We start from the raw sequence: 53,076 nt of genomic DNA on the forward strand, positions 1-53,076 counted from the left end.
GTCCTCTAAAATGCAGGACCAATCATATCAGCGGAATCAATTATTTATTTCCGCGGAGAAAATACTTAATTCCGTGGAGAAAAGTATTTATTTCCGTGGAGAAAAGTATTTATTTCCGTGGAGATAAATGTTATTTCCGTGGAGAAAAGTATTTATTTCCGTGGAGAAAAGTATTTATTTCCGTGGAGATAAATGTTATTTCCGTGGAGAAAAGTATTTATTTCCGTGGAGAAAAGTATTTATTTCCGTGGAGATAAATGTTATTTCCGCGGAGAAAATACTTAATTCCGTGGAGAAAAGTATTTATTTCCGTGGAGAAAAGTATTTATTTCCGTGGAGATAAATGTTATTTCCGTGGAGATAAATGTTATTTCCGTGGAGAAAAGTATTTATTTCCGTGGAGAAAAGTATTTATTTCCGTGGAGATAAATGTTATTTCCGTGGAGATAAATGTTATTTCCGTGGAGAAAAGTATTTATTTCCGTGGAGAAAATACTTAATTCCGTGGAGAAAATACTTAATTCCGTGGAGAAAATTCGAGAAAAAAAAATCGTATTTGAATCTAAAAAAAAACATGATGTCCCTAATGGGCCACCGTAGTATACGATGTATTTCCCCGATATTCGTGTATATCTTCAATTCGAAATTGTCTGTGTTTCCTCTTTCGAAGAATTCCCCATCCTCGTCCCTAAGGTTGTAACTGATGAAGCCGTATTCTCCCTCTGCCGTGATGTAGACGGTAGAATCTGTCCCGGCTTTAAGGTCATCACCTGTTTCGACCGTTACTGTGAATTCTGAAATGTTGTCACAAAAAAAGTTGCTGAAGAGTTTAGTGACCGGTAGCCATTTTGGTTCAAATTTTGCTGAGTCATATGGGGAATATGGCCAATCATTTCGCTCTCTCGCATTGTTTTTGAACTTCAATACCCGGATGCTCTCAAGCAAAGGGCAAAGGAGGTATGCGTACACATGTTTGGGTAAAATTATACTTTTGAAGCATGCTACAGGGTGTCCTTAATACAGAGGTTTTACTGTACATCTATTCTCCGTTACAATGTGATGGCCTAACAAACTTCTCTGCCAACGCTTATGATGTTTCGCTACATTCACCAAAGTCATTTTGTACATTTTTATAACAACTTTTCTCAATTTCTGATACATACCACTGTCGTATAAAATGGAGGACTTTTCTGGTGGCTTCCTCTTCTTCATTTTGATTCCTAACATATCGGCGTATTCGTCCCCATAATAGACAAGTAACTCTTCACCTGAAAAAGTTTAATGGTTGAAATTTTGGCTTTCTGGAGTCCAGCCAGTACACTCTGCTTCATGAAGGTCCCGCCTAGTGTATCGATTCAACAGCAAGGCCTATGTCATAAATCAATGTCCCACAAGGTTATATCGCTTGAATAACAAGCCTTATGTAATACATTAGGCCTTACCACCAGGGTAACATTGTTTAAAGGGACAATTTGAGCGTGGGATGTGTACATGCTCATGGGATAGTACATCCACTCGCCACCATGCGCCGCCACCAGTCGTTGTCTGGTAATAGAAGCTAGGTCTATCTTGCGTTACATTGCCTCGTAATGCATTAGGCCTCATCACCAGGGTAACATTGTTTAAAGGGACAATTTGAGCGTGGGATGTACATGCTCAGAGGATAGTACCCCCACTCGCCACCATGCGCCGCCACCTGTCGTTGTCCGGTAATAGAAGCTAGGTCTATCTTACGTTACATCGCCATCGCTCGCAGTTGTTCTACTGTCGTTAACAGCGTTAACAGGGGAAAGCTTTAATGGTATAAGGGCAAAGTTTGATAACATCGATCCCACGAAACCGCATCCATGGGGGTCGATATAAATACACGTAATGACATGCACAGTAACGAATTAGGTCTCACCAGGATAAATGGCTTTGACAGTTCTGTAGTACAACTCCCCTTCCAGTTGGTAACCCTGTAAATTCCTCTCCTCTTGATTCCTGGGACAATTGACGTACCGCAGCCAATTCGACCGGGCAGGATCTTGGGCGTTTACGTAGTGGTACGTCCCATTATCATTATCAATCTAATGGAAACAATAGAGAGGTTTAGAAATGAATATTTGAAAGAATCCGAAATTGTTGTTGTCACGCTAAGATGAACGTTGACCGGGTACGCAACCACTTGGATTTTGCAGAATTTTTAGCACTGACTTTAGTGTGTGACAATAGGTTTTTCGTTCTTAGGGAAATAATATGGAGTGTTAGAAACAATAGAGAGGTTTCGAGACTGTCAACGGCTGGGGCAAATTAACGTAATGAAGTCGACGTGATGTAAGAAATGTACCTACGCCCCAGGCATATGCAAGATGGCCCTGCGTACTGTCGCCCCTTGGCCAGGCTGTCTCGCCCACATACGGGCCGAACCAGAGCCCGTCGGAGATGAAGATTTTTGCGATCACTCCAAGCCCCGCGCCGGGGATGGCCGACTTCTCGATTAGCAGTCCAGCGGGTAATGTCAGCTTCGCGTGGTTTTTGGTGCCGATGTCATTTGGTGGGACCTGAAAATGTAATAGATTGGTTCCTGATCCGCTCAACTGGTGGCTGGACGAAATGACGTCACTATTTCCCGCCATTATGCATCCATTGTATCACAGCTGCGGTCCTTGAAGGGTTCATGCGTGTCGATGAGGTTTTCCGAGTTCTTAGACACTAGGACTTGTACAGTGGACATGGAATCCGATAGAATAACAACATTGTCACACTTAGCTTTGGACTCGGACAGATGTTGGGCTGCTGTTAGGATAGCAGAAACCTCTGCCTTGAAGTTAGTGCAGAGCTTGCGGGCCTAAAAGTCTTGGAATGATAAAATGACCGAGTCACCGCCATTTGAAAGCAATGGCGGCCAATTCAATCAGAGTCAGAACGACGTCATCGATAGTTCGAGTCCCGATTACGCGCGGGGAGGATGGACAGTATGAAGCACTTACCTCTCTGTCTTCAACTATGAGAAGGACATCGTCGTACTCTTCATCGGGGCTTGAAGTGGTCATGGGCCGCCCGTGGCTGGTGAAAGGCTCCCCCGATGAGGAGACTGCCGCCGTGACCGAGCCTCTCGTAGGGGAGTGGTTACGAGTGTGCTCATTTCGACAATCTTCACAGACTGAAACAGACAAATGTTAAAAGTTGCACAGTGATTTTTCAAGCAGGCTCTTCTTATGACGCGCTTGTACACAAGTGAAGATGCTGTACATTCGGCCACGTGTAGGGACAGCTGACATTTTCCGTGAAACAACCCATCCAGCTACGCCGTGGTATTTCCATGACATTGTCGAATCGGGAAGTTTTGGGAAAATTGCCGGCGGAATTGGAGCGCGGACTCGCAGCATTGGCGACGGCTCGCCGCATTGGCGACAACACGCCGTTCGACGAGTGACATCAACGTATCAACTCTTATCCTACCTTCTAATTGGCTGTGCGAGGCCTGGCTGACCTGCCCAGTAACCCCTAAAAGTAGCGATACTACTATCGTTTGCACGAACATTGTGCGGCATTTCTCAACAAAATTACAAATGTATGTTAGCCGCGGAAGTAGAACTTTAAAAAATAACGGCGTTCATTTTTAATCCTGAGAGTGAGAATAGGCCCTTTTAGAAGTCCGGTGAAGCATTAAACACAAACACGCGCATACGCTAAAAAAGCACATGGGGTCTTAGCTTAGACAAGGTTTCAGGCAATCGTCATGCTGTAAAAAGTAGGCCTGTAGGCGATTAGTGACCGGTTATGTTCTTGTATTTGGCTTTGCAAACTAGCACTAAAACTGACTGCGCGCTCTCTGCTAAAAACATGTTTGAACAGTTATGGATTTCTTGACGTTTTCTGAGCAGTGTTCACTGTGCACAGACGTACTGAGTGCTATGCATGCCGGGAGAACGATCCATTGGTCATATATTCTTTGCTATGCAGGGTATTTCAGTCCCATTTGGACAGGTTTTTGTTTCGGCTATAGGCCCCTACTTGGACTTGAATCTCTCACGACGCATGACGCGGTCAATGGAGAGGATAGACACCCAGGCCGTAAAGCTTCCTCCCTTTGTGACTGAACGAATGGGACACCCTCTGGTCGAGACCGGCCTGGCGTTAAGTAGTAAATACGAAACCGAACCAGGCCCTCCGTCTGTGCAGTAGGCTAATTTGCGTACAGCTGGAATTCCTAGCATTTTCGAGGTCGCATATGGGCTCGATGTACAGCGTACCGGTGTGGCGGGGATAGTAGTCCTAGGGCTGATAGTCCGTGTAACAATAGCCCGCATTGCTAAATGTTTTGGTTAGGGTTAGCGGTACAATAGATCATGCTGCTTAATGGTCAAATACAATGCTACCGGACTATGACTCCAGGGGGACTATATCCGCTGTCACACCGGATCGGAGAATATTTCAATGGGTTATAAAGGCTACGACAGCATCCTCCCTTGTGGTTGGACGAATGCGATACGTTCGACTAATCCGCCGAGGCTGACACTTACGTCAGCTCGCGCCATCGAAACACGTCAATTCGGTCTACTGCGCAGACGGAAACCCCGCCTCCGTAATGTATTAACTGTGTAACGCACGTGCGTGGAGCTGCTTTTAAGGAAAGATGTTTGGAGGATGGCCTGGCTATCACAGCGCTATTTTTAGGAATGACCAGACATTATTCGGTGCATGTCTTATTTTATCATCGAATCGGCCAATCACTGTGCGTCTGGTGATTTGTGATGTCAGGCGTCGCGTTGAAATCATTGATGTGGTAAAGTTGTTTACTTACGGCCTGGCGAATGAAGCGCCACCATTCGAGGCCTTTTCCCGTCCCACCTGTTGTGGGATGGGCCTGGCCTGTCTTGTCGTGGGATGGGCCTTGGCCTGGCTTGTCGCTAACGCCAGCGTTAGCGACAAAATTTGTTTGGAATGACCGAACCCATAAGTTTATAAAAATGCTCACTCGGAACGTCATGCAACGCACTTTAGTATGATGTACTGTGACGTCACAACATGGAAGCTTTACTGGCAGAGAGAATATGCTTAAACACTATGTCTGCTCTGGAGAATGTTGGGAAATCCGGAGATTCAAAAGGGACACCGTTATATATAGTAAAGTCTGGCCAAAAGCACTACGATGGTTTACTGGCGGGACTCCAGCTGTCCGGGTGTAACGTTCCGTTGAAAGCGCTGTTCTTTCGGGCGATTTACACTCCGAACAGATGTTCTCGAATGAATTTCCAACGGCAGTTTATATTACTTACCGTAAACCTAAAAAAATGTCGCTGGTTGAATTTCGCAATTCACGAAAATTTCCCGGAAAATGGCCAGTGCCAGCGAGTTTGACCTCTGTAATCAAGACACCTCTCAATAAAGGACAGCATTTGTCATTCCCAAGAATGGCAAATTCGTTTACAAATTCAATTGTTTTTACGAGCGGCGTAGGCCTTTAAACTACATATAACCAATAGACAATAAACAGATGTACTTGATGTACAAACTGCACGGCATGTTTTTAGTTGGTTGGCCACAGTTGTTACGTACTAGACTGTTCTTAACAGACATGTCACGCCGGAGAGAATAGAGCGGAAAATCATCAGAAGTTGTAGTTAAACTTTGTTCACTGTCGTTTCGAATACACGAGTTAGAATGGTAATTCGCTGGAGCTATATTTGCTCTCTTCTCCTGATTGGCGCAACCGAACGGCTTCATCATGCTACGGATTTTCAAGAAGGTATAGTATCTTATGATATTAATGATTTTGATCGGACACATTCTCGCCTACTGATATTTCGGAGCCAATGTTGACCTAGTTGCTCAGATTTTCGGCTAGCAGTCAGGAGGTCTGTGGTTCGAACGCCACGGTTGCTATGCATAAGAATGTAGTACAACACGTTGTATTTTGTGGTGGAACTACATCTACCTTGATTATCGAGCTTATAATGTAAACAACCTTGACTATTTCTGCTCGTGCCTGCATTCCACTTATTTGACCTTGCCGGTGTAACAGTAACAAATGCCCCCCCTGGAAAAAGTGACCGGCCCTTTTGTATTCTGCAATATGGTTCTATAGAGACCCTGACCGTCAATAGCTCAGAGATTGAAGCGCATAATAGAATCCTTTGTTTCCCGGGCATTCTATCCTAGGATATTTAAAACTTCTAATAATAATATTTTGAAGGATTTAAAAAATGACCCTGAAGCCTCTATGGATATTCCAGCTGGCAGAGGGAAAATTACAAGTAATTTCAAATTGATTGAATCTCAACAAAATTTTGTGTAAAACTTCCTCACAGTAACACAAATATATCCTGAAAATTTCAGCTCAAAATCCCAAGTTGTTCATGATATTTTGATGTTTTTTCAAACCTGAAGACCCTGAAGCCACTATGGATATTCCAGCTGGCAGAGGGAAAATTACAAGTAATTTCAAAATGATTGAATCTCAACATAATTATGTTTGCAACTTCCTGACAATAACACGAATATATCCTGCAAATTTCAGCTCAGAGTTTTAAGTTGTTCATAACATTTTGAAGTGTTTAAAAAAAGGCCCAGAAGCCACTAAGGATATTCCAGCTGGCAGAGGGAAAATTACAAGCAAACATTTGAGATGCCATAAATAAAAGTTGTGTTCCTATTTGGCTGAAACTTACAGGATACATTCGTTTTGATGTCAGATACCCGCATAGCAAATTTGGTAGTGATCCGATTATTTTGCCTTTCAGGTGATACTAGTATTTGGGCGACGCCCCTTTTTTGTTTAAAATTGGCATAATTTTTCTTCTAATGAAAAATTTCAATTTTTTCCTCCAGATCCTCATAAGGTACATTAATAAGCAGCCCAGGGCTTTTTGCACTTTTTCGCCGACTTTCTCGGAATGGCCTCAAATTTGGTTTGTGAATGCATATTAGTGTACCGTATCAGGATCCGGGAAAAAAATTTGAATTCGATGATCAAAACAAAATCTATAGACATTTTTCTCTGAAGTGGGCGTCGCCCGAAATCACCCCTAAAGTCAAAATGATCGGATCAGTACCAAATTTGCTATGCGAGTATCTGATGTCAATAAAAATGTATCCTGTAAAATTTAGTCAAATAGGAACACGGCTTTTGGATTTATGGCATCACAGAAGTTTACTTGTAATTTTCCCTCTGCCAGCTGGAATATCCATAGTGGCTTCAGTGTCTCTTTCAGGGTCTTGTTTGGAAATCAGTCAAAATATCATGAATGTCTCGAAATTCTGAGCTGAAATTTTCAGGATATATTTGTGTTACTGTCAGGAAGCATGTTAACCAAATTTTGTTGAGATTGAATCAATTTGAAATTACTTGTAATTTTCCCTCTGCCAGCTGGAATATCCATAGTGGCTTCAGGGTCTTCAGGTTTGGAAATACATCATAATATCATGAACGACTTGGAATTTTGGGCTGAAATCTGCAGGATATATTTGCATTACTGTCAGGAAGTGGTACACAAAATTTTGTTGAGATTCAATCAATTTGAAATTACTTGTAATTTTCCCTCTGCCAGCTGGAATATCCATAGAGGCTTCAGGGTCATTTTTTAAACCCCCGGACCACGAAAGCTGTTTGTTGGCTTCGATGCTAGCAATATTTGCCCTGAAAACCCTTTGATGAGACGGGAGAACATGAGAATTTAAGTCGAGGTGCGAGTGCCTTTTGTTCAAAGCAATAGACAGTGTATTGGACGAGGCCTGAATTCATTCAACTGCGGGGTAAAGGGCCAAAAAAACGCTATGGTAAAAGAAAGAAATTCGCGAATCTGTTTATGATTGAGTGGGTTTCATGTTTATTTGATCTCAACACTTTCTTGGCGCGCCCCGCTACGACCTGCAATTTATTATCGCATGCAGCAAAAATTGCTCGTTTGCTCCGGGCATAAGATCGCCTCGCGACAGTAATCCATGATCGCACCGACCTGCGACGAACATTAACCCCGTCGTTATCCGTTCACCCGCATATAGGAGAGCTATTTTGTCGCACGTAACCGCGATGGCAATCGCGATAAATATTGCTCGTTTGGGCAGCGAATACGGAATTCGGTATTTTCTGTTTCAGTATGTGAACTTGGTGAAGATGACGGTCGGATGAAATATTGCGAGATGTCCCCTATGGTACAGGCATTAACTGAGGACTCCTCTACCGAGGACTCCTCGACTGAGGACGACCCCATGCGAGTGATAGTCGAAGACAAAAAGGTGTGTGCGTAATAGGAGGCCTTTTCGACCTTTCTACTCACTTTCGGATGTAACTGGTTACGCTTTAATGAAATTAGCCTCATGATAGTCGAAGACAGAAAGGAACTGAGCGTAACTTTGAACTCACTGTTTCGAGACGCCTGTCACTGACGCCTCAAGGAGGATAGGCCACTGATAGGGTCGTCCCCATCTCCGGGTTTTTTATTCCCTATGCGCATATCTCCACATAAGCGCGACACGCTGCGTACATGTAGCTAAGCATGGTTCTTTCTTTCTTGCCGCTCTAGGTACCACCCGACAAAATCGCGACCAAACACCATGCGAAGTTGACCGCTCCGGAGGGAATCCTCATACGAAAGTCCACAATACCAGGCGCCGGACTGGGAACATTCACCACAAAGTTTATCCCCGATGGCGTAACTTTCGGCCCCTATGGGGGCGAAGTGACATGGGACAGGGGCGACACCCCTATTGGAGATCGCGCATACCTGTATGCCTGGGAGGTTGGTAAATTTTGATTTTAAAACCTTTATCTCTCTTCGACCTAGAGACCAATTCGTACCCCTTAGTGAGAAGTGTTAGTGTTAGGTTCGACTCTTATGCGAGGTAAGGCGAACTCGGATCTCGGCGTGCAATAACATGGCGGGAAAGGTTTTTCGCGGCAGGACTTGCGCGTACTGAAAATAACGAATAACGCGTTTTTCTACGTCTAAGAGCTGAAACAAAATTGGAAAAGCATCAAGCACGTTCAGAAAAATAGTTTACTGGTGAACCTGAGTGAGAACAAACATGATGAATTTAAAAGCCGCCTCTTCCTTTAATTAAAGGGTAACTCGTGTCAAATTTCACCATATAATGTTTTAGCTGTTTTTGACAAATGACTACGTCACTTTCTCATAAATCGGTAAGGTTTTCGAATCGAAATGCACATTTTCTAGAAATTGATGGTTTAATCTCGCCCGGACGGCTACGCCGACGCCGTTTTCGTTGATGACGTCACAACAAGAACATTTTCGCGGTTGCTTAGGTTTACATTCAGCGATTTTATAATAAATCTAATCAAAAATGGAAAATTTGAGCTTTGCATTTGTGATCAATAATTAAAAACGGACGTATTTCCTCAAAGTTGTAAATCACATCATAGTATCACTTTAAGGCATTTTCTTCTTTCTTTCACATCTAGATCGAAAACGCCAACGGAACCGCACATTACGTGAACGCGGTAAATCCTGCAAATTCGAATTGGCTGCGGTACGTCAATTGCGCCAGAATTGAAGAGGAACAAAATATGAAGGCATATCAAGAACGATCTCAGATCTATTACGAAACGATCAAAGCTATTTACCCAGGTACCTGAGTTCATGATAAATTCGAAATTTACAATTGAATTTGAAATTGAAATTTTCCAATAATCCGTAAACACGTACTAGATATAAATATCCGCATAGACAGATACTAATGCTATAAATATATATATATATTTGTGCATAACTATACCCTGGTAAGTTAGCCCTAAAAGGGTACGCCGCACTTTATCATACACATGTATATTAACTATTGGTCCAACTATATCTAGTTTCTATTTCTAACGCCAGACGTCGCCAATAGTCAGTCACAATGCAAGCCGCTTGAGCGTCGCGGATCGAACCCGTAATGGGCTACATGCGGGCATTCTCGCGCGTTATTTGTATGCAAGCGGTGCGTGTATCAATTGTCGCGATCGTTGCATGTTTTTTCTTTTCTGTTTTGTGCAATTTTTTATTTTTTTGTCCAATTTTTTGTTGTTGCTGTTGTTGTAAGTATACCTAGTTATGTGTTCTTCCTACAAGGAGGAAATAAACAAATATATATATACGCAAAGGTTAAGATTCACAATCCCCAATCGGAATTATGTTTCTTTTTTTAATCTGATTTATTTTCTAATGGTGCAATTTTCAAGACTTTAAGATTTTCTTTTTACGCACGGCTTTGGCGTTTACGATTTTTTTCCATTTAGGAGAAGAGCTTCTTGTCTATTATGGGGATGCTTACGCTAAAACGTTAGGCTTCAAGATAGAACAGAGGGAGCCACCAGAAAAGTCTCTGATCTCATTCGATAATGGTATGTACAATACGGAGTTGTCGCAAGTCCCCCCGAAACGCCAAGGCGAACGCCTATCCCATTGTTCGACCTCCCGATTACAATGTCGAACAATGGCATAGGCGTTCGCCTTGGCGTTTCGGGGGATTTGCGAAAGTTGTCGCAAGTCCCCCGAAACGCCAAGGCGAACGCCTATCCCATTGTTCGACCTCCCGATTACAATGTCGAACAATGGCTTAGGCGTTCGCGTGCGTTTCGGGGGATTTGCGAAAGTTGTCGCAAGTCCCCCGAAACGCCAATGCGAACGCCTATCCCATTGTTCGACCTCCCGATTACAATGTCGAACAATGGCTTAGGCGTTCGCGTGCGTTTCGGGGGATTTGCGAAAGTTGTCGCAAGTCCCCCGAAACGCCAAGGTGAACGCCTATCCCATTGTTCGACCTCCCGATTATAATGTCGAACAATGGCTTAGGCGTTCGCGTGCGTTTCGGGGGATTTGCGAAAGTTGTCGTAAGTCCCCCGAAACGCCAAGGCGAACGCCTATCCGATTGTCCGACCTCCCGATTACAATGTCGAACAATGGCATAGGCGTTCGCGTGCGTTTCGGGAGATTTGCGAAAGTTCCCTATTGTAGTTGTTCTGAATTTTCGCAACCATTACTTTTTGCGCTATTTTCACATATTATAATAGTTTCAGTTCGGTTCAAGATGTTCAGAAATCTTGAAAATCGTTCTCATTTTCACAATTGCTCTCAGATTTTCATCAAACCTACCTCAAATTGATCGTTAGTCTTTATGAATTCTTGTGCAAGTATCAATTCGTGTCTTGTACCCCTCCCCCCCCCCCCTCCTCAAGGGTACGACACCTTATCACCCTATAACGACATCTTAAGGCTCAAGCATCACCCTTTTTTCACCAATGCTACTTTTTCTTTCGTCAAGACATCACCATCAACAATATATCAGTTATCACCATCATATAAAGTAACCGGACTAATTTTACTGGGTCAGGCTGTATGTTCGACAAGACATCGACACATTAGCATCCTTATTCTTTCCAGCTTCGCCAAATTTTCACTAAAGGAAAAATAAATACTACTCAAGCATCGGCAAAGATTATTGGTGATAGCTTTACTACCCTTGAGGAGGGGGTACAAGAAACGAATTGATACTTGCATTGATAATACGACTGATCCTTTAACCGGGCACATTTGCATCTTCAGTATACGAGGTATCGGTAGAAACTGGTGACCAATCAGACGCTGGGACTAACGCCACAGTCTACGTCACGGCTGAGGGAGAACACGACATGGTCAGCTACGCTCTTAGGGACGAGGATGGGAAACAATTTGAGAGAGGTGAAACGGATACCTTCGAAGTCACAATTTTTAAGAATGTTGGTGGACTACGGCGTATAAGGTGGGTTATGCTGTATAGCATAAAGTTATAAAGGGTAAAGGTTTCACGACTTGTGTGTGCAAGAACTGGTACCGCGCGTTTGGTTCAATTGCTTGCCACCAGATGGCTCTTCAACCTAATTAGCGCTGGGAGGTACTGACACCTTCGTAGTCACAATTGATACGAATGCTGGTGCAATATGTCATAAGGTGAGTGTGTAGCATAAAGTTATAAAAGTAAAGGGTTCACGACTTGTGTGTGTTAGAACTAGTAGGCCTACTGGCTGGGGCGTTTGGTTCAATTGTTTACCACCAGATGGCTCTTCAACCTAAATGGTACCTCTCGAGAGGGGAAAAACTAACACCTTCGACATGTTCGAAGTCACGATATACACGAAAGCATGTAATAGGTCGTATAAAGTGGGTGAATATCTAGCATAAAGCTAGAATAGGAAGGTAAATCACATGTTTATGATATGTCCTAGTAGCGAAAGTTTGGTTCCTATTTTGTCCGCTGGTGTCGCTTTGAAAGGTAAAACTGGCACTCGGCTTTTGTAGTTACGAAAGATGTTGCAGTAAGTTTTATAAGCATAGATGAATATACGTAGATGATTATAAGCATAAATGTGTATACGCAGATGATTATAAGCATAAATGAATATAAGTAGATGATTATAAGCATAAATGAATATAAGAAGATGATTATAAGCATAGATGAATATGCGTAGATGATTATAAGCATAAATGAATATACGTAGATGATTATAAGCATAGATGAACATACGTAGATGATTATAAGCATAAATGAGTATACGTAGATGATTATAAGCATAAATGAATATACGTAGATGATTATAAGCATAAATGAATATACGTAGATGATTATAAGCATAAATGAATATACGTAGATGATTACATGGAAAGTTATACTATATCCTTTCACATTCACATGTTCAAGCTTGGAAACAGTAACAGGCTATTGTGGTATTTTCTACACTTTTTCCTCAGGGTCGGCCATGACAACACTGGTGCCGATGGAGGTTGGTTTCTCGTAAAGGTATGTCACGGACAGACATCTATACATTCCGCCCTCGTAGAGGTTCTGATAGCCCAAGACGACACCATGCGGACTGACAGCACACTAAATTTGTTTGCCCGAGTTCTTGCATGATTTTATGAGTGATACGTTCGCGAATGAAATGTTCCGCGAAAACCGTGAAACACCTTTCTATACTGTGGAAATAAGGCTTCGCAAAGCAAAGATCAGTTTGGGTAATTACGAGTTTGGCGAGTTACCAATGCCGCCATCTTGAGTGCAAAATCTTTATAACATTTAAAGTTCTTTTTGCAGCTTACCATGACAGGAAGCATCACCGGACGAGAGTTTATATTCAACTGTAACTGTTGGCTTGATCCGAGTAATGGAACCGCGTGGTACCAGTATATTGATGCAGAGGAGATGTCCTGATCACCATATTTCCGACGTCGTTGTGCGTATCCATCCTAAACCGCCGATACCCCATGATCGGTCGTCAGAACGGCTGTGTCACTCTCAGGAGCAGCGAAAAAGGCATAGGCCTACTGTATGAAACGAATACTCAAAACTTGTTTTTTCTGATTACGTAATAAAGTCGTTCAAACTCTTAACTTTTAAATAGTATTCGAGTTCGTTCAATTTCTCTATCTAATCATGACCGATCATGGGCACTACATGTATTTTCAAAAAGGTGTTCGATTTTCATAGTTTTCTAAGTTTCTTAAATTCCCACTATACGGCGCCCCAATCGATTTGTCGGATGAAAGCATTTGAGGCAAATTGGATGTGATATACATCACGGCATATCGTTCTAGACGGGCAGGTTGATGAGATAATCCATCGAGTCAGGTCGCCAGATCAGAACAGAGTTCCCATTGCGAGCCATCGGATGCATATTTGGAGCGGGTAGGGACTAAAAAGGATCCACCAGAACAGGTGGAATCGGTAGATTTGAGCAAAGTGACTGGAGATACGGATCGAAGATTGGATATTTCCGGCTGAGTCTAGGATACTATATTTTCAGCTCCGTTTGAGCGCGCATTAGGTGTAAAGGTGTCTTCTGCGCGGGCGACGTTTCGGCAATGGTGGACGAGACTTCATCACCTGAGCACTCTCAAGCATACATAGGCAAGAGGAGCAGCACCAGGGATAGATGATCAACAGGTGTGAACGTTAAGAAGCGAGATTCAGCGCCAACGTCATTCAGGCGCTAAACAGGATACAAACGGCGCGAAGTCAGAACATCCGGAACAGTTTCGGCGCAAAAAGGATATTTTAGGGACGGTTTTGGCGCAAAAGGGATATACTTTATCGACAGATTAGGCGCTTAAGGGAATACTTAAGGGACAGTTGCCCTATAAAGGATACTTCAGACTGGTGACCTTTGCAACAGTTTCGGCGTCAAAAAGGGTCACTTTTTGCACTAAAGGGATATTTTAAAAACAGTTTCGTCGCTGAAGGGAATACTTTAGATATTGTTTCGGCGCTAAAAAGGTCAATTACGGCGCAAAAAGGGGATACTAAGGAACACTTAGGAACATTTTTCGACATAAAGGGATACTTGAGGAGGATCTGAGCCCTCTATCTAAATTATCAAAGTCAATTAATTTCAAAGCATGGCGACGAACGGGTCAGACCTTTCGCCGAATGGTGAAATCGCGGAGTCCTACATTCGAAGGGGCTCGCTGAAAGATATGCTTATGGTTCCACGGGACGCCTCCAGACCGAAGTCCCCCGGGGTGGCGAAGATGAGCACATTTCAAAAAAAGAAGATCGACTACATGTTCGACACGTTATATGGTAAGTAATGAATTCTTTCACGCTGATAGACTTAAAGGGAAACTTGGGCATGAGATATGCTGGTTTTTTCATCCAAAAATGGCTTCCAGCAGTTCTTTGGTGAGCCAGGCTTGCCAAATAGTCATTTTTCTATTTATCCCGATGGCCTACTGGTTAAATGCTTACGCCGAGAGTTCACTTCGGTGGTTGTTTCCAGAGGCAAAAACGACCCACGCCACTGCCGTGCGCCCCGCACCAGAGAAAATTTGCTGTTTTGGCAGGTTTTCGATGACTGAAACAATACACCTACCATGTAGTATTCCCATATGGCGAGCTGAGAACACACATGCCGGTACGCTATATAAAGATGCAACAATCGGAAAATTGATACACGCACAAGTTGCATACAGACATGATAGATAACGCACAAGCATACACCCCCCCCCCCCCCTCCCTATTATAACACAAAGTACAGTTTGGGTTAAATGTGCGATTTTTAAAAAATAAAAACCATTTATTACACTTATTTGATTAGGGAGGCGAAATATAGCTGTGAACGAAGTTCTTTTTTAGAACATGACTTCCCGGCCCCTTGATATTTCGTTTAGAACAAATACGAAGGCTGTAACGATGATATATTCGACAATATGAGAACGGTGGTGTGATATATGACGGCAACCTATGGCCATTAGTCAGTACGTGTCGGCAATGTATGTATTCATGAGGCAATAAAGTGTCTCCGGCAAGATCTCGTAAAGGTACTCAGCTGACCTCTTGTCACGAAACTGTAGCCTGGTGCCTGTGTGTTCATTGACAAGAGGTCAGCTAGGTACCTAGCTGACCTCTTGTCACGAAACTGTAGCCTGGTGCCTGTGTGCTTATTGACAAGAGGTCAGCTAGGTACTTGGCTGACCTCTTGTCACGAAACTGTAGCCTGGTGCCTGTGTGCTTATTGACAAGAGGTCAGCTAGGTACTTAGCTGACCTCTTGTCACGAAACTGTAGCCTGGTGCCTGTGTGCTTATTGACAAGAGGTCAGCTAGGTACTCAGCTGACCTCTTGTCACGAAACTGTAGCCTGGTGCCTGTGTGCTTATTGACAAGAGGTCAGCTAGGTACTTAGCTGACCTCTTGTCACGAAACTGTAGCCCGGTGCCTGTGTGCTTATTGACAAGAGGTCAGCTAGGTACTTAGCTGACCTCTTGTCACGAAACTGTAGCCTGGTGCCTGTGTGCTTATTGACAAGAGGTCAGCCAGGTACTTAGCTGACCTCTTGTCACGAAACTGTAGCCTGGTGCCTGTGTGCTTATTGACAAGAGGTCAGCTAGGTACTTGGCTGACCTCTTGTCACGAAACTGTAGCCTGGTGGCTGTGTGCTTATTGACAAGAGGTCAGCTAGGTACTTGGCTGACCTCTTGTCACGAAACTGTAGCCTGGTGGCTGTGTGCTTATTGACAAGAGGTCAGCTAGGTACTTAGCTGACCTCTTGGCACGAAACTGTAGCCTGGTGCCTGTGTGCTTATTGACAAGAGGTCAGCTAGGTACTTAGCTGACCTCTTGGCACGAAACTGTAGCCTGGTGCCTGTGTGCTTATTGACAAGAGGTCAGCTAGGTACTTGGCTGACCTCTTGTCACGAAACTGTAGCCTGGTGCCTGTGTGCTTATTGACAAGAGGTCAGCTAGGTACTCAGCTGACCTCTTGTCACGAAACTGTAGCCTGGTGCCTGTGTGCTTATTGACAAGAGGTCAGCTAGGTACTTAGCTGACCTCTTGTCACGAAACTGTAGCCTGGTGCCTGTGTGCTTATTGACAAGAGGTCAGCTAGGTACTTAGCTGACCTCTTGTCACGAAACTGTAGCCTGGTGCCTGTGTGCTTATTGACAAGAGGTCAGCCAGGTACTTAGCTGACCTCTTGTCACGAAACTGTAGCCTGGTGCCTGTGTGCTTATTGACAAGAGGTCAGCTAGGTACTTGGCTGACCTCTTGTCACGAAACTGTAGCCTGGTGGCTGTGTGCTTATTGACAAGAGGTCAGCTAGGTACTTGGCTGACCTCTTGTCACGAAACTGTAGCCTGGCGGCTGTGTGCTTATTGACAAGAGGTCAGCTAGGTACTTAGCTGACCTCTTGGCACGAAACTGTAGCCTGGTGCCTGTGTGCTTATTGACAAGAGGTCAGCTAGGTACTTAGCTGACCTCTTGGCACGAAACTGTAGCCTGGTGCCTGTGTGCTTATTGACAAGAGGTCAGCTAGGTACTTGGCTGACCTCTTGTCACGAAACTGTAGCCTGGTGCCTGTGTGCTTATTGACAAGAGGTCAGCTAGGTACTTAGCTGACCTCTTGGCACGAAACTGTAGCCTGGTGCCTGTGTGCTTATTGACAAGAGGTCAGCTAGGTACTTGGCTGACCTCTTGTCACGAAACTGTAGCCTGGTGGCTGTGTGCTTATTGACAAGAGGTCAGCTAGGTACTTGGCTGACCTCTTGGCACGAAACTGTAGCCTGGTGCCTGTGTGCTTATTGACAAGAGGTCAGCTAGGTACTTGGCTGACCTCTTGGCACGAAACTGTAGCCTGGTGCCTGTGTGCTTATTGACAAGAGGTCAGCTAGGTACTTGGCTGACCTCTTGGCACGAAACTGTAGCCTGGTGCCTGTGTGCTTATTGACAAGAGGTCAGCTAGGTACTTAGCTGACCTCTTGGCACGAAACTGTAGCCTGGTGCCTGTGTGCTTATTGACAAGAGGTCAGCTAGGTACTTAGCTGACCTCTTGTCACGAAACTGTAGCCTGGTGCCTGTGTGCTTATTGACAAGAGGTCAGCCAGGTACTTGGCTGACCTCTTGTCACGAAACTGTAGCCTGGTGCCTGTGTGCTTATTGACAAGAGGTCAGCTAGGTACTTAGCTGACCTCTTGTCACGAAACTGTAGCCTAGTGGCTGTGTGCTTATTGACAAGAGGTCAGCTAGGTACTTAGCTGACCTCTTGTCACGAAACTGTAGCCTGGTGCCTGTGTGCTTATTGACAAGAGGTCAGCTAGGTACTTGGCTGACCTCTTGTCACGAAACTGTAGCCTAGTGGCTGTGTGTTCATTGACAAGAGGTCAGCTAGGTACTTGGCTGACCTCTTGGCAGGAAGCTGTAGCCTGGTGCCTGTGTGCTTATTGACAAGAGGTCAGCTAGGTACTTGGCTGACCTCTTGTCACGAAACTGTAGCCTGGTGGCTGTGTGCTTATTGACAAGAGGTCAGCTAGGTACTTAGCTGACCTCTTGTCACGAAACTGTAGCCTGGTGGCTGTGTGTTCATTGACAAGAGGTCAGCTAGGTACTTGGCTGACCTCTTGTCACGAAACTGTAGCCTGGTGTCTGTGTGCTTATTGACAAGAGGTCAGCTAGGTACTTAGCTGACCTCTTCGCACGAAACTGTAGCCCGGTGCCTGTGTGCTTATTGACAAGAGGTCAGCTAGGTACTTAGCTGACCTCTTCGCACGAAACTGTAGCCCGGTGCCTGTGTGCTTATTGACAAGAGGTCAGCTAGGTACTTAGCTGACCTCTTGTCACGAAACTGTAGCCTGGTGCCTGTGTGCTTATTGACAAGAGGTCAGCTAGGTACTTAGCTGACCTCTTCGCACGAAACTGTAGCCCGGTGCCTGTGTGCTTATTGACAAGAGGTCAGCTAGGTACTCAGCTGACCTCTTGTCACGAAACTGTAGCCTGGTGCCTGTGTGCTTATTGACAAGAGGTCAGCTAGGTACTTAGCTGACCTCTTCGCACGAAACTGTAGCCCGGTGCCTGTGTGCTTATTGACAAGAGGTCAGCTAGGTACCTAGCTGACCTCTTGTCACGAAACTGTAGCCTAGTGGCTGTGTGTTCATTGACAAGAGGTCAGCTAGGTACTTGGCTGACCTCTTGGCAGGAAGCTGTAGCCTAGTGGCTGTGTGTTCATTGACAAGAGGTCAGCTAGGTACTTGGCTGACCTCTTGGCACGAAACTGTAGCCTGGTGCCTGTGTGCTTATTGACAAGAGGTCAGCTAGGTACTTAGCTGACCTCTTGTCACGAAACTGTAGCCTGGTGCCTGTGTGCTTATTGACAAGAGGTCAGCCAGGTACTTGGCTGACCTCTTGTCACGAAACTGTAGCCTGGTGCCTGTGTGCTTATTGACAAGAGGTCAGCTAGGTACTTAGCTGACCTCTTGTCACGAAACTGTAGCCTAGTGGCTGTGTGCTTATTGACAAGAGGTCAGCTAGGTACTTAGCTGACCTCTTGTCACGAAACTGTAGCCTGGTGCCTGTGTGCTTATTGACAAGAGGTCAGCTAGGTACTTGGCTGACCTCTTGTCACGAAACTGTAGCCTAGTGGCTGTGTGTTCATTGACAAGAGGTCAGCTAGGTACTTGGCTGACCTCTTGGCAGGAAGCTGTAGCCTGGTGCCTGTGTGCTTATTGACAAGAGGTCAGCTAGGTACTTGGCTGACCTCTTGTCACGAAACTGTAGCCTGGTGGCTGTGTGCTTATTGACAAGAGGTCAGCTAGGTACTTAGCTGACCTCTTGTCACGAAACTGTAGCCTGGTGGCTGTGTGTTCATTGACAAGAGGTCAGCTAGGTACTTGGCTGACCTCTTGTCACGAAACTGTAGCCTGGTGTCTGTGTGCTTATTGACAAGAGGTCAGCTAGGTACTTAGCTGACCTCTTCGCACGAAACTGTAGCCCGGTGCCTGTGTGCTTATTGACAAGAGGTCAGCTAGGTACTTAGCTGACCTCTTCGCACGAAACTGTAGCCCGGTGCCTGTGTGCTTATTGACAAGAGGTCAGCTAGGTACTTAGCTGACCTCTTGTCACGAAACTGTAGCCTGGTGCCTGTGTGCTTATTGACAAGAGGTCAGCTAGGTACTTAGCTGACCTCTTCGCACGAAACTGTAGCCCGGTGCCTGTGTGCTTATTGACAAGAGGTCAGCTAGGTACTCAGCTGACCTCTTGTCACGAAACTGTAGCCTGGTGCCTGTGTGCTTATTGACAAGAGGTCAGCTAGGTACTTAGCTGACCTCTTCGCACGAAACTGTAGCCCGGTGCCTGTGTGCTTATTGACAAGAGGTCAGCTAGGTACCTAGCTGACCTCTTGTCACGAAACTGTAGCCTAGTGGCTGTGTGTTCATTGACAAGAGGTCAGCTAGGTACTTGGCTGACCTCTTGGCAGGAAGCTGTAGCCTAGTGGCTGTGTGTTCATTGACAAGAGGTCAGCTAGGTACCTAGCTGACCTCTTGTCACGAAACTGTAGCCTGGTGGCTGTGTGCTTATTGACAAGAGGTCAGCTAGGTACTTGGCTGACCTCTTGTCACGAAACTGTTGCCTGGTGCCTGTGTGCTTATTGACAAGAGGTCAGCTAGGTACTTGGCTGACCTCTTGTCACGAAACTGTAGCCCGGTGCCTGTGTGCTTATTGACAAGAGGTCAGCTAGGTACTTGGCTGACCTCTTGTCACGAAACTGTAGCCCGGTGCCTGTGTGCTTATTGACAAGAGGTCAGCTAGGTACTTAGCTGACCTCTTGTCACGAAACTGTAGCCTGGTGCCTGTGTGCTTATTGACAAGAGGTCAGCTAGGTACTTGGCTGACCTCTTGTCACGAAACTGTAGCCCGGTGCCTGTGTGCTTATTGACAAGAGGTCAGCTAGGTACTTAGCTGACCTCTTGTCACGAAACTGTAGCCTAGTGGCTGTGTGTTCATTGACAAGAGGTCAGCTAGGTACTTGGCTGACCTCTTGGCAGGAAGCTGTAGCCTAGTGGCTGTGTGTTCATTGACAAGAGGTCAGCTAGGTACCTAGCTGACCTCTTGTCACGAAACTGTAGCCTGGTGGCTGTGTGCTTATTGACAAGAGGTCAGCTAGGTACTTAGCTGACCTCTTGTCACGAAACTGTAGCCTGGTGCCTGTGAGCTTATTGACAAGAGGTCAGCTAGGTACTTGGCTGACCTCTTGGCACGAAACTGTAGCCTGGTGCCTGTGTGCTTATTGACAAGAGGTCAGCCAGGTACCTTTGGCCAGATTTATCTAAATAACACTTCGATTCAAAAGTAAAGTTTAAAACTCATCGTCTTCTGTGGTTGTGTGATCACAGTGTGATCACAGTATGATCACAGTGTGATTACAGTGTGATCACATGATCACAGTGTGTTCACAGTGTTACACAGCTCTGGGTAGTCGGTGTCATAGTTGACCGGCTTTTAGATTGAGATAGCCGTGACCCGTCATAGCAAAACCAGGCGCATGTCGCACAGAAGATGAACCTAAATCGATGACACCAGGAGATAATGCACGAAAATTTCACAAGAGTCCATCTCAACCTGTCACACTCAGAGCGACGTGCGTCTGGTTTTGCTGTGACGGGTCACAGTTGACATCGCGAGTGAGTAGTTCTCTTCAGAATTGGTTGGGCAACCATAAGAATAATCTAGCGTTGTGCAACACTTGTAAATGCGAACTAGTCAGACACCTACGTGGACAAATACAGATCTCTTAAAACACATCTTAAACGGCCCATCGCCTCCGCTGAATTCGATATTTGTGTACCTCATTGAACTGGCACAAAAGCCTTGGTCGAGGGCCATTTAGAATCTGATGAGACGATTGACAGTTAAAAGGGAACATCATTCGTGCTAGGCCATGTAGAAAGTAGAAATACAGATGATCAATGCTCAAGTGCAGTTATCATCCATGCAAATCTGCTGAAACTTGGTATGTATAGTAAGTTGTATACCTGTCTATACAACGGCAATGTTGAAATTTATATGCAGTACGTATGAAGCAATTTAAAATTTTCTAATTTAACTACAACTTTCAAATTTTTAACGAAACGCATGGGCCTTTAAATGTCAATAGGTTAGCTTGCTAACACAAACCTAAAACTATAGGCAGGAGCAGAGCGGCTAATTTGGCCATCTTCAGGTGACTAATATACAAAGTAAGGGCCCTGGGTCATGTCAGATTCAGCGCTAAACATATCCCCCGTACAAGCGTGAATCATTTCGACGTACTGTGAGACGTGAGAGACCCCTATTGGCGACTACGTGTAACTTCATCTTGCCTGCCCAGCCGCTGACTATATTGTCCCTTTAAAGCACTTTAATTATAACAACATGAACGCACACATCGCTAACACTACACTTAAGAATAACCATTGATAATGCCATCATATACATGCATTACACTACAGAAAGCTTCAGTGTGTGTACCCGTCAAATCATCTACCACATTATTATTGCCCTAATTCTTTTCATGATATATTTTTCATTGAATGATAGAATTTGATCAGATTCGTGAGTCATGAATATCGTCTGCTACTGAATTGGGTCAGAAGTCTTTGTTGCCGTTTTTGCGGGCATTAACCCTTTCCGAAGCAAATATCGATACATGAATTGAATCAGCGCCACAGAGGCACAAATCGGGAAAAAAATTCTCGATTTTACATCTGGTTACGCATGCGTACTGATAGCTTACCATGGTAACCAAGACGTAACCAAGGTATACTTAATACGTGCGCATGCGTAAACGGATGCAAAATCTGGAAATATAATTCAAATTCCTGCCGTCTGCGGTGCTGGTTCAACGACCTCAAAAAATCACTCTGAGAAGAAAAGGTTTAGAGCTGGTTTTTCGGCGAACACAAATCACAGGGTGCATAGTTTTTTTAATACGATGGTATCAAGATTTGAGATGAAAAACGCTACGGGTTGGGGTGAATATTTGTTTCTAAGAGATGACCCTCTTGTGTGGTGACACTGAAATCTAGGGACAACTACAGTTGTTACACCGGGACACATAGATACACTTAACATGTACAGTACACGTATATAGTATACGTTTTTGTATACGCCATATATGGTACATGTCTCGCTATAAATACAATACTGTAGCGTGATGTTGGCCAATTTTAATCGCGATCTGAATGCGATTTGAATACTCTCACCCGCCTATCCAGGTCAGTCGGTTGTCAATATTTTGTAAAACCTCTCGTACAATACAATGCACTACTCGACATTCAACTGAACAAGTCAGTACATGCGGTAGTGTCTAGGTTTTTTCCCCAAACATGTTGAATCTACAAGACCTCTAGGACTTAAAGGACAATTTGGGCGTAAGGTATGCTGGTTTATCATACAAGAATGGCTTCCAGCGGGACCGCGACTTCTCTAAACATCATAATTAAAAGATCATTCAACTGCAATAAACAATGCACTAGGACGGGGTGTAACCTTAGGCCTACCTGAAATTCACAAGCCATGTCCAAAACTGCCTCGCAACACTCGTGAAAATTGGTATTAGAAATCATCATAGTTCAAGTGGCGGCGCATGGTGGCTAGCACTGTAATTTCCTCCTGGCCAGGTAAATCCTACGCCCAGGTTGTCCCTTTAGAAGGATAATACTTTCTCAGACGGACAAACAGTCGTCTTTTTACAGTCTTCTTCAATCTTTCTTCTTCATCTTCTTCTTCTTCTTCTTCATCTTCATCTCAGACTTTCTTCGTCTTGCCGTGTCTGCGTTGCCGCACTTGTTGTATTCTACTACTACGGTTGGGTGCCAATTGTAGTCTTCTTTGGGGAGCGGATCTATCGGAGGAATCCTGTGCGCCACTCGTGTTTTCATTTTGGATGTTGTAAAATTTGCATGCCATATCCACTCTGGAGTATCAAAATTCTAAACAGATCAGCATAATTATGAAGAACTAAAAACACTACTGAAGGGAAAAGTCCATACCCAGTGGGGAGCACAAAATGGTGGCTACAACTACGGTCTGGACACTGCCCCCTTAAAAAGCATCTAAAAAACCGGGCCTGTGTGAATCTGCCACCTGTGAATGTGGTTGGCACTGTATTGTACGCGATTGTCACCGATCCAAAGGTTGACCGCGCTCAACGATGCTTAACTTCCACTCTGGGGCCAACGCGCCAACCACTGAGCCATAAAGGAATTCCCTCATGGCCGGCGTGTTAAGCCGTGCCATATACCTGGGGGTACTATACAGGCACTCTGAACAGACCCCGAAAAAATCCTGGAAGAATGACTCTGGTTAACAAAAGAGAGGAGGCCTGGCCGGAGTTCACATCCCTCCAAGAAAAGCTATTGGGAACGGAAGCAGATTTGCGTCTGAATACTGTATCACGTTCTTGTAGACCAATTATGTTAACGATTGGCCATCTGAAGGCAGAGATGAAAAGTCAATATGCGATTGGGAGCATCTTGCGTTAAACATGTTGACGAATCCCTAGTCCCAAAAATCCTCTTTTGCTTGGGCGTTGGGAATACAATGACCGAAGTTTCGCATTTTACCTCTGGTAGGCTTAATTAAGTAAAATCAATTTTTGAATATTGCTTTTTATACGATTCTCGCGCTTGCGTTTGCTATCTTAGCATGGCTATGGTGCTTAAACGATGTCCACATCAAGCCGAAGTTTGGTGAATTCATGGCTCATATCACAAGTGTTTATATTCAAATTCCGAAGTATAGAGTTTCTGTTGTGTCACTGAGTACATACACACCCAACATTATAAGTCATTTTTATGAAAAACGTAGACTTTTCATGTTGGTATTGCTTGATTTATGCGGCGGTCTGTCAAGGGAATGAAGAACAAGCCACTGAATTAGGTCACGCGTCTTTGGTAGGAGATGGGGGGTACGCCGTCCGTAATGTACAGGTATTACAGGAAAGATGTACACGGCCACCGCCACCGCCACAGACAACAGCGTTAGTTTCTGCGGCTTCAACATAATTTTTACATGTTGCTCCCAAAATTGATATCAAAAGTCGAATCAGAGACACCTCTAGAATCCCGTGCCTCGAGCTCTGTATCTCTTGCAATAATATTCATACGTATCGATCATACAGCTTGAAGAGGGTGAACCGAAATTCCAACAACCAGCTGGGAATCTTGAGGGTGTTTTTCTACCAGTGTATTCCATTTGGCGCGGTGTTGTTTGTGCACACGCGAATGTACCTGTGTCGTGTACGGTAACCGCCATGATGGATTGACGCACGCGAATGTTCCTCTGACGTGTGCGGTCGCCGCCATGATGGATCGACGAATGTTCCTCGGATGTGTACGGTCGCCACCATGATGGCCGGATCAACGCACGCGAATATGACTCTGACGTGTACGGTAGCCGCAATGATGGATCCACAAGCGCGTGCTACTGTATATTAGACGTGCAACTGTATATTAGACGTCAACTTGACGGTATTTGCTGAGACAACCATACCTTTAGTTCTAATGTGTAATTCACAAAAGACACGGTAGAGAGGGTAATGGAGTGCGGCGGTGCAGTGTAATTATGCATTCAGTAAGAAGTGCCAGGTGTAGACTGGAACGCGAAATGATAGGGGACGCATATACCCCCTTGACAAGCTTGAGGGGCGGCTCTGATACATTCTCCACACAGCCGTGATACCCGAGTATATTCTCTCTGGCATCATCGGCGTCCATTTTGTCACACCATTGCACATTGTACGTGTAATGGAACCGAGTGTTGGCCACACTCATAGTGTCGTATCACTTGGGCGGAGAATTCTTTTAAGCACAGAACTTTTAATTAAAAGGCTCTAAAAGGGTACGTCGATTGGGATAAACAATGATCAGCCCCAAGCCCTGAGGATGTGGCATGCTTATTCGATTCACTAACATGTACAGTGGAGACATTTCAAATAACACCAAATAATAATGATCAGCATATTTTATCGTGCTAATCAAATACAGTTTCATCACTTGAAAGCCATTTGTATTGTCTCCCAATTGGCCTGTACATTGGTGATTAAAGCTCCACTCTCTGGAAGCATTTCGTGTGCAAACGGCAGCAACTCTGGACCAACATTCACCATTTCGCCATCTGCTAGCGACCCGTCTCCCCCTGGTTGGAAAGATGCGAACTGCATTTCAATTTATATTTATACGAATGCGTACGCCTTTGAAAGAGAAGTTTCTCAAACATATACATCGAGTGCTCCAATTTAGGTCAACATCAAAATAAGTGAGATGAAATAATTCAATTGGAAAAATTCCGTTGTGAATTTTAGAAGTTGGCTTTTGAAAGACGATGAATAGCGGTTAACTGGTGAGGTATGCAGGGCGGAAACCGGCAGGTTCTAAAGCGGATATGATCATGATCATATGATTATGACAAGAAGCACTATGTGTCATTCTCCTTGCGCAAAACCGGAACTCGATTTCTCGATGGCGATGTCCCCCCTCCACCCAGAAGTCACCAGAATATGTGTGTTTGACCATGATTTTTGCTGAATAATTTCAAGAAAGCGTCATTTTGCCCTCCCCGACCCAAAGACCAAAAGTGCTATTAACGTCCCTTATGCAGCATTATCAAGCCGATCAAATGAAACAGTGATTATATGTACATATATATTTATTTATTAAAGTGTCACGATTACGTACAATAATGCCAGCCTATGAAGGCTTACGAGACACTATAACATCATCAAACTCTTTTAAATCATGGCTGCTGCCTCTTCATTGACAACCATCCCGGCCCCACCGACTTATTCCCAACTTGACTCTCCCAAGCCCAAACACCGCTGACCCACCCAAGAACCGACCCCGAGCCCCCACCTCAGAATCGCCCCCCCCCCCCCCCGAGTAAAAAGAAGAAAGCGCGCGACAAGGGCAGCAGTGGCAGAGTCCGAGAGAAGCAAGCCGAGTTGACTGCGTCTGTCCGGTAGAGCCTGGATTACAAGCGTACCAGTATCCGCTTTCTTTTTACCTAATATCATGATTGGTTCATTAACGGGGTCCAATTAGTCTAATGGGACACAACAACCCATTGTCTGCTTCTCAGCTGACCCGCTGACTATTTGCGCATACCAGGTAGTTAAAGGGAAACTACGCCGTTCGAAATTACTGGTGGTCCAAGAAAATAGAAATGCAGTTATACACAATACCGTAGTGCAGTTGTTATGCATGCAAATTTGCTGAAACTTGGTTAGTGAAGTACTTTTCTATCTATATACACAACGGCAATGCTGACATTTATATCTGATACGTGTTACCCTATTGAAAACTTTCAAATTCAACAACAAATTTCGAATTTTTATCAAGCGGCGATTGCCTTTAACCTCGCAACGGCTAGAGGAGAAAGTTTCTATGCATGCAGCAGATCAACGGCCTTGACCGTTTGATGGCATGGTCACGTGACTTATGATACCAAAGTCATGATTACGTTTAGTCAATACTCCACTCGCAAAGTACGAATCGATTCTTGACGCTGACGGGTCATTATACATTCCCGAGTAAGGCCGAAGCTGAGCTCTCGGGAATGTTCGTGATGTGCATTTGGGGTTCTACTGAATATACCCATAGGCCATTACCCCAAGTGCACGAATCGAAAGCGAGGCATTATCTGCATGCAGACACCGTAGGGCGAACTTCGAGTGAGAGCGTCCACTAAGATCAGTATAAGGTATTCGGACGAAAATGTCGGAACACGATTCTTACACTGGCCTCCGCACTGTTTCGATTAGGCTTTCATCTAAAATATGGTAATGGAAAGAAAAGTTGACCAAACTTCATGAATCTCTGAAACTAATCAACGCCAATATATCACTCTACGGTTTATCATCAATTTGGTCTCGAAATACCTTCTGACATATTTGGTTTGTAAATTTTGATCCTGTAACTTATTCTTTCAAATTTGATATTTCAATATCGATCTCACGCTAGTCCTCGAACTGGTGAACATATCGCGACTGCCTTCGGCGTGGTAGTCATGTTCCTTCATATTCCGTTCATTCCTTTCGTTTCGTCAATTCGAAGAAGCCACGAACTTGTCCATGTAAGGCGGATACTTCACAATCGTCCAACACAAAAGGCGGATTTCTAAAGCAAAGGTTCATGCCCTTGCATTGAAAAATACTTTGAAAACGTATCAGACAAGTTTGTTCAGAAGTAAACATTTGTACAGATGTTTATCAACTGTTGTATCTATTTTCGGACAGCTCTGTTTCGCTTTGATGGATGTTGAAAGACTTGAAATTGATCAAAATGGTATTATTCAAAACTCGTATATTCTGCATGGATAGTCAATCCCCGAGGCATGGTTCAAGAGTTTACGGCCGTATATCAACTCTAAAGAGAGACGCCAGTACTAAGCCATGTTGACCCTCAAATTTTGGAAGCCACTTCATCATGAAAATATAGCGCTGGGATAGTCTGGCCATATTCGAAACTGCTATCCTGAAAAAGCAACTCCACGCATGGGCATTTGATAGTAAATACGCCAGAACCGGGGCCCCCGTCTGCGCAGGAGCTGCGCAGTAGGTTAAACTGCGTACGGCTGGAATTCCTAGCCGTTTTCGCGGCCGCACATAGGAGCGGATCGGGGCCTATTTGAATAGGTGAGGTACGCTCAGTCCTCGGTCAGGTTATTTTTGGAGTTTCCGTCTGGTGGGGATGACGTCAGCTCTGGCAACTTGTTCGAGTCTCGGGTTGTTCTCGGCCCGGTCTCCTTTCCAAACGAGCTGCGCTGTCCATGAAACATTACAGTGTTTCCGCCGGCGCGCTATCAGCAATGAGTAAACGAAAATCGATACATAAACCGAGGTGGTCATGGTGTAATCCTCAGTCAGCATCACAACGAATCGATGATTTATACGCATGGTATCGCCATGACGACAACAGGACTCTTTGGCGCAAATACATCAAAGGGAAAGCTAAAAGACCGTGTGTGGGGCATTAAATTGTGCCTTGGTGCGATCACTCGGTTCCCAGGGGCAGGCGGGTTGGGTCTGCAAAGTCAGTTAACCATCCGCCGGGATTGTAGTCCGAGAATCAATGTCTAAGTTCGCTGTCCCTTTAAGGAAAAAGTGATCATTGTCCAAAGCGTGATTGGTATGGGTCGTGGTGAAGCCATGAACATTGTCCAAATTGCCTCCAATTCGCAAACAGCGCTAAACTACCATTTCCTAGTCAATTAGATCCTAAATATCAGGCAACACTCGACACTAACGACCAAGCTTATGTAACGTGTGCAATGGGAGGAGCATACGAATGACTCTGATATTCGCGTACGAGAGGTCTTTATTAGATGCATACAGATCAGCCAAACACCCAAATATGAAATTATTCTCAAATACTATAGCCAGGCGCATGCTCCTCCCCTCGTTGGCGTTTGGAACGAGTGTCGTTCGAAGTTCAGGTACCATGGAATATATGCATATCCTGTATTATGACCTATTAGCGTGACGTCAGTTCCTGTGATAAATGGCTGTTGGGCATTTTTATCAGATTGTTTATATCATAGCGGATGTAATGACAGTCACGCGTACAGATGAATTATGCCTTATTTGCTCCATTAAAGGAACCACTTGGCCATAAGATTTACCTGGCCAGGAAGATAATACCCTTTCTTACCACCATGCGCCGCCACTTGTTACATTACTAGCGCTAAAGACTGATAAAGATCGTCATGAGTGTTGCGAGGCAGTTTTGGACATGGCTTGTAAATTTCAGGTAGGCCTATGGTTAGGCCCTTTTCAAGTGCATTGTTTATTGGAGTTCAATGATTTTTCATGTATACTTGGAGAAGTCACGGTCCTATTGGAAGCTGTTTTTTAAGAAAACCCGCCACGTCGCATACCCAATTGTCCCTTTAAGATACTAATCGCCTTCGAGTTCGTTCAAGCCGGTCACGTACGGTATTTATTTACATCGGAAATGTTTTTGAAAGGTTTATTTTTGTCGCGTTGGGTACATCGAAATGACGGAATTGGAACGGAATGAACGGAAATGAAGGATATGATAAAATTATGCCTAAAACAGTCGAAACCAGTTCAAGGGAAGACTGGCGGGAGATTAGGATACGGGTTTTGTGGACAGGGAGCCAGAGATATACATCCGTTGAAACAAAGTATTGGTACATGGGGTGTACAGTACAAAGCAAAATGCATCATTTTCGACCTCACTGACCCCAAACACTGAAGATCGTTTCGAGTGTCGAACTCACGACCTCCCGATTATGACCCAGGTGTAACGTTTTTGAGTGTCACCATTCCTGAGTGTTATCCCTCATTGTTTGGGAACACTGAGCGATAGATTTACACGTTTTTCCGTGTTTCCCTCAACTGAAAATTCATGATCTCTAGCTGTCTATTGTACGGAAACACTGAAATGTGGGGAATACCAAAGTTGTTACACCGATGCTCTCAGTCTAACCACGTTGTTATGGATCTCTCCTAAAACGTACACCAATACATGTTCATACTCTGATTGATATCAAACAAAATCGGTTTATCGAACGCCGCAGGGTCTGAAAAAATGTCAATGCATGTTATTTATACACTGTAATCGACGATATTCTAATGATCAATCCCTGGGCCTAACGCACAAACATTCGATTCTAACACGTGAAAAACTATTGTCTTTTGAGCATTGCAATGTCGCAATCTGCGGGCGAGGTTCATTGTCGAGGTTGGTTGGTTGGTCAACCATCTTGACGACCAAGGTTTTGCATTTTATTTAGATATATTTTTCATTTAACATGTTTAAAGGGAGTGTAAGACCATGATGTTTAAAATGTTGGCCCACGGGACTGCGATATTTTTACCCAAGCAACTCCTGTACACCTGCCCGTAATTATGAGATTTATCACGATAGGCGCAGCGATATAGGAATTCGACACTATCCTCAAGTAGAATCATGTAAAACTTCCTATCAGGTGACAGGTTTTGACCAATCAAAACCCACGTATGTGATCATGGCCGTGCTGTCTGTGCCGAACAAGCATGATAGCTCTCTTCCGATTGGTCAATACCTGTCAGGAGGTCCCAAATTGCTGCATGACATGCTCGAGGAAAGGGGCGAATGGCTATTTCGATAGAAATTATCGATTCTTAACAATACCAAATATTCGCGAGTTTTATGCATTCAGATGTCTCGAAATGTCCATTTTGATTATTCGCAGTTTATACCTCTGCCACAGCGAGTAGAGCTTGTGCGAAGTTGACCAGAGTTCAAACCCACGCAGACCAGTGTTCTGATTTGAGCGCCGCCTGTCGAGGAAATGAGAACCCCCACATAAAATGCGGACACTGTGTGCTCCAACGCCGTATGCAACGCGTATGAATACGCTGTACTGTGTCATGCAAATTTATTCACTGCGGGACACTTCAGTTACCAGATGGGCTGGGACGAGTGTTGTGAAATGTTAAGTTTCTTAAAGGGGAATGAAGGCACACGTCTGTTAAGTTAACCCTTCCCTGGCCGATCTCTGTCTTTATACACGTATCTCATAGATTCTGAGTGGGTTGCATAAATAACCTGTAATTTGCAGGTTTGAAGAGTTAATGCCAATTTCCTTTATTTGATTAATTCAATTCAAAACAGGTCGACTCTGACAGTCAATTAAGATAAACACCAACTGATTAGATATATCCAATTAGAAAAAGTGGGGCCCTGTCCTGACCCCAATTGGTCAAAGGGCTCCAATGAAGAAAACAAATTAATTGCTTTGCAAATCTCTATTAATGTTGAAATTGTGTTGGGTCCGTAACTAAGATTGAAAAAATTATTGAAGACATTAGTCCAGTAGTTTTTAAACAGAAACGTAGCCGACGAGTTTCCTCCAGAAAGGCCATTTAAGAGGGTGGCCCACCCTACCTTGGCAGCTTACCACCCTACCTTGGAAGAGCCAGCCTACCTTGGTCTAGAACTTTGTAGAGGGTTCCTATAGGGCCACCAGACCTCAAATTGTTGGCCACCCTACCTTGGAAGAGCCATCCTACCTTGCTCTAGACTTTGTAGAGGGTTCCTATAGGGCCACCCTACCTCAAATTTCTGGCCACCCTACCTTGTGTTGCACACTGGTAAAACGTCATGCAAATCAAGGGTATCACCCTTACCACTCTACCTAGGAAGCAGCCACCCTACCTTGCTCTAGACTTTTTAAAGGGTTCCTATAGGGCCAACGTACCTTCAGTAGCTGGACATCTACCTTGTGTTGCGCACTGGCAAAACTTCTTGAACATCAAGTTTACCTCCCTACCCTGATAAAAGCCAGTTGAGAACCAAGAGTAGTTTCAAAGCAGCTGCCAAAAACAGCAGACATTTATTTATGAAGTCAACTAGAGACTTAAAGAGGGACTAACTAGGCCTATATGCAAGAGTAGCGGGGTTAAAGTGACAATCTTCGGGTGACTGCACAGTATAGCACCAGTTCAGGCTTGATTTGGCACTAAATATATTCCTCGTACAAGTGTGAATAGTTTTGAATATTGTGGGATTGGAGAGACCTCTTTCGGCAACTTTGTGTAAGTTTGACTTGCCTACCTACATGTAACTGCTGCCTAAAGTGTCCCTTTAAAGAATAAAGTAAGCTATACATCCAAATTGTTGGCCTTTGCTTGAACTATAGTTCCTCGGGCATCATTATACACCACGAAAACGAGTCGAAAACCTGATAATTCATGTCAGAACATAACAACAAATTTCGCTTGATTTAGATCTGATAACAGTGAGTTGGTATTCAGCATGGAAGTAACGCGAGGCCTTTTGAAAGCTACTCAAAAACACTGTGAAGACCTCGAAGAAAAGAAACAGGCCAACGATATCCAGGGGTGAGAGAAGGCTTTCATGCAAATCCATTCACCAATCTCCCCCTGACAAAGATATAGACCTGCGCATGCTAATTCTATCTCTGTCAAAAGCTGCAGCCATCTTGCATGTTTTGGTTGAAGATTGAGCCATTTTCCGAAAGATACCGAGTGAAACCGAGAGACTTCCGAATGCAGATTGGCTGAGAACGATCACGTGACTGACCTAGTTCTAAAATTAGGTTCGGTATATAGCTGAGCGGAACGTTGTAGGCGTATGGAAATGAAAGATTTATAACTCATCTTTTAGTACATTATATTATACGTATTTGCGTAATTAGAAATTTTCAAATTTAGTACATGTAACAAATTTCAAGTTTCTAACGAACGGCGTACATGTAGGCCTTTATGATACACCTGAAAATGAAGCTCTCGATATCGGAATTCTTGTTAAATTTTTTTGGATTGCCATAGAAACAAACTCGTTTTGTTCGCTTTCAGGATACATACGAGAAGGAAGGAGTGAGTAAGTCGCCATTGCTGCATGAGCCAACGTTTCAGTTGTTCGGCATGCTTCGGGCAACTTCGATACTTTCCGGAAATGTTTTCAGTGCGATCTGATTTGAAGGGAGTTCAACGCGTTTTTTTTAAATTTCCCTTTTGCACCCTCTTGTCTGCTTTTATCGTTGTAGTTGTCGTTGTCGTCGTTGTCGTCGTCGTTGCATGTAGTGGTTATTATTCGTGCCCGAATGCACTGGCACACTCCCCTGTACTTATCGCCAGCATCAATGTAACCAAAACATGTGCCTGGGGAGTGTAATGCACCTGGTGTTCTAATTTCTACTAGACATTGTGAACTTCTGATTTTCGAGCATGCTCTCCGGAACACCCTGTGTACACAGTTACTCTTCTGCGCATTTATTGTGTTTATTTGCGTGCTTACCTGGAGAGGAAATGACGACACAAATACCTTTACTCACCGTGTAAGTGACATCTAAACACATAAGGAGATATTTTTGCGTAGACGAAATGTCTTATTGCCGGGGGAGTATTCAGACGTCTACACTGTCACTGCGATGAAGTACAGCTGAACCTCTCTATTACGGACACCCTCAGGACTGACGAGTGCTGTCCTTAATAGAGGAGTCGTGACAAGAGAGATCAAATTGAATGGAAACGACCAATTTTAGACTTAAACTAGTGTCCTATAGAGGGTGTCCTTATTAGAGAGGTATCCCTAAGTTCCTCTAAATATGTAGGAGAGCTCAGCATAGACGATATTAAACGAATTCCGATGTAATTCAGCTGTTCTGTTCTATTTCTTCCCATTCTACACGGGACATTCATCCATTGCACCATCCTCACCAAGTTATTCAAATGAGAGTTTCCCAATGGTAACCATGGCAACGCATCGTAAACCTACGTTACGAGAGTTATGGTGGAATGATGTGACCATATTCCTTTTTATAGACGGCCTGGCTTGCATAATTAGTGTTCCCCGTATTGCAGTGTTTCCAGACAGTAGACAGGTAGAGGGACCATGATTTGTCAGTCGGAGCACAACTGAGAAGAACGTGCTTCTTACATTGTACAGCATAGCAAGTTGAGACGGAGGAGCAAACTCCAAGCTTCGCCATTGTTGTTATTGGTAACTGTTGCTATTGGTAACTGTTGCTAAGTGATGACGAGACCAGGTTACAAACATACCTTGGTTTCTTCCGGTTACCGGGGCAAATGGAGCAAGTTCTTTCATTGGAGAAAAGGAGCAATTTCTCTCTTTGGGAGATCGAGGGAGCAGTTATTACAAAACGTATACTGCATGAACATGATTTACTAATCCGCCTCGCTTCGTTTTTACTTGTAGGCCCAACAGACGGCGACACCGTATCACGTGAAGATTTTTGGAAACTGCTGAAGACAGCCTCAACCATCCGCGACTGGACGCCCATGAACCCGGGCTTCCGGGAGTTCCAGCTGAGAATAGCCAGCATCTGGGCGGGGCTCATCAAGGGCACATTAGTATACAAGGCGGAAGGGAATCTACTAGTCATGGAGGTACGTTTTATTACTTCTTCTTCATCTCCTCCTCCTCCTCCTAGTCATGGAGGCACGTTAGGTAAGTTAGATAACTTCTTCTTCTTCTCCTAGTCACGGAGGCACGTTAGGTAAGTTAGATAACTTCTTCTTCTTCTCCTAGTCATGGAGGCACGTCAGGTAAGTTAGATAACTTCTTCTTCTTCTCCTAGTCATGGAGGCACGTCAGGTAAGTTAGATAACTTCTTCTTCTTCTCCTAGTCATGGAGGCACGTTAGGTAAGTTAGATAACTTCTTCTTCTTCTCATAGTCACGGAGGTACGTTAGATAAGCTCTTTTCCTTCGTCTACTTCTTCCGTTACGTTTTAATAGCCATTGTCGGTTCAGGCCTAACGACCCCCAAGAAAGTTGTTCCGTGTGGGCAGATGTTTCAGAGGCAGCAGAGTCGAGAACCAAAGCCTCGGAGACGATCGCAGGGAGACGTTCCAAGGACGGCAGAGTCGACAACCAATGCCTCGGAGACGATCGCAGGGAGACGTTCCAAGGACGGCAGAGTCGAGAACCAAAGCCTCGGAGACGATCGCAGGCAGATGTTCTAAGGACGGCAGAGTCGACAACCAAAGCCTCGGAGACGATCGCAGGCAGATGTTCTAAGAACGGCAGAGTCGACAACCAAAGCCTCGGAGACGATCGCAGGCAGATGTTCTAAGAACGGCAGAGTCGACAACCAAAGCCTCGGAGACGATCGAAGGCAGATGTTCTAAGGACGACAGAGTCGACAACCAATGCCTCGGAGACGATCGAAGGCAGACGTTCTAAGGACGGCAGAGTCGACTACCAAAGCCTCGGAGACGATCGCAGGCAGATGTTCTAAGAACGGCAGAGTCGACAACCAAAGCCTCGGAGACGATCGAAGGCAGATGTTCTAAGGACGACAGAGTCGACAACCAATGCCTCGGAGACGATCGAAGGCAGACGTTCTAAGGACGGCAGAGTCGACAACCAAAGCCTCGGAGACGATCGCAGGCAGATGTTCTAAGGACGGCAGAGTCGACAACCAATGCCTAAAAGACTTTACATATTCCATGTTCAATTTTTTCATCCCTTTTTTTAGATCAAGCGTGAAGAATGGAACCACTATTGGGGCGATTTCGCAGAAGCAGCGCACCTTGCCGGACAAACCTGGCCCGAGTGTTCCAAAGACGGCAGAGTTGACTACCAGTGTCTGAAAGACTTCACAGACTTCATGTTCAACATGATGGACGTAAATGGCAAGTAAAGTTTCGCAAAGTTACGTTTACCCATAACGTTCACATTTTCGAAGCCCGTTGTCGAGCTGACAGTGAGGGCCTATTACCATTTCCCCGCAGAACTAAAAAGATTATTGTTTGGAAGTTTAAAAACGTATGCTTGGTATATGCATGAACACTGTTCCATTCGAACAATAGAGTGTCCCTTTAAATGACAATACTGTCAGTGATCATTTAACTGAAACTACGCCCTTGGAGTGGGTATACAGTTCAAGGATCACTACAATTATTGTCACTTCCTGATCTTGATGGAAAAACTGGAAATTTTCGCATTTGATTGGTTTAGACAATCGCGGAAAAAAATCGCGTGGCCATATCACGTCAACAGCAAAGCCTCACACTGTGGCAGTGGTTAAACATCTCAACTCCTTGACATCTTTTCGCCGCTGCATAGGAGTGTGGTGTGTTTGGCGCGGAATATAGAGTATAGTCAATTAGGCCTGATTATATTTAATTTTGCTCTCGATACATTTTCAGGCGATGGCAGCCTAGACAAGAAAGAATACATAAAATGTTTAGCAGCGTTTGGCATTCCCGAAAACGACAGTGAAGACTGCTACGAAAGAATCCTGTTGATCTTAAACCGAGACAAAACGGATCCGGTAGGTGGCCACTGCGGGTTCTATATCGCAGCCAAGATGGCTATCATTGTTTACAAAATGACGTCAATCTGACGTCACGCCAAACTTACAATATGGCAGCTGCCATACTCCCTTTGATTCAGCACCGGGGTCGGCTGAAGTCAGAATTCAGTCTACCAGATTCGGCATCCGGTTGGGCATGCGTATGACTAAGTGCTAGTATTCCTTGGTAACGGCTTTGTTACATTGGTTACTTGTCAATGCGCATGCGTAACCGGATGTAACCTAAATAAACTAAACTAAATTCCCCATATTTTTTCTTCAGAGCCAGTGCCAGCTAGACGAACCGACGTTTGACAAATTATGGTTCGAATTCCTAACGAGTAATGACGAAAGGGAGGCTGGTAACTATCTCCTGGGGCCGAGTCCTGTCTATTCTTAGGGACGAGATCGATTGACTGTTTGCCAATTGAACATGTTGGACTGTCTGTGATGACGTCATATATTTATCTGGCGAAAGAGCATCCTTGAATCGCAAACTTGGTGAATGCCACATTCAGCTGACCTATACCGGTGTGCAAGGGATTCTGGACCCCAGGCGGAAAAATTCAGTGATCATATTGCCAGCCTGCAAAGGCATTTTGTTGTCAAACAACTTCGAATGACTTATTCTCATTGGGGACTTAATTCCCTTTCGCACCGATTTTGTGGTTGTAAAGGCTGTACTGGTAGAGCGTTTTTCAGATAGATCTGGCCAAAGGTACTTGGCCGATCACTTGTCACTAAACTGTAATAGAGTGATCAAAAATTGTAATGTTCCACTGCTCTGGGCACGCGGTGTCATAGTTGACCAGATTTAGTTGACACCGTGAGAGAGTATCGGTACCTTTGGCCAGAACGATATGAAATTTTTTTTTAACCCGTCTGCTTTTTCCATTTTGAACACTTCCAGCCAAACCGTGGTCAGGTGGGAGTCGCAAAATGCGCCATAATGGAGTTCTTCGTACGTTTACGAAGACATCCTGTCCAGAACTGCTGAATCTCACTAATGATACTGTTAAGAGTTAACTTAAAGGGGCAACTTGGGCATGGGATTTACATGGCCAGGAGGATAATATTCCTGCTCGACACCATGCGGCGCCACTGGTAGTATCATACCGAACGACCGACCCATTTGACGCCATCAATTATTGCAGTGATGGTTCTTCAGTGATCCTGCGTGGAGAAGTTCCGGTCATGCTGGAAGTCTTTTTGTATGAAAAAACAACATCTCTCATGCCCAAGTTGTCTCTATAACTGTACATGTACAAATTCTGCCTTACGTGTAAATGATATTTTCACTAATTATTATTTTATATTGCGGTACAAGTTTATATGATGAGGGAAAGCGGTTGGAAAGTTCCGAGACCATTTCCGAAATAATGTCGAAATCCCTAGTTTTCGAGACTGTGTAAGGCACTCGAGGCTGTGGCTACAAAGAAAGCCCACATACTGTGATGACGTGTTTAAGCCGGTTTAGAGGCGAATACACAATCAGCCTATGATTTAACCACTGATACGCCACTATGTCTAGAAGCGTAATGACATTATAGCGAGGTTTTGCAAGCTTACGTTTACATTCCCAAACAATGAGAGGGAAAAAAGAAATTGAAATACTCAACAACAATAGGCGAGCTTAAACACGTCGACAGTGAAGCTAAAACGCTTGTACAGAATGTAATATTAATCATTTTCCCTTCAAAGAAATGGTCGAGGAATTTCAACATCTTCTTTCACATTGTAAATATTAGAGTTATAAAAGGGCTTTTTATTATATTCTATTAATATTATATGCAATGTTCCACCACCAGCGTGTACCTCTTTGCAAGTGCTGCCACTTAGGCTGGGTTTTTGTCCATCGTAATAGAGTCACGTGCGCCAGCATAGACCTCCTTACCTTTCCTGAGAATCACACACAATCCCAGACATTCTATGATAAAGAATTCTGCGTTTTGAAATTTAAGCCACTTGGCCTGTGTAAAGCAAGAGCTTAAAGACATTGGAGTAGGCCTATATTAGTTAACAGACTCTTGATAATTTCTTATCTTTTACTGTCCTTGGTTCAGGACGCACCTCAACAGCGGTGTAACATTTGTGATTGTCCGCAGTATTCCAGTGTCAAAATGCTTGTTCCATATATTAACACAAAATATTCATTTGTTTTTGAATTGAAGAACAGTATTTTCTCCCAGGTAGAAAATTGAAGGGAAATAAAGAATTCTCAATACTCTTGATACCTTTAGTAGCCCCAGCCAGCAGGATAGTGAGAGCCATCTGGTGTTCAGATTGGTGATCTCTCAGATGACATCTCGGCTATTCTCGTTCTCCCTGCGCCGATCTCGAGACCTTCTACTTCTGATCTTTTGTATGTACCCACGCGTCGCGACATGCCTCTGTGTAAACAACGGTGACACCTGGTGGCTATATGGAACATTATCTTTGGTGACGATGAAACTTTATGGGAATTAATTTTAATAAAGAAGTATGAAATCAAAATACACCACTTTGTGTTTTTTTTTGGTACCTCACCCTTTCCTGTAAAAACCGGGCTGAAAGAAAGGGTGCCTCAGGTGTATGGCACCTTTTGGAGCGCCTAAGGTGCAGCCTTGGCACCCTTTTCGGTGTTGGGGTGCTAAAGAACAAGATCGAGTTACCACGGATACAATGAAATTTCAAATAGCATTCCGCGATGATGAGGTCACTGCAGCTGCTGCCCTCTATTTCCCCATCGCTGAATTACAGGCAATGTCGGACAAACATGCGGTTTCGTAATGGATTCAGGCTTTCTAACTAGGGCAGTTAGATTCAATCTGGCACATGTCCGAGTGTTAGAAATACAACATAATTGTTCTGAATATTTCTCTCTCTGACTCTATGGTATCATTCATGCTAAAAACAAAGATAATTGACTTTGAAATAAGCTCAAATGCGTAGAAATAAGTGTCGATGTCCGACTGTCACGTGACTAAAACGTCATCAATATCTTATGCAAATGACCTTGTGAGCTATAAATAGTAACTGCGCGGAATGCTATTGGGGATATTGCTACACTAAGTCCCCATTGTCTGGCCATGAACTCAGCACGGGATGAAAGACTAGGTGACGGACATACTTTGTAAATATGTACAATGTACCTTGTACCCAGGTCTTACAGGCTTTTCAGTCCTATACATTCATGCTCATGGATGTTCATATGGGCCCTGGATCCAAGGCCCCATTTTGAGTTTGATGGCAGAATTTTGCAAAAATTTACCAAATGTTTGAAAAACCATGAAGCGGTTGGAATTTTGAGCTGATTTTTGCATGCAGCATCTGTACGACATCAACAACTACATTGGCAGTGTTTTATTGGTTCTGACATGTCTAGATATCAATTATAAAAATATATCATTTTGTGTCATTTTTTGATGGATTTGCAGGGCAATCAGAAAATAATTTAGGGGGACTATGGTAAGGACTGGGGGGGGGGGGGGGCATCAAGCCCATATTGCCTAGCACAAAGAAAACACGGATAATAAAAAATCGTATTTACACTTTATTTACACCGAGCTATTTGATTTAAATGTACAAAATTATTAATTTCACAATTTTACGTCAGCAAGCCGGGAATTCGCAGACATCAGTTTCAATGTTACCATATTCGCAGTGCTTCTTTTGACCTTGGCAACTGCGTGTCCTTGACCTTAACCCTGAGCCGCAGGTAACACTGCAGGACTGCCAATCTGTCCACTCTGAATAATCTGAAAGAAAATGTAGATATTATCAAAAATATATATAATATATGCAAGCCTTATATATTTTTGATATTATGCAGATTTCGCAACCTCTATACACGAACAAAGAACTATCAACTTCAAAGGAGTATCGTGTCATTAAATCACATCGTCAAATTGCAAATTTACCATTGTAGGGATAAGATGGTATCATGCCGACCTGAGATTGGTTCCGCATCGTCTCACAAGAGCACGTGTTTGTGCAATGACCGTCACGTGACCATAACAAACTCTCCAGGCCAATCAGCAATTGCTTGGATGACATCTTGTGAGACGATTGGGTACTAATCTATCATTTTTTATATTAGAGGGCGATTTTTGAAAAATATCTCAAATCGATCTCAAAGAAAATACTTTCTGGCGCCAATGACGTCACCAATGGCAGCTTAGTCGATTCTCTTCAAGAAATGATTCGAATTAATGCCAATCTTACCGGAATCTGGTTGACTCTCCTCTTTGACTTGAATACCGTCCTTCTTCCTAGGACTCCAGTCATCTTCAATGTCATCCTCGTCCATATCATTTTCAGCTGCATACTTGTCAACCTCGTCTTCAACAACGACATTACCCTTAAACATTTGTCCGCCAATTACAGAACTCGACAATAATTTCCGACGGTTCGCCTGGTCAGGCGAGATGACGTCATCATCCACGTGTCTTTTTTTCCTGCGTTTCTTCTTTTTGTCTATCCCATCGTCCTCAACTGCCTGGAGGTTTTCCTTTTTCTCCTCCGTATTTTGTTCAATCATGACTTTAATATCATCTCCTAGTTCCTTCACGGCTTCGTTTGTTGCTTTCGTTTCGTTTTCAATCATTTCTAAAACAGTTTCGTTCAACTTCGGCAGAAAACTCCAAAGTTCGACCGTATGAATAGACATCGTCTGCGTACCGTTTTGAAAACACGTGACGTCATTTGGGTTGCATAAAAACTGTGCCTTCTTGAAAACATCGATCGGGTCGCCGACGTCAAATTCTATCCCATCAGAACCTAAAGAACAAAACCTCATTATAAACAAAATAAACAAAAAGGTTCACGGCTGGCCGAAAGTTACATGTAGAACTTCTTTTTTTTGGTAATATATATTTTTGGAAGTGACTATTTGGCAAGCCCGGCTTACCAAACAGCGACTTTTTCTTGTCCTGAATGGAGAGCCGAACTCATTAATATTAAAGTAAAGTCTCCAGCTCGCCAAACAGGGTAGATTTTTTACCTGTTTGGCAAGCCCGGCTGGCCGAACAGGGTGGCTTTTTAGTGCTGTTTGGCAAGCGGCTCTCCAAACAGGACAAAAAAGATGCCTGTTCGGCGAGCGGCTTGCCAAATAGACCCGGCCTATATTTTTACATGTATATAGAACTTAGATGTCAGATTAGTGGTGTTCAGATTCAAATACAACATAGAGGCCAACTTGCAATGGCATTTGCAATGGGATCCGTAAACTATTGGGAATATTTCGCCTTGGCAGAAAAAGATAAGATGAAGAGTTAATATATTTTATACTCTATAACTGGCGACGGCACGGGCAATATTGAGTAAATTTGTGAGAATATTCCGCTCTTTTTCAAGACTTTTGCGCCCTAAAATCACCTACCGTACTCTTTCAATTTTTCATGTGTTTCAACAAAGGGTATGAGTGGTGGTGTAGGTGAGACGGTTTCATTCGATTTTTTCTTCTCGCTGCCGGCTTCATAATCGAAATCGTCTGCAAAGGATAAAAAATAATACGGCAAAGCGTTTCATTTTCGCGTCTCCTTATATTTGGAAACTCGACAAGTTTATGAACGTGAACCCCTCTTAACTGGTTTCCTTAAACTTAGCGACCGTGTTATTTACGACGCAAAGGATACCACGCATCACTCACAAACTACGAATTCCGCCTTCTCATAGTATTCGAACAGATAACATGCAAACGAATACAAATAATTCGTCTGTCGTAATTCGTACTTCGTCAGTGATGCGGAACCTCACTTCACTTAAGTCAACCTACCTGGCGTTTCGGGATCTTCATCATCGTCATCAGTTGGCGTTTTCGTCTTCGTATTCGTAGATCGAGGTCGCCGGCTGTTATGATCCTTCGATCCGTCGCGCCGCAAGCGCTGCCCCGTTTTAGAAGCACCCTCTTCTGTAAAGACCGCATTCACACTGTTCTCAGCTGACGGAACTTGGGACGAATCATCGGCTGCTTCGACAAGGTTGTTGTCTGAAGATCCGAAAAATGAGGCAAAAAACTCAAAAACGTTTGAAAGAATCTCCAAGAAACATTGGCCCCAAGTGTCCGTGTTTTGCACTAACCCTTCCGACGAAACTTCTGTCGTCATTGGTGTATTCGTTTTGACGTCACTTCCTGTTTTAATGAAGACATTTCCCTGTGTTTTGCCCTTATTGCTTCCGTCGTCGAATTTCCATGCGTCGTCTAAATTTGAAATGATTACATTTGTGCGTACTACGTCATCGATAAGTGCGACAGTATTGGGCTTTTCCTCATCGGTTGGTTTGACTCGGTTGCTATTGCGATCGTATGGATTTTTATGTAACTGCGACCAGGTTTTGACAGAAAATCTTCTTCGGCGCTCAGTGTCAGTCTTTCTGAGAATTGCATCATCAACATGCTGCTGTGGATTCCGGCCAATGTTGGCTTCAGCAAGATTTTTCGCCTGCCTGTCCTTGTCATCGTCCTCAGATGCCGCAAGGAGGCGCCTGTTGCCTGGTTTCTTTGCTACATAACTCCCAGCATGCTCTTCTGGCACCTTTTCCTCCAGAGTGTCAGTCCGTATTTCGTTCCGGCGCAATAGCTGCCCTGTTTTAGATTCTCCCTTGTCCAAAATCGCTGCATTCAAGTTATCTTCACTTTCCTCTGAAAGATGGACAGGGTGCTTGTCTTCTATTTTGTCAGTGATTGTTTCCTCCGAACCAAAAAATGATACGAAGACATCTAAAATATCGCCGAGAATCGGCAATTTCCGGAAATATTCAAACCACGTGTCATCGGATGACGTATCCTTCGAAACCTCCGTTGTGGTCGGCGCATGCGTCATGATATAATCTCCATATTTATCCATATTCGATGACATCCTATAAGCCTTTGGACTCCCCACCAGTTTGATGGCAGGTTTCGAAGCATCAAGATATGCTTGTGTGTGAGCAGCCAGTTTGTCCTGTTCAAAAGGTTTAACTCGGTTCTTCTCGCGATCGTCAGACTCATCATGCAGCTGGCCAGGAGACTTTGCCTTTGTTGAATACCACTGAGGACCTTTACCATCAACTGGCGCGGGCTTTCTCAAGTCAGAATCGTCAACATACTGCTCCGACTTCATATCGGCCTCATGCCTAGTCTGATTTTCCACCTGTGCCTTTCCAGTTCCGTTCCCCCGAGAAGCAACTCGCCGGCGCCTTCGAGAGCGGATGCCATAGCCAACAGCCACTCCCTTGGTTTCCTTCCCGAGCTGCACCTTCACGCTAGTCTTCGGCCCTCCCGACTGCGCGCTCAGAAGTGTCGATGCCTGATGATAGGCGTTCTGACATTGAAGTTTTAGGTCTTCTTCTCTGCGTAGAAACATCGCCTTCTCCTTTTCTTTCCACTCCCGAATCTTTATCACTAAAACTCCAACTTTCTGCTTGAGGTCATAATATCTACCATTCCACATGCGGTTTTTGCGTTCCCTATCAAAAACGTCAGTTTCCCGTTGCTTAAACATATTAGTCAACTCGTCCAAGCGATGTGCGCAGTTTTTATCGTCTATATCTTTTTTTGTCTGCGCCTCTTTGCAAGATACTCCAAGAAGGTGCCTGCCCACTTGTTTCTTCTCCACACGACTTCCACCATTTTCGGCGGTCTTTTCATCAAAACCGTTCGCATGCATTTCGTTCCGGCGCAAGCGATGCCCCGTTTTAGGATCACCCATCTCCACTACCACGCCGTTCAAATTCTTCTCTTCATCCTGCGAAGGATGATCGGGATAAATGTCCTCCATTTTGTCCTCCGAACCGAAAAACGAAACAAAGAATTCGAGAATATCGCCGAGAACCGGCAATTTCCGGAAATATTGAAACCAACTGTCATCAGATGACCTATCCATCGGAGGTTCCGTTGTGGTATGCGCATGCGTCGTGATATCATTTCCAGATTCAGACAAGTACCCTCCATAACTTTTGTCCAATTTCTCAGACTTGGCCTTTATTGGTTTCAAGTTGGAAGACTCGGGGTTGTGGGGCTGTTGTGTGTCGCTTCTACCAGCATCTTGAATGAGTTCGACTCCGTGTGTTGGCTCAGTTGGTTTGCTCTTGTCTTTAGATTTGATTACGTTGTTTTCGCGCTCGTAAGAATTCTGATGCATTTGGTTCGTTGTCTTCACTACGTATCCGTCTTGACTCTTACCGATGTACGACAATGGCTTTTCAAAAGAAGAAGAATCAATATGCTGTTTTGAAATCTGGTTTTTCTCATGTTGGTCTGCCTTTTGAGCCCCCTGCTCATCAGAATGAGCTCGTCGGCGCCTTCGGCCTCGTACCTCATCTCCCTCACCGCCGTTGCCGAGTTGCGTCTTCAGATCCGGTCGAAGCAGAGTCCCCGCTGATTGAGATTGGATAAGACGCTTGCTCCGCGAGCGAAACCTCGTAGCTTTTTTGTAGGCCTTCTTACATCGTGCTTTTTCGGTTTTTTCTCTACGTTGCATTCTTCTCATGTTGTTGGTCTTCCACGTCCGAGCTCTGCCTACTAACATGTTTGCATGCTGCTTTAACTGTGCGTATCTTCTGCTCCAACGTACAGTTTTTCGCCACCTCTTGTTCACGTCTGTTTGCCATCGCCGGAACCTGCTGGTCATCGCGTTTAGGAGAGCTACGCATTCTGATATGTGCTGGCGCCCTTTTGCTAGTGCAGGGTCGCTTTGTATCGGAAAGTTTCTTGCAGAACTTGTTATTTCACTATTGGCATCGTTAGTCTGGCCTGTCTTTTTAACAACAACAACAACGTCAGCTGCAGGTCCGCCACTTTTGATCACTGGATCCGCGCTATATCCCAATTTTACTGGTTGGATCTCCCCAGGAAGAGAAAGCAATCGTCTTCTCGTCAGATTACCAACAACATGCTCTGTAGCAATCGGGGGATTTGCCGGCACCGGTTGTTTTACCATATTCCCCTTGCTCTTATCGCCCGATCCCGATTCCTGTGACTTTAGTGTGTTTATTCTCTTCCCCAAAACGTTCTTACGATGATGGAATTTCGTCCGTAAACGACTTTTGTAAGCCAACCACTTCCGATAAGCATTCTTTCTCGCCAGGTTGTACCTTTCTTGTATTCTTTTTAATCCTTCCCTTCTCCGCTGATGCGTTCGATCCATCATTTGTTTTAAAATGACATTACCAGTATCTACCGTGTCTGGTAATGCGGTCCCGACTTTCGAGGGGGTGAGGTCGGTTGACAACAGGCGTCTTCTGGTTGGGATATCAGCAACATCAATAGGCACTTGGCCTTCAAATCCAGTTGAACCTTTGGCCAACTCCCTTGCTTTTTGCAATTTCACGTATCGTTCCATCAATTTGTCATATTCTTGTCGTCTTTTTCTCTGTAACGCAATTAGTTGCCTCTTCCATTTATTGTGCATATTCGTTTTCCATTCACGGTATTTGTCCTGTATCTTTTTAATATTATCCTTCCATTGCGGTCCAATTGTTTTTTTCCTCCACTTTTCGAATGTTTTCATGGTGTCAGAAGTCTTTCGCTTCTTGACCGCCTGTGTATCAGCTGCGCTTCCCGGTACACTTTTGGTCACTGGATCTGAACTATTTCCCGATCTTACTGGTTGGACCTCCCAAGGAAGAGAAAGCAATCGTCTTGTCGGCGGGTTACCAACAACATACTCTGTAGCCACCGGGGGATTTGCCGATACTGATTTTCTTACCATTTTCCCCTTGCCCTTATTGCCCGACTGTGAGGCCTTAGACTTTAGCGTGTTGAACCTCTTCATCAAAAGGTTCTTACGATGATGGAATTTCGTCCGTAAATGACTTTTGTAAGCCAACCATTTCCGATAAGCATTCTTTCTCGCCAGGTTGTACCTTTCTTGTATTCTTTTTAATCCTTCCCTTCTCCGCTGATGCATTCGATCCATCAGTTGTTTTAAAATGACATTACCAGTATCTGCCGTGTCTGGTAATGCGGTCCCGTCTTTCGAGGGGGTGAGGTCGGTTGACAACAGGCGTCTTCTGGTTTGGATATCAGCAACATCAAAAGGCACTTGGCCTTCAAATCCAGTTGAACCTTTGGCCAACTCCCTTGCTTTTTGCAATTTCACGTATCGTTTCATCAATTTGTCATATTCTTGTCGTCTTTTTCTCTGTAACGCAATTAGTTGCCTCTTCCATTCATTGTGTATTTTCGTTTTCCATTCACGGTATTTGTCCTGTATCTTTTTAATATTATCCTTCCATTGCGGTCCAATTGTTTTTTTCCTCCACTTTTCGAATGTTTTCATAGTGTCAGAAGTCTTTCCCTTCTTGACCGCCTGTGCATCAGCTGCGCTCGCCGGTACACTTTTGGTCACTGGATCTGAACTATTTCCCGATCTTACTGGTTGGACCTCCCAAGGAAGAGAAAGCAATCGTCTTGTCGGCGGGTTACCAACAACGTACTCTGTAGCCACCGGGGGATTTGCCGATACTGATTTTCTTACCATTTTCCCCTTGCCCTTATTGCCCGACTGTGAGGCCTTAGACTTTAGCGTGTTGAACCTCTTCCTCAAAAGGTTTTTACGATGATGGAATTTCGTCCGTAAATGACTTTTGTAAGCCAACCACTTCCGATAAGCATTCTTTCTCGCCAGGTTGTACCTTTCTTGTATTCTTTTTAATCCTTCCCTTCTCCGCTGATGCGTTCGATCCATCATTTGTTTTAAAATGACATTACCAGTATCTGTCGTGTCTGGTAATGCGGTCCCGACTTTCGAGGGAGTAAGGCTGGCGGACAGCAGGCGTCTTCTGGTAGGAATATCTGCAACATCAAGAGGCACTTGGCCTTCAAATCCAGTTGAACCAGTCATGACTGGTGGCGCTGCAACAGCGGAAGCCTCAGAAATTCTTGGTTTCAGTAAGTCATTTTTACCTTGGCTCTGTAATTCGCCGCTGGGGTCAATCACCACTCGTTGCAAGACTTGGGGCTCTGGTACTCTAGACTTGAGAATAACTGGATGTTCCTGTCCATCCTCTTGATAAACGTAAGAATTCGGAAGGCTTGGCTTGACAAAACTCGTTTGACTTTGTAAACCGGCACTGGGAGCCCTGCCGATCACCAAATTAGAACCCAGTGTCTTCGGTAGCTCTGCCTTCTCTACAGACTGACCTAATATATTGACAGTGCCACTTGGCTCATTCCCTGACACTGACAAAGTGGGTGTGTTCGGAATGCCCGGATTTATCAGTTTCACCTGAGGTTGTTGCTGCTGGACAACGCGGCGCAAATCCACAGCGCCAGCTGAATCGGACTCCGAGTGTTTTTGTCGGACATGTTTTAGTTTCTTTTCCATTTTTTTTTCTTTTACCAACTCCCTTGCTCTTTGCAATTTCACGTATCGTTCCCTTAAATTGTCATATTCTTGTCGTCTTTTTTCCTGTAACGCAATTAGTTCCCTCTTCCATTTATTGTACTTTTTCGTTTTCCATTCATGGAATACGTCCTTTATCTTTTTAATTTGATCATACCACTGCGGTCCAATTGTTTTTTTCCTCCACTTTTCGAACGTTTTTTTGGGGTCAGAAGTATTGACCTTCTTGACCGCCTGTGTTACAACTGCACCTGCCGGTATACTTTTAACTTTGACTTCGCTGCCAGTGCCAGTATGTGGTGCAATCCTGTCCACCGAAGTCGCACCTGCGCCACTGTTAACAGCAACCATGTTAGTGGCAGGAACCATTTGGACAATTCCGTTTTGACCTGTTTTTGTTATAATTGAACTCTGTGGCATACTCGCTCCGATGACTTCACTGCCAGTGCCAGTGTCCATCGCAACCAGGTTGCCAGTGCGACTCACATGACCTCCGCCATGATCTATCGGCGAAACAAGTGCCTTTGCCGGAATTTCATTTGCCGCCTTGACAACAACTGCGCCAGCAACTTGACTTTCCGGAAATCGTATGTCAGGATGAACAGTTTTGGTAACGACTGCGTTAGCCACTGATTTTTCAGGAAGGACTCCGTTAGCGTTTCCCGACTTGGTAACAACTGTGTCGATGATTGGACTTCCCGGGAGGAGTCCGTTCGCACTAGCGGTTTTGGCAACGATCGTGTCAGCAACTTGACTTTCAGGAAGGATGATGTTTTTATCACCTGGCTTGGCAATTACCGCTACAGGACTTTCAGGAAATACTCTGTTTGCCGTTTTGGGCACAACGGCATCTACCACTTGGCTCTCCGGAAGGGATAAGGGTAGATTAGGAGTTTTTGTATTGACTGCAGCAACCACCGGACTCTTCAGAATGACTCTGTGAGGATCAGCAGATTTAGTAACGACTGAGTTAGCCACCGGAGTTTCAGGAATGACTATGTTTGTGTTAGCATGTGCCGTCTTCGTAACAACAGTGTCAGCCACTGGACTCACTGCAAGGATCATGTTGCTATTAGACATCTTTGTGGCAACTGCACCGGCCGCTGGACTTTCAAGAACGACCGTCTTCTCATTAGCAAAGTTGGAAAGAACAGGGTTCGCTGCTGGACTTTCTGGAAGGACTCGGTATGCACTGCCTGCACCTGCCACAACTGTGTTCGCGGCAGTACTTTCGGGAACGACACCGGGTGCAATTTGTGTTTTGTAGACAACCGTTCGAGCAGCGGGACTCTGACCTTTGACCTCTTGGTGTAGGCCGGTGTTTGCAAACTTTCCGACTGTTGCACCGCTGTTGTTGTCAATTTGTTTTAGAATAGCTGCAGCTTCAGGCGGGGAAAGTTCCTTGTCACCTATCGAGCTTTCGACATTTACTTTCCCAACATCATCGTCGTCAAGATAATCAGCATCATCGTCATCATCATTCTCAGCATCCCGTTTCCTTCTCCCGTCTTCAGAATCCCAAGGTCCATGCAGGTCCGAATCATCATCCGACCAAGAATCCCCCAGAGGCTGCAGTTCCGCAAGAGAGTCAAATGCAACATTATCTTCACCTTCCACATTCTCAGCATCCCGTCTCCTTCTCCCGTCTTCAGAATCCCAAGGTCCGTGCAGGTCCGAATCATCATCCGACCAGGAATCTCCCAGAAACTGCATATCCGCAAGAGAGTCAACTGTGACATCATCATCTTCCTCGGTCGGACTCCGTTTTCTTCTATCATAAACCCCGGGGTCGCTTGGTTCATTGGGGTCTGAAGGGTCTATGGGGTCTTCTGCGGGTACTTTGTTTTGTACACGTTCTACACTGATAGCATCACCATAGTCAGTTTTTGTCCAGCCCTGGGCTTCACTGGGGTCAAGAGGGTTCGAATCAGACAACTTCGTCACCACGTCATGGTCATCATAATCATCATCATTATCGGGACTTCGTTTTTCTCTTTCATCATCCCACGGGTCAGAAGGTTTGGACGGAAGTTCTAACTGATTCAGCCACTCCATTACGCCATCACGACCACTATCCTTACCGATAAAGTCGTCATCATTATCATCATCTGGACTACGTTTCTCTCTGTCATCCACCCATGGATCAACAGGTTCGGAAGGGTCTGGCATATTTTTAGCAAACCAATGACTTCCCATATACTTTTGACCCTTTTCAGCTTCATCGACATCATCATCATCGTCGTCGTCGCCTTTATCATCATCTGCATCCCGTCTCCATCTACCAATTTCACCCGGATCGCTGGGTTCGCCCGGCTCCAGCTCATCCAAATCGTTATCATTCTCAAACCCAATGTGACCGTCTCCACCGTCACTTAACCCGTTGTCCTTTGAATCATCCGGTGTGTCTACGTCATCACCTTCCGCGCCGCCGTCTAATCCTTTTCTCTTGAAATCAGCTAACTCCCATGAGTCATCTCGACTTCCTACGTGAACGTCATCATCTCCAGCGACACCATCTGGTTTATTTCCTTTGTAATCTGCCTGATTCCGCGAGCCTATGTCATCATCTGCCATGTCACCATCTGCTCCGGGGTCAGATTCCGTTCCGGGGTCCATCACACTCACTTGAACCTCCTCAGTTTTTTTCTCATCAACATCCGTGTCGCCATTTTGTCCAGATGGATTCACCGTTCTCGGTGGGGTGTCCGGGTCAATCACGCCTACATGTACGGCCATTGGTGCTTCATTTAAAACAATGCTAGGGGGAACCACATGGCTTGTTGCTGTCCGTGGTAGAGTGACGTCAACTTGTCTAGCGGAAGTTTCCGTCATCGGCGGGGTTTCCGCGTCCATCACGACCACGTTCACAGGTTTTTCTTTTGATATACTGCTCAGGGGAACCACAGGTGTTGTTTCTATCTGAGGTAGAGTCTTTCGAACGATCGTGCCCGGGGGCACCACAGGTGTTGTTTCTATCTGAGGTAGAGTCTTTCGAACGATCTTGCCCGGGGGCACCACAGGTGTGGTTTCTATCTGAGGTAGAGTCTTTCGAACGGTCGTGCTCGGTTTTGTCACATTCGGTGTACCCGGATAATATTTCTGAAAGATTAATAAGTATCGTTTTAGTTTTAGTAAAATATCTGTTTCCTGTACAATGAGCGACGGAGGCAGGAAACAGCACGGTTTTTACCCGCGTGAGGTTAATTTCGACGTAACCTATTTCCAATTATTCGAGGGATTATTTTAGGGGTGCGGAATAGTTTCAAAGATCTCGATGTAACTCATCTCGCAGCAAATCTGCAATATACATGTAATTGTACTGTTGCGCGAGACAAAGGGTGTTACAGTTAGTTCTGAACAATTCGGCGCACTGCATACAAGCGTACAGTGCTATACATGCCGGAAGAAGAGGAAATTGGGCGTATTCATTTGTTATGCAGGATACGTCAACACCACCGGGCAGGTTTTTGTATCGGCTACACCACGGTAGCATTAAATAGTGCACTAGTTCACCCCAAATGACAAAGAATGAGGCCTCTGGACTGTTGCTCCAGTCTGTATAGCATTGTATGCTTGTGACGCGCTTCTCCTTAGTGCTGTTTTACCTCTGGGATGCATAATCCATAGTCTGTTCTCAGTCCTGGTTCATGGTAACAGATATGGTCCTTTAGCTTGCAATCAGAGTGTTGGAAACAGAGGTGAATGGCAAGCGATTGCTGAAAGACCAACGGAATTATTATAGTTGGCTTCGGAAGTAATGTGACCTGCAAACGAGCGATCTTTATTGCAGCGACCTGCAATGATAACAGCTCGGGACAAAAATCTCTCGTTTGCGAGATCATCGCAAGATTCTGCAACAAGAATGCGACCTACAATAAATATTTTAAAACACACGAATTGCCGTTATGCCTTACGGGCTCACTAAGTCCTCTTCCCCCCAAGAGGGCACATAAGGCTTCCATCTTCAGTCTCCACCCTGTACGGCCCTTGCAGTTATAGCAATCTAAGTTAAATCCCCCCCCCCAAAAAAGGGGTTTTTGTCCCTATATATATACATGTATATGCTACTGTGTAGTGGCTGATTAAGGTACTAGTAAAGGGCGCTATAGAGACCATGATCAATATCTCAGAGAGCACATGATATAATTTCATTATATTGGTCCCGAACGCACTCCTCTTTTACCCGCAGACAAAAAAAATCATCAGTCATCGCGCAGCGATTTTTTGCAGGTCGCAGCGATAAAAAATTTCATTGCGGCACCCAAACGCGGGCGTTTTTTTTAAATTTTAATGTGAATAATAACTGAAACATACCTCAGCAATCGGCTTATTACTCGCAATGCTGTCGTCGTCATCATCATTGATATGGCCATCATTTCCTCCAGGATACCCGCGAGGAACCGCTCCAGGCAAAGTTACAAACAAAAAACATGTCAACCTGGCCAGTATCTTTAAAGATAAGACCATTTTGGACACAGTTAAGTTTGTATCAAAATATATCTTGATTGAGTGGTAAAATGCGGATAAAACGGTCAAAATGTCGCCATTTTTTACTGCATTTCCATGTTGAATTTTACGTCAAGCATGTGGTGACGTCACACACGACGTCCAGACTCTGTTGCGACCAAGCACCTGCAAAAGGACGTTACGTCACGGCGGTTCGACTCGGAGTGACGTCATTGATGGTCAATGTTATATCCAATCCGTGTTAGCAGGTCATGTGGTCCCCATCCCCAGAGGTAGTATTTGATGCGTCGCGGTCAAACATTGACAATTTAACTGCTAAAAGGCTTAAAAAATTAATGGTGTTCTTGTCTCTTATAGGCCTAAGCCTTTTCCCAGTTAAATCGGTGCTACATCTACATTCTGATAAGCATGTGGTGACGTCACACACGACGTCCAGACTCTGTCATCAGTTTTAGGGTGTGTCTTCTCGAAGTAAAAGCGGATTTCTCAGCTAAAGTACATATAAAGTCTTTTGACAAGTCGAGACGCTGTATCGACTCGATTGTATCGAGGGGGGCATTTGTTACTGTTACACCGGTACTCGCTCTCTTTTCGAAAGGACAATAATGTCAACCCCTGTTCTTGACTAAAATCACGGGGCTTCTTGACAATCTGGGATCAAAGTTTTAAAGCATTTCATAAATCTCAAGTACAATGTACTTACTATTTTCCTAAAACACTTACAACTTTTAACTGAGAGCCATTATAATTATGATATAGCCTATGCGAATATAGGCGAAATCTATTTTGCGGAATGTAGAAATTAAGGAATTCGCAGGCACAAGGAATCATTTTCCAATCATGACGTATTCAGCTACTTAAAGCGAACTAAGTACGGGTAATACATTGCTTTTCCCGCGCCTCCATCGTTTCATAGCAATTGATGCATCATCAAGTCCCACGTGAGTTTCTGAATGGAACCCGATTCGAGGCCCTATTGTTCACATCTCCATATTGGAGAGGGTGTACTCAAAGAGGTGTTCGCATTGGGAGGTACGTGATCTGCTCCACACAGATCCAAAATGGCGGCCTTGTAAACAGTCACGTGACGTCGTAGTTATACGACTGCGCGGGAGGTTGGGATCGCTGCTGAAAAGTAGGCCAAATAGCAGCGTGATTTCAATCAGATAAAGCCGGCTTCACGTTTCCTTTTCTAACGCACCAAAGCTCATAGGCCAGAGTCACTTATCGAACCCAAACTCTGACCCAATTAAAT

The 53,076-nt window shown here is 44.4% G+C and overlaps 2 protein-coding genes across 2 annotated transcripts; both read left to right on the top strand.

The window, feature by feature from the left end:
* The first annotated feature begins 8,196 nt into the window (after nucleotides 1–8,196).
* Nucleotides 8,197–13,306, top strand: LOC135499185 (lipoxygenase homology domain-containing protein 1-like). The gene is made up of 7 exons (XM_064789850.1): nucleotides 8,197–8,223; nucleotides 8,511–8,726; nucleotides 9,407–9,572; nucleotides 10,220–10,324; nucleotides 11,526–11,721; nucleotides 12,708–12,756; nucleotides 13,051–13,306. Exons 1-7 carry the CDS (start codon nucleotides 8,197–8,199, stop codon nucleotides 13,165–13,167), a joined length of 876 nt encoding a protein of 291 aa, XP_064645920.1. The 3' UTR covers nucleotides 13,168–13,306.
* A 211-nt stretch (nucleotides 13,307–13,517) lies between these two features.
* LOC135498852 (calexcitin-2-like) lies at nucleotides 13,518–38,541 on the top strand. Its single transcript, XM_064789349.1, has 5 exons — nucleotides 13,518–14,535; nucleotides 33,946–34,136; nucleotides 35,230–35,386; nucleotides 35,903–36,027; nucleotides 36,332–38,541. Exons 1-5 carry the CDS (start codon nucleotides 14,352–14,354, stop codon nucleotides 36,446–36,448), a joined length of 774 nt encoding a protein of 257 aa, XP_064645419.1. The 5' UTR covers nucleotides 13,518–14,351; the 3' UTR covers nucleotides 36,449–38,541.
* Nucleotides 38,542–53,076: the final 14,535 nt, after the last annotated feature.

This window comes from Lineus longissimus, chromosome 14, assembly GCF_910592395.1.
Source record: "Lineus longissimus chromosome 14, tnLinLong1.2, whole genome shotgun sequence".
NCBI classification, from domain to species: domain Eukaryota; kingdom Metazoa; phylum Nemertea; class Pilidiophora; order Heteronemertea; family Lineidae; genus Lineus; species Lineus longissimus.

Excerpts from the sequence above, each read along its gene's own strand:
- LOC135498852 (XM_064789349.1), top strand. The coding sequence starts at position 14,352 with ATGGCGACGAACGGGTCAGACCTTTCGCCGAATGGTGAAATCGCGGAG. Across the intron at positions 14,536-33,945 it reads CATGTTCGACACGTTATATG|GCCCAACAGACGGCGACACC; the intron begins GTAAGTAATGAA and ends TTTTACTTGTAG. Across the intron at positions 36,028-36,331 it reads ACCGAGACAAAACGGATCCG|AGCCAGTGCCAGCTAGACGA; the intron begins GTAGGTGGCCAC and ends TTTTTTCTTCAG.
- LOC135499185 (XM_064789850.1), top strand. The coding sequence starts at position 8,197 with ATGCGAGTGATAGTCGAAGACAAAAAG. Across the intron at positions 8,727-9,406 it reads CATACCTGTATGCCTGGGAG|ATCGAAAACGCCAACGGAAC; the intron begins GTTGGTAAATTT and ends TTTCACATCTAG. Across the intron at positions 11,722-12,707 it reads GGTGGACTACGGCGTATAAG|GGTCGGCCATGACAACACTG; the intron begins GTGGGTTATGCT and ends CTTTTTCCTCAG.